Source organism: Leptosomus discolor, unplaced genomic scaffold (genome assembly GCF_034619465.1).
Source record: "Leptosomus discolor isolate bLepDis1 unplaced genomic scaffold, bLepDis1.hap2 HAP2_SCAFFOLD_45, whole genome shotgun sequence".
Lineage (NCBI taxonomy): Eukaryota > Metazoa > Chordata > Aves > Leptosomiformes > Leptosomidae > Leptosomus > Leptosomus discolor.
Genome location: NW_028237842.1, coordinates 1,145,444 through 1,210,272, shown reverse-complemented (window position 1 = coordinate 1,210,272; position 64,829 = coordinate 1,145,444). Strand labels below are relative to the sequence as shown.

At 47.1% G+C, this 64,829-nt stretch overlaps 2 protein-coding genes across 2 annotated transcripts; both read right to left on the bottom strand.

Moving 5' to 3' along the window:
* Nucleotides 1–4,594: 4,594 nt before the first annotated feature.
* Nucleotides 4,595–9,331, bottom strand: LOC147412669 (ubiquitin recognition factor in ER-associated degradation protein 1-like). The gene is made up of 12 exons (XM_086481139.1): nt 9,286–9,331; nt 9,075–9,088; nt 8,865–8,898; nt 8,643–8,764; nt 8,214–8,344; nt 7,783–7,855; nt 7,175–7,243; nt 6,589–6,654; nt 6,227–6,274; nt 5,749–5,831; nt 5,067–5,148; nt 4,595–4,669 (listed from the first exon to the last, which is right to left on the bottom strand). Exons 1-12 carry the CDS (start codon nt 9,329–9,331, stop codon nt 4,595–4,597), a joined length of 843 nt encoding a protein of 280 aa, XP_086337265.1.
* A 35,394-nt stretch (nt 9,332–44,725) lies between these two features.
* On the bottom strand, nt 44,726–46,840 carry LOC147412668 (acrosin-like). The gene is made up of 4 exons (XM_086481138.1): nt 46,662–46,840; nt 46,058–46,323; nt 45,625–45,770; nt 44,726–45,139 (listed from the first exon to the last, which is right to left on the bottom strand). The coding sequence occupies exons 1-4, from the start codon at nt 46,838–46,840 to the stop codon at nt 44,792–44,794; spliced, it is 939 nt and encodes a 312-aa protein (XP_086337264.1). The 3' UTR covers nt 44,726–44,791.
* Nucleotides 46,841–64,829: the final 17,989 nt, after the last annotated feature.

Below are 64,829 nucleotides of genomic sequence, written 5' to 3'. Positions count from 1 at the left end.
AATTGTGTTCCTGGGACACCCAGCATCCAGCCGCGAGCTCAAACGAAAGCCCTGCAACGTGCTCCCTCAGTAACGGAGCCAGAATCCCGCTCCGACGGCAGTGCTGTTCTCGTGTGAGCCTTCCAGCCGTTAGAGCCTTCCGTTGGGATAGCACACAGCTACTGATTTTCAGCCTGCCTGGGACAGGTTGAAAGCTTAGGGAAGTAAGTGGTTAACATTTTCTCACAAACTTTGTTTCCCTGGAGACTTTAGCATCTTTTCCAAGGTACTGAGAACCCTTGGGTGTCATTGGAAACCACTGGCACGTACGAATAGCACCATTTTCTGCTACACAACAGAGATGATAAAAATGTACCGGGGGGGTGTGTGTGTGTGTGTATGCACACACATATACCTGTGCACATCAATATGTCTTTTTAATTACACAGAGAATTAGACTGTGTTCTGTTAAAAAAGAAAAATCAACTCTGTATGTCCATGTGTGTAGAGCTGTCCCATTCTTGTGGTGAGGCTGGTTTTTCCTACTGCTTCAGAATAAGTTAGAATGTCACATAAATCCACTACCTCTTTTCAAAACTGGACTAGTGTTATTCGGCTGTATGTTAATAAATTATTGTGGTTCTCTTTTAACCGTGGTAGTTCATTCTGGTCTTAACCATGCAAAACGGAAAGATAGAATGAGTTACTCTGTGTGGCCTCTCTTATGGAGCTTAACAGCAACTCTGTTAATGGGAAAAAAGTCTCATGGGTCATTATAACATGTTCTTTATAATTGTAGGTAGGTAAGAAATTTTGAATGAGAGTATGTTTGTTTATAGCTGAGATTATAATTGTGGTTGTATCCTTGGTAGTGTTACCAGCATTTAATGTGAGTTGGTGGGTTTCCTTGCTCGGGCTGTAAATGAAAGAATTGTCTTTTTATTTCGTTTTCCTCTTTATTAGATAGGATGCATTCAAATCTGGCCGTGCATCTCTCAGAGCACTTCTTGACTGGCTTTACCAGATTAGAGATGATACCCCAGTGTCACCCAGTGGAGGAGCTTTTGTCAAGCTGGGGCTCTGTGACGGGCACTTTCCCTTCCTGTTGGCCGAGCAGCTTAAGATCAAACGGATCTTGTAGTTTCTATTTTGCTCCATTATGAGCAGAGAGAAGGGGGGGAGGTTCAGTCTCCCATTTCCCAATGTTTTTGATATTTGTCAGCTGGCTGAACTTCTGGCAGTTCAGGAAATATTTACACTTTATGCTTTCATGTACACTGAAGGCTCATTTCCTCAATAATTAAACTGTGTTTTACTTGTGCAGTTTGGGGATCAAACAGTAACTATCTGTGTGTAACACTTCCTTCTTCTTCTGCCTGTAGAGCAGAACGTTTTCCTAGGCAAAGAGTCGTGGTTCGGGAGATGAAACTCCCTGACCTGCTTTCTGTTGTTCTCATTTTGTATGAGGTGTCTGCTGGCTGCTTTGTAAGGAAGTAATAAATATGGCCTGGAGCTCTTTCAAATAATTAGCCAATCACCAGCATACACCTATTTGCCGTAAAAGAGAAACTTTAAGTAAAGAATATTTGTTCCTTTGGCATTTGCCAGTTTGAGAATGAACAGTTAACTCTTGAAGTCCCGTTTCAGGTAACAAGGGTATCTAACCAGTGGGTGAGTGGGGCTGATGGAAACAAAGAACAACAAGCTGTTTACCCTGCCCTCAAGAGCTTTACCTGCAGTCGGAGTTGCTTGTGGTAGTTGTGGGAAGAGCCAAACCGTTGGTGCCTGAGGCACCTTGCAAACTAATTTGTCCTCTGAAGAGCGATTATCTCAACAGTTCTGGGTTTTGCTTTTACTCCTCACTATTTAGGTTGGGCTTTTTAACGTGATTTTTCCTTGGTTCCCTTTGTGGCAGCCTTCCAGAAGAAAGGGTGTGCTGCCGGGAGTGCCGGAAGGGATCTTGAAGCCGAGGGTCATGGTGAAACAGCCCGTGAAGGCTTATCAGCCTGCCAAGGCTGTAACTGGAATGGCTGAAGCTCGGCAGTCAGGTCTGGAATTTACAGCTGATGTTACCTGTGGTGACACCGGTGCTGATTGTTCTGGAAGAGTGCCCTGCACTGACGTGAGCCTTGCGGGTAGAAATGCAGAAAAACTGTGGAAAAGACACTGTTAATAAAGGATAGTCAGCTAACACAGTAGTATTATTTCAAACGTGGTTAATCTAAATACCTTCCCAAAAGCTGGGTTTATTTGTAGTACTGAAAATCAGCAACTTGGGATTTATTTGCCATCTTCTTTAAAAAAAAAAAGTCTTATTTTTATTCTTCCCATAAAAATGCCATTTGGCATTGGCATTTCTGTAGAACTCTCTGCAGAAGTAGATTACAGTTGTAATAGCGGAAATAAAATAAAACATTGTGGCTGTTTCATAGTTTTCATGAAAGGAAGAATCAGAAGAATCCAAAAACTAGATCAAATGATCCTAAGCAGTCTTGTCGTGCTCCTTACCCTTCTAACATGCTAAAGAAGTTTAAACCAAATTTTCCTTTATTTTAATTCTTAGTAATTTGTGATCACTCTTCCTTTAATTCATGCTATTTTGGGGTAACGTAAGCACCTTTTTATTTATTATATGCATTAAACCCTTAAATAAAATATATTGCCTCAATATAGTAATTTTCATAAGCAAGGTTGGACTGTGTTTACCAAGAGCTAGTACTGGGTTTAGCAGTAAAGATTTTCAGTTTATTTTTAACTTTGTAGGTTGGGGATAACCCTGTGCACAAAGCCAGAGAACCGCTGGAGCGCGCTATAAAACTGGTGAAGGACACAAAAACCGGGGTGCTCCCTTGTGTATGGTGACAGGGACAGGCATCAATGGTCTGACTCTCACGGCGTTTTAAAACCGTAGTAGTTCTTCATAGATATATTTTTCTTTTGTCTCGGCAAGGGAAATTCGTGATACTGAAAAGGGTCTGTGGACCCTCTTTGGGAGGTTGCTTACTGTCTTGCAGGATATGCAAAGTAAATAATATTTATTTCCTTGGAGTTTCTTTTGGGACTCTTAGAAAGAGCTTTGAGGGTTTCCTTTCCTTTGAAAATTATGTAGAAGAGAAGAGGGGAGGATATTTTTTCAGGTGTGAATTAATGTAAGTCTTATTTATTGAATTAATACTTTTGTGCCTGCTTCTGATGATATTTTTTATTTTGGAAAATAGAGTCTTTATGATCCAGTAGGTATTGCATGTTGATACTCAGAGCAAGGCACTGTTTTTAAGCCTGAAAAGTGGACACAATTCAGAAGCGACCACCAGAGCATGCAACGAGATGATCAGGCGGCCTGAAAGACATCAATACAAGTATCTCCCATCTCTCAGTCTAGGATACACTCTGGGCACGTCCATCTCTGGTGCTGGACTTGGGTAAGTTTCCAGCCATGGGAAACAGAGCCTGTCTGGCTGTCCTTCCTTAATAACTTGAGAATCCAGCGAGTGATTTCAGCCAGATTTCATGAAAGACTTGAAATTTCCAATATACTAAGTTCATAGTAGCTTCAACTGATATGGGAAAGTAGAAAATATCCAGTACAGACTGGATCCCCTCCCAGTACAGACTGGGCCCTGTCCCAGGACCGACTGGATGCCCTGATCCCCTCTCAGTACAGACTGGGCCCTGTCCTGGTACAAATTGGATCCCCTCCCGCTACAGACTAGGCCCCGTCCCGGTACAAACTGGATCGCCTCCCGGTATAGACTGGGCCCTGTCCTCGTGCAAACATGGCCTTGCTGCGGCTCCTCAGGACCAGTGAACCCCAGTGCTGGTAGCCAGGCAGCGTGGGGCCTTCCCACGGCCCCCTAGGACCAGTAAACCCCAGTGCCAGTAGCCGGGCAGCGTGGGGCCTTCCCATGGCCCCCCAGGACCAGCCGCTCCAGACCCCTGGGTCTGACGCTCCCAAAACCCCTCCTGGCGGACGTGCCCAGTGGCCACTGAGGCACGGACCCATCTGAGGGGAAAGCTGAGCCCGAGACCCCTTTACTCCGCAGGGACACCCCCTTGTACCCCCCCCGAGATACTATTTTTAGCAACAAACCTCTTTATCTCCCACTGAGCCGCTTGCTTTCGTCCCAAACTGATTTATACCCTCCTGCAAGGCCTCCTCACCGTGGTGTTCCCACAGCTTCTCACCCACCAACGCTGGCTCCTTCCACAGGTCGTTCCTGACTTGACTCCTACCCAAAAAGCTTCCCAGAAATTGTGGCAAAACAGAGAGAAAGGGAGGAAAATATCCAGCGTAGAGCTACCCGAGACTGTCATCGCTCAGGGTCTAAGAGAGGAGGACGTCGCCCTGTTGGGGAAGGTAGAACTCGTTGGGGTTGCTGCTAAGGTTTAGCTGAGAGCTGCTCTCTCTCTTGAAAAACACACGCAAAGAATTTTTCAGAATTCCCAGAACTTCATTCTCCACTGAAAATTCCGACGGTTTGACAGAGCCGGGGTTCAGTGTGAAACGAATACCCAGGAAAAGGGTGCGTGTGTTGCCAAAAAACAGTCTCTCCTCTCAACTGCGACGATCCACACGCTGCAATTGTTCTTCCTGACTGACCGAAGGTGCCACAAGTCAGGGCTTTCCTCCCGTTTCTTCCAGAGAATGGCCTTCTCCCAAAAAGGGGGTAAAGTGGCTGCCGGATTTCTCCTGGAAAAAGGAAAGAGGGGAAGGAAGATGGTTACCTCTGTGCTCGCTGCTGGGGCAGGATGAACGCTGAGCGACCATTGGAAGGAACAATTGTTCCATCAGAGCAGCCACTGACCGGAGATAGTTCACATCCTTAATCTGGGTAATCACTGCTTTCTCCCCGAAACTAAAAGACGAGCGTTTTGGTGACCTTTCAGCCACGTGAAACAGGCTTGCATTAGCAAGCAAGGACACCGGAGGTTGCCTTCACCTCACTCCAATCACTTGGTGACTACTGCCACTTTTTAAGAGAAGGGTGCTGTGAAAAACCAAGTGTGGAGAGAGGAACCACAAACTCGGGCAATAGTCCTCATGTCCTAATTCCGTGCAAAACTGGGAGGGATCCAACTCGATTTACCTCTTGGTCTTTCTGAACCGGCGGGTGTGAGTTTCTGTCGAAGGTGATTTTGCCCATCTGGAAGTCATGGTTGGGGATTTCTCTGGAAAAGCAGCATAAAAGTACGATGAAAGGAGAAATTTTGTACCTCCCATCCACCTGAACGCAGCGAGGCCTATTCTGTGTTGGTCAGTGTTGTACCATCGCTGGCTGCGAATTTTCATCCCCAAGTATTTCTAGATGGAAACCACGGAATTATTTCCTAAAGGGGGGCATACGTGGCACAGAGGAGATCATCAGCTCCTGGACCTGCTGTAGAAGCTTGGTTTCCACGTTGCCTGTGGTCTCCACAGGGCCACGGACGTGCTTTTCCACCAGGGTTCAAGATTTCCCGCGACACCACGTTTCGCTTTAGGAAACGGGCAGGGCTCCCTCCAGCCCACCAGACTCGGCGAGCCTGCTGCCTCTCCCCACGTGTCTTCCCCAGAACCGGAGTTGACTGAGAGAGTTTTGGCAACGTTGACTTAGGATCTGCACCTTCAGCAGTCAGGGATGTCACAGTCAAGTCTAGAAGACCAGACTTGCTTTTCTAAACGCCAAATTAGGAGGAAAACACCTTGTTTATATTGCAGGAGCAGGAAAAAAAAACCTCCACTCAAATGCTGAACCTTCACTTGCTGACAAGGGAACGAGATGGACCAACCTTTGAACGGCTCCTGGTTCAGCTGCCGACGGCTCTGCACCTTCCTTCTTGCTGTCTAGTCTGTACCCAGGACCGGAGAATGCCTGTGTGCACAGAACGAGGTTTAATTTAATTGAAAGCACGCTGCATGGGGCTGCTCTATTCTGTAAAAGCTTGCTATCCATTTTATTCAATTCTTTGGTTCAGCAGTTTTCTTTCTGGCGTGTCAAAGAAGCCGCTGACCTCTGGGGGTGTGGATGTTTCCATCGCCTGGTTCTCACCTGCCCCTTGAACGACAGCAAGTTGTGCCCTTCCTGGCCGTGAGCAAAACAAAACACGGGCAGAGACTCGCCAGTGAAGGAAGGAGCCCCTCTAAGATCAAGTATTTTGCAGTTTCTACGAGTATTTTGCAGTTTATACGAGTATTTCGCAGTTGTTTGGAGCGGCTTTCCCTCACCCTTGCACAACATTGGGAAAACAGCCGAGATGGGGGACTTACGTGAAAGCCTGCGTCGCTCGCACGTCCACTGGGGTCTCCTTCAGCGTCCTGTGAGGGGAAAAAAGTGACTTCCTCGTGTTCCTGGTGCGATGTGCAGAACACACAAGAACAGTTCCACGTATTTCTGACCAAACAAAACTTTAGAATAATTCTGTGCAAAATGAGAATAATTATCTTTCCGAAATCAACTGTTGGTACACAACCACCTCCTCAGTAACACAGGAAAAAGCATCTGGTAAGGAAAGGTCAGCCTTAAGAAATCGTTTCAGGCAAAATTAAACGATGTTGGAGCTCCCCGTTCCCTCACAAGCAAGGCTGGTTGTCTAGAGGATGCGTTTGTGGAGAGCAGAAGCTTAACTTACTGTGGTCTCTTCCTGTTGTGCGCTTCCCTCTGGTTCTTTGGGCCCCACGGGAGCAACAAAATCCACCTGTTTATAGAAGCAGCGTGAAAATAAGCATGAACGATATTTTTCTTTGGATCGTAAGGTTTAGAGCACTGTTTCTCCAAACTCCACCAACTATCACTCCGTTTTCATCAAGAAAGAACTGACGTCTGCCTGTTACATATTTTAACTCAAAAGTGAAAAGACGAAACCTCCCAGGAATGAGCCTTAGCACAGAAGTGGGACAGAGCCGTGAACCAGCACCCCGCAATTCTTTGAACCAAGAAAAGGCTGCTCTATCAAACTCAGATTCTAAAACACCTTGAGGACAAACACGGCCCCCGAGGCATGACAGTCACCTGAGGGGACATGAAGTGCAGCTCAGGACCACAGCCGTGGTCACAAAGGCACACGGGGTTCTCTCAAACGAGTCCTCTTCCCCGTCCCATCTGACTTGACCTTTCCTGCCCCGTCCTCAGAGGTGCCCGGTGGGCGATGCTGTCACTGACTAAGATGCCCTCTCCTTTGGGGAGGACACAGGCTTTCCATGTCAGCTTGAACTTACCTCGAGATCACAGTCTGTGATGGACACGGCCTTCTCTGGTTTGGTCTCCACCACCTGAAGCTCATAGATCTGAAAGAGCAGTGAATATTTCAAGACGGCCCATGAAAGAGCTCAGCCTGTAGAAGAAAAGCATGGCAAAACCTTTCCCTTCAGACAGCTTCAAGAAAATTGAAGGAAGTGCTCCCCTTACTCGACGACTGGATACTACAGGACCTCCACAGAACATGACAGCAAAGATTTTTTTGCCCTAGACAGAAGATTGCTGTATGGTGGAACGAGAGAACCTGCCTTTTACTGTACCTTGCTGCGCTCTGACTGTACCTTAATCTGCATTTCTGAAAGCAAATTACGAATGTAGGGTAAAACTGAAACAGAGCTTGTAAGAACATCAGCAGCACAAATGTGTGTTTTCTCACGAGTCAACAACCAGCCTAAACATCATCTGTGTTGATTGTTTTAGCATCGACATCGAAGAGCTGAGCTGAGTCTGCAGCCCCAACGGATCCAGTGGGCACAACACTCACCCATAGAATCGCTTCTCAAGATGTAGCCGAGGTACTTGTGCAGTCACAACTGACTGTACGGTGTCTATATCTAATATACTGTACCTTTTTGTTGTACTTGATGGCAATAACATCCCCCGTAGTGAGACAAGGGTAGTTTCTCAAGGCGTTTTCTAATCTTGGGAGGATGTTAAGATGAAACGTTTGTCTTCGATGCAACATCAAAGCTTTAAAGCTACTGTGTCATTAAAACCCTGATCCTTGGTCCCTCAAATGTGGTTTAGAACCTTTTAGTAAACCTTAGGGTGTTTAAGTTTTTCTAGAGAACACTCAAACCCATTGGACTTTCAAGATTCACGCTTGTGCCCTCCAGGTGACGCTTTGTGCCAGCAGTTGGCGTCATCTCTGTACGTAAGCCCTCCATCCTTCCAGGAGTTACTGGAGGAGTGTGAGCCGCGCCTGAAGAGCGAGCTCTGCCTCGTCCTTCCATTCAGGAGAAAACTTGTGCCCCACTCCGTAGCCGGTAGGAAGGATACACAGCTTTGACGCTGGTGATGGAAAGAAAATCTGGGCTCTGGGGCTGAAATGTGGCGGAAGTACCCACGGGAAGGTGGACGCTTTCCACTTGTACCAGGCCTCCCGCTTCCAGCGACAAGTTCTGCATCATCTGCGAAAGTGAAAACAAGGACACGAACCACGATCAGCGAGATCTCTTTCCTTATTTTCGCTGGGGCCACCACCTGCCCTGAAACGCACCAGTCGGCCATGTTTTCTTTTCAGGAATAACGGCCTTCAGAAGCAGTCTGCTTCGCTTACGGAGTTAAACTGGGGGAGGGAAACCTGGCTGAAAGCTGTGAACGTGACTAGCGAAGACAGGCCCGGCCAGGACACCTCCCACCTCTTTAATACCAAACTGGCAACTCATTTGTCCTGCTCTTCGGGTTTGGACACGGGAGACCACTCACCCAGGGCGGAAGGTAGCAGACACCCTCCTCAGCCTCAGATTCCAGCACTCCACAGTGCGTCGCTCGGTCCGCCTTGGTGTTTGTCAGCCGGAACAGCATCGGGCAGGGCATGTCAAGTCGGACTGGGGAGAAAGGAGACAAAAACGTTACTTGTTGACAAGCCCCTACTGCGTTCTCTTGTGGAGAAGGTGCACGCAGGAAGATCTGGTTTGTAAGATTTACCTATTCTTCCCAGCCCAGTAAGGTCCAGTGATCTCTGCCCCGTTCACCATCCACACCGCACTATGCCTGTTCACAAACAGAACTACATGGATTTAATGAGGATTAATTTGGCATGCTGTCAGTCACTTACCGAGGAGCTGTTGTGAATCAGGCGGTCTCTCCACCTCAGGTTCAGAAGGATCTCTTAGTTTCTGGTAAGGGATCTCAAACCTTGGGAGACGTCCCTGCTCAAAGGGGAGAGTCACCGGGCGTGCAGTCTGGTTGCAATTTAGGGAGAGCTCAAGTTGGGCTCATGCAAAGATCTGTGGCTGGTAAAAGGTCTCTCTGCCTCAAGGAACCACCTTGAGAGGTGACCCAGCTCAAGGGGAGATGACTGCCATGCAGCCACGCTGCCGAGCAGGGAGAGCCCAGAGCGGCTCACTTAGGCCGTCACATTGATGGGATGAAGTGGTTGGCTCGTAGTCCATCTGCAGACAATGGGAAAGGTCTGCATGAGACTCCTTGTGCCCACAACTTTCTTTGTGCCTTGATCAATGAGTCTGGGAAGAACCACCTGCTATTGATGTGTTAATCACGTGATGGATGATCCAAGCTCATGTGCATCGATACTCGCTGGGTCACCCTGTGTGGGTTCCCTAGAACCTTCCGACGTTCCAAATTTCCCCAAAAAAACCCATTTCTTTTCCCCAAAGGACTCTCCGAAAGCAAGTTCAAGAAGAACTCTTTGCATCTCAACTCTCACCAGCACATCGCCATTCTGGTGGATGAAAGCCTTGTCGTCAGCCCCAGCTGGGAAACCAGGTTGGTGCTGGGACTATCTATGGGGTCCCTCACTGGAGTGCAGGTCCCTCACAGTCTTTCTCACAGGTCCACTACTGGTCCCAGCTCTGCACAATATACCCCAAAGGAAACAGCCCAAATGACCAAGGACTCACTTTTGGCCAACATGTTATTTCTTATTTATTCTAAAAAGCATCATCTTCTGATGTACAGCATCCCAGTTGGTACTGGTAACAACTGCTCATAGACAGCCCAGCTCAGCTCAGGTGCCGGGAGTCAAATCCCAGTCCATCCATGGTTTGGCCACAAATTCCCCTGCTCACCCTGCTCCACCGGTCACGGCGGGGGTACAGAGCTGGCTCTGAAGCCCATGGCCAGAGCCCTGATGGGACCCAGGCGGGTGAAGGCCACTCCAGCCTCCCTGTGACTGCTGGCACAGCCCGAAAGCTGCTGCGTTTTCCAGTTCTCATTGTAAGGAAAGTGTCGACAGGAGTGACAGGCCTTGCCATGGCCCAGTTTCCCCCATTGGCCATCCCCATGGCCACCACAGGGTTCCGGAATGTCTGTCTGTCACAGCCGGGGCGTTTGTGACGTCATGGCATGAGCTGGACTCATCTGCCCGCGCGGCTGCCCCCCAACTCAGTGGTGTGTTTGCCACAGGCAGTGAAGGACCGAGACCTGGGGCTCTTCAGCCTGAAGAAGAAAAGACTGAGAGGGGACCTCATCAACGCTTGGAAATATCTCAAGGGTGGGTGTCAAGGGGATGGGGCCGGGCTCTTTTCGGTGGTGCCCAGTGACCGGGCAAGGGGCAACGGGCACAAACTGGAGCACAGGAAGTTCAACCTGAACGTTAAGGGTGACAAGAGCACTGGAACAGGCTGCCCAGGGAGGTTGTGGAGTCTCCTTCCCTGGAGATACTCAAAACGCTGCCTGGACACACTCCTGTGCAACCTGCTGTAAGGGGATTAGCAGAGGGGGTTGGACTAGATGATCTCCAGAGGTCCCTTCCAACCCCCACTGTGTTGTGATTCTGTGACAGCCTGCGACTGCACCAGCGCCGCCCCATCTCTGTTGCTGTGATGCAGCTGAGGTCTGGACGTCGCACAAAGTCACCGTCCCCCTCTGTGGGACCTCCCCCGAGGAAAAGGAAGCGCCGGGCTCGCGCGGAGGAAGGTGAGTGCAGAGCATCCCCCCTCCCCGGGCGCCTAGGGCCCGTAGAAGAGCGGCCGTCCCTCCTTCGCAGGGCAGCGGGGGCCAACAGCCCAACCCATGCCGGGCCTTTGGCAGTGGGGTTGGGAAACGGGAGCTGCGACATGTGCGGGGCGCCGGTCCCAGGGGTTGCTCGGCTGGAGGTGTTGCAAATCTGGAGAAGAAAAACTTCTCCACACACAGACCAGTAGAGACGTCGTTTATTAACGACGCGCAGCGGGGATGTGGGATCCTTCCCCAAGATGGCCGCCTGCACGTTGCAATCAACAAATATTTATATATTAAATTCGTACATATTCAGTCATCATTGATATGTATCAATGATATATCATTGAAATATCATCCATGCGTATTCATCATCGTCCTCTCGATGATTGGTTCTTCTTCTCTCGCTCCTGATGCCAATGAGCGCGCAGCCTCTGTCGTAGTCTTCTCTTGTTCCCTTGTGAGTAGGGGGTATCGTTTAGGTAGGTGGCCCGTGAGTCGGAGGTCTCGACCGCTCCTCAAATTGACCATGTTTGGTCAAGGAACATGTCCTTGGCTCGTAGGCTCTTGGCTCGTACCTGCTTTGGTCATGATGCAAAGATTATACACAATGGGCACCATCATAAATCCTGTCCAGCAGACATCTTGGACTACAACACACTGTCCTTGTTTCTAACCACTAACAGATCATTGGTTAATGAATACCGTAGCTCTGGGACTTTACAGGGGTATGCTAGCAGCATTGGCAATACAGATTTTATTTTATATTTGATCGTTTATCCCATTTGAGACTTATTTTCCCAAAGTAATCATTAGTTTCTCCTATTAATATCCACTAATTAGAATTCTTGATATTCAAATCAAGATGGGAACAGTAAAGGGATTTCTAAGCAGTATCCTAAAATCCTAAATCTGGTGCTTTCTGCACCAGGGGCGTCGCGCTGGCTTTGGCTGCCGCCGCTGCTCCTTGTGCCGCCGGTGAAGGGTTTGCTTTGCCGTTTCAGTGAGTCCCCCGGAGAGGCCGGAGCGGCCGCAGCAGCACGAGGAGCCTGGAGAAGGGCCGAGCGACCAGAGCAGCCCTCCGCAGCCGTCGCCACGTCAGCAGGTGCGAGACCCCCCTGGCCGGGGGCAGGAAAGGTCAAGTCAGATGGGACGGGGAAGAGGACTCGTTTGAGAGAACCCCGTGTGCCTTTGTGACCACGGCTGTGGTCCTGAGCTGCACTTCATGTCCCCTCAGGTGACTGTCATGCCTCGGGGGCCGTGTTTGTCCTCAAGGTGTTTTAGAATCTGAGTTTGATAGAGCAGCCTTTTCTTGGTTCAAAGAATTGCGGGGTGCTGGTTCACGGCTCTGTCCCACTTCTGTGCTAAGGCTCATTCCTGGGAGGTTTAGTCTTTTCACTTTTGAGTTAAAATATGTAACAGGCAGACGTCAGTTCTTTCTTGATCAAAACGGAGTGATAGTTGGTGGAGTTTGGAGAAACAGTGCTCTAAACCTTACGATCCAAAGAAAAATATCGTTCATGCTTATTTTCACGCTGCTTCTATAAACAGGTGGATTTTGTTGCTCCCGTGGGGCCCAAAGAACCAGAGGGAAGCGCACAACAGGAAGAGACCACAGTAAGTTAAGCTTCTGCTCTCCACAAACGCATCCTCTAGACAACCAGCCTTGCTTGTGAGGGAACGGGGAGCTCCAACATCGTTTTTTTTTGCCTGAAACGATTTCTTAAGGCTGACCTTTCCTTACCCGATGCTTTTTCCTGAGTTACTGAGGAGGTGGTTGTGTACCAACAGTTGATTTCAGAAAGATAATTATTCTCATTTTGCACAGAATTATTCTAAAGTTTTGTTTGGTCAGAAATACGTGGAACTGTTCTTGTGTGTTCTGCACATCGCACCAGGAACACGAGGAAGTCACTTTTTTCCCCTCACAGGACGCTGAAGGAGACCCCAGTGGACGTGCGAGCGACGCAGGCTTTCACGTAAGTCCCCCATCTCGGCTGTTTTCCCAATGTTGTGCAAGGGTGAGGGAAAGCTGCTCCAAACAACTGCGAAATACTCGTAGAAACTGCAAAATACTCGCAGAAACTGCAAAATACTTGATCTTAGAGGGGCTCCTTCCTTCACTGGCGAGTCTCTGCCTGTGTTTTGTTTTGCTCACGGCCAGGAAGGGCACAACTTGCTGTCGTTCAAGGGGCAGGTGAGAACCAGGCGATGGAAACATCCACACCCCCAGGGGTCAGCGGCTTCTTTGACACACCAGAAAGAAAACTGCTGAACCAAAGAATTGAATAAAATGGATAGCAAGCTTTTACAGAATAGAGCAGCCCCATGCAGCGTGCTTTCAATTAAATTAAACCTCGTTCTGTGCACACAGGCATTCTCCGGTCCTGGGTACAGGCTAGACAGCAAGAAGGAAGGTGCTGAGCCGTCGGCAGCTGAACCAGGAGCCGTTCAAAGGTTGGTCCATCTCGTTCCCTTGTCAGCAAGTGAAGGTTCAGCATTTGAGTGGAGGTTTTTTTTTCCTGCTCCTGCAATATAAACAAGGTGTTTTCCTCCTAATTTGGCATTTAGAAAAGCAAGTCTGGTCTTCTAGACTTGACTGTGACATCCCTGACTGCTGAAGGTGCAGATCCTAAGTCGACGTTGCCAAAACTCTCTCAGTCAACTCCGGTTCTGGAGAAGACACGTGGGGAGAGGCAGCAGGCTCGCCGAGTCTGGTGGGCTGGAGGGAGCCCTGCCCGTTTCCTAAAGCGAAACGTGGTGTCGCGGGAAATCTTGAACCCTGGTGGAAAAGCACGTCCGTGGCCCTGTGGAGACCACAGGCAACGTGGAAACCAAGCTTCTACAGCAGGTCCAGGAGCTGATGATCTCCTCTGTGCCACGTATGCCCCCCTTTAGGAAATAATTCCGTGGTTTCCATCTAGAAATACTTGGGGATGAAAATTCGCAGCCAGCGATGGTACAACACTGACCAACACAGAATAGGCCTCGCTGCGTTCAGGTGGATGGGAGGTACAAAATTTCTCCTTTCATCGTACTTTTATGCTGCTTTTCCAGAGAAATCCCCAACCATGACTTCCAGATGGGCAAAATCACCTTCGACAGAAACTCACACCCGCCGGTTCAGAAAGACCAAGAGGTAAATCGAGTTGGATCCCTCCCAGTTTTGCACGGAATTAGGACATGAGGACTATTGCCCGAGTTTGTGGTTCCTCTCTCCACACTTGGTTTTTCACAGCACCCTTCTCTTAAAAAGTGGCAGTAGTCACCAAGTGATTGGAGTGAGGTGAAGGCAACCTCCGGTGTCCTTGCTTGCTAATGCAAGCCTGTTTCACGTGGCTGAAAGGTCACCAAAACGCTCGTCTTTTAGTTTCGGGGAGAAAGCAGTGATTACCCAGATTAAGGATGTGAACTATCTCCGGTCAGTGGCTGCTCTGATGGAACAATTGTTCCTTCCAATGGTCGCTCAGCGTTCATCCTGCCCCAGCAGCGAGCACAGAGGTAACCATCTTCCTTCCCCTCTTTCCTTTTTCCAGGAGAAATCCGGCAGCCACTTTACCCCCTTTTTGGGAGAAGGCCATTCTCTGGAAGAAACGGGAGGAAAGCCCTGACTTGTGGCACCTTCGGTCAGTCAGGAAGAACAATTGCAGCGTGTGGATCGTCGCAGTTGAGAGGAGAGACTGTTTTTTGGCAACACACGCACCCTTTTCCTGGGTATTCGTTTCACACTGAACCCCGGCTCTGTCAAACCGTCGGAATTTTCAGTGGAGAATGAAGTTCTGGGAATTCTGAAAAATTCTTTGCGTGTGTTTTTCAAGAGAGAGAGCAGCTCTCAGCTAAACCTTAGCAGCAACCCCAACGAGTTCTACCTTCCCCAACAGGGCGACGTCCTCCTCTCTTAGACCCTGAGCGATGACAGTCTCGGGTAGCTCTACGCTGGATATTTTCCTCCCTTTCTCTCTGTTTTGCCACAATTTCTGGGAAGCTTTTTGGGTAGGAGTCAAGTCAGGAACGACCTGTGGAAGGAGCCAGCGTTGGTGGGTGAGAAGCTGTGGGAACACCACGGTGAGGAGGCCTTGCAGGAGGGTATAAATCAGTTTGGGACGAAAGCAAGCGGCTCAGTGGGAGATAAAGAGGTTTGTTGCTAAAAATAGTATCTCGGGGGGGGTACAAGGGGGTGTCCCTGCGGAGTAAAGGGGTCTCGGGCTCAGCTTTCCCCTCAGATGGGTCCGTGCCTCAGTGGCCACTGGGCACGTCCGCCAGGAGGGGTTTTGGGAGCGTCAGACCCAGGGGTCTGGAGCGGCTGGTCCTGGGGGGCCATGGGAAGGCCCCACGCTGCCCGGCTACTGGCACTGGGGTTTACTGGTCCTAGGGGGCCGTGGGAAGGCCCCACGCTGCCTGGCTACCAGCACTGGGGTTCACTGGTCCTGAGGAGCCGCAGCAAGGCCATGTTTGCACGAGGACAGGGCCCAGTCTATACCGGGAGGCGATCCAGTTTGTACCGGGACGGGGCCTAGTCTGTAGCGGGAGGGGATCCAATTTGTACCAGGACAGGGCCCAGTCTGTACTGAGAGGGGATCAGGGCATCCAGTCGGTCCTGGGACAGGGCCCAGTCTGTACTGGGAGGGGATCCAGTCTGTACTGGATATTTTCTACTTTCCCATATCAGTTGAAGCTACTATGAACTTAGTATATTGGAAATTTCAAGTCTTTCATGAAATCTGGCTGAAATCACTCGCTGGATTCTCAAGTTATTAAGGAAGGACAGCCAGACAGGCTCTGTTTCCCATGGCTGGAAACTTACCCAAGTCCAGCACCAGAGATGGACGTGCCCAGAGTGTATCCTAGACTGAGAGATGGGAGATACTTGTATTGATGTCTTTCAGGCCGCCTGATCATCTCGTTGCATGCTCTGGTGGTCGCTTCTGAATTGTGTCCACTTTTCAGGCTTAAAAACAGTGCCTTGCTCTGAGTATCAACATGCAATACCTACTGGATCATAAAGACTCTATTTTCCAAAATAAAAAATATCATCAGAAGCAGGCACAAAAGTATTAATTCAATAAATAAGACTTACATTAATTCACACCTGAAAAAATATCCTCCCCTCTTCTCTTCTACATAATTTTCAAAGGAAAGGAAACCCTCAAAGCTCTTTCTAAGAGTCCCAAAAGAAACTCCAAGGAAATAAATATTATTTACTTTGCATATCCTGCAAGACAGTAAGCAACCTCCCAAAGAGGGTCCACAGACCCTTTTCAGTATCACGAATTTCCCTTGCCGAGACAAAAGAAAAATATATCTATGAAGAACTACTACGGTTTTAAAACGCCGTGAGAGTCAGACCATTGATGCCTGTCCCTGTCACCATACACAAGGGAGCACCCCGGTTTTTGTGTCCTTCACCAGTTTTATAGCGCGCTCCAGCGGTTCTCTGGCTTTGTGCACAGGGTTATCCCCAACCTACAAAGTTAAAAATAAACTGAAAATCTTTACTGCTAAACCCAGTACTAGCTCTTGGTAAACACAGTCCAACCTTGCTTATGAAAATTACTATATTGAGGCAATATATTTTATTTAAGGGTTTAATGCATATAATAAATAAAAAGGTGCTTACGTTACCCCAAAATAGCATGAATTAAAGGAAGAGTGATCACAAATTACTAAGAATTAAAATAAAGGAAAATTTGGTTTAAACTTCTTTAGCATGTTAGAAGGGTAAGGAGCACGACAAGACTGCTTAGGATCATTTGATCTAGTTTTTGGATTCTTCTGATTCTTCCTTTCATGAAAACTATGAAACAGCCACAATGTTTTATTTTATTTCCGCTATTACAACTGTAATCTACTTCTGCAGAGAGTTCTACAGAAATGCCAATGCCAAATGGCATTTTTATGGGAAGAATAAAAATAAGACTTTTTTTTTTTAAAGAAGATGGCAAATAAATCCCAAGTTGCTGATTTTCAGTACTACAAATAAACCCAGCTTTTGGGAAGGTATTTAGATTAACCACGTTTGAAATAATACTACTGTGTTAGCTGACTATCCTTTATTAACAGTGTCTTTTCCACAGTTTTTCTGCATTTCTACCCGCAAGGCTCACGTCAGTGCAGGGCACTCTTCCAGAACAATCAGCACCGGTGTCACCACAGGTAACATCAGCTGTAAATTCCAGACCTGACTGCCGAGCTTCAGCCATTCCAGTTACAGCCTTGGCAGGCTGATAAGCCTTCACGGGCTGTTTCACCATGACCCTCGGCTTCAAGATCCCTTCCGGCACTCCCGGCAGCACACCCTTTCTTCTGGAAGGCTGCCACAAAGGGAACCAAGGAAAAATCACGTTAAAAAGCCCAACCTAAATAGTGAGGAGTAAAAGCAAAACCCAGAACTGTTGAGATAATCGCTCTTCAGAGGACAAATTAGTTTGCAAGGTGCCTCAGGCACCAACGGTTTGGCTCTTCCCACAACTACCACAAGCAACTCCGACTGCAGGTAAAGCTCTTGAGGGCAGGGTAAACAGCTTGTTGTTCTTTGTTTCCATCAGCCCCACTCACCCACTGGTTAGATACCCTTGTTACCTGAAACGGGACTTCAAGAGTTAACTGTTCATTCTCAAACTGGCAAATGCCAAAGGAACAAATATTCTTTACTTAAAGTTTCTCTTTTACGGCAAATAGGTGTATGCTGGTGATTGGCTAATTATTTGAAAGAGCTCCAGGCCATATTTATTACTTCCTTACAAAGCAGCCAGCAGACACCTCATACAAAATGAGAACAACAGAAAGCAGGTCAGGGAGTTTCATCTCCCGAACCACGACTCTTTGCCTAGGAAAACGTTCTGCTCTACAGGCAGAAGAAGAAGGAAGTGTTACACACAGATAGTTACTGTTTGATCCCCAAACTGCACAAGTAAAACACAGTTTAATTATTGAGGAAATGAGCCTTCAGTGTACATGAAAGCATAAAGTGTAAATATTTCCTGAACTGCCAGAAGTTCAGCCAGCTGACAAATATCAAAAACATTGGGAAATGGGAGACTGAACCTCCCCCCCTTCTCTCTGCTCATAATGGAGCAAAATAGAAACTACAAGATCCGTTTGATCTTAAGCTGCTCGGCCAACAGGAAGGGAAAGTGCCCGTCACAGAGCCCCAGCTTGACAAAAGCTCCTCCACTGGGTGACACTGGGGTATCATCTCTAATCTGGTAAAGCCAGTCAAGAAGTGCTCTGAGAGATGCACGGCCAGATTTGAATGCATCCTATCTAATAAAGAGGAAAACGAAATAAAAAGACAATTCTTTCATTTACAGCCCGAGCAAGGAAACCCACCAACTCACATTAAATGCTGGTAACACTACCAAGGATACAACCACAATTATAATCTCAGCTATAAACAAACATACTCTCATTCAAAATTTCTTACCTACCTACAATTATAAAGAACATGTTATAATGACCCATGAGACTTTTTTCCCATTAACAGAGTTGCTGTTAAGCTCCATAAGAGAGGCCACACAGAGTAACTCATTCTATCTTTCCGTTTTGCATGGTTAAGACCAGAATGAACTACCACGGTTAAAAGAGAACCACAATAATTTATTAACATACAGCCGAATAACACTAGTCCAGTTTTGAAAAGAGGTAGTGGATTTATGTGACATTCTAACTTATTCTGAAGCAGTAGGAAAAACCAGCCTCACCACAAGAATGGGACAGCTCTACACACATGGACATACAGAGTTGATTTTTCTTTTTTAACAGAACACAGTCTAATTCTCTGTGTAATTAAAAAGACATATTGATGTGCACAGGTATATGTGTGTGCATACACACACACACACACCCCCCCGGTACATTTTTATCATCTCTGTTGTGTAGCAGAAAATGGTGCTATTCGTACGTGCCAGTGGTTTCCAATGACACCCAAGGGTTCTCAGTACCTTGGAAAAGATGCTAAAGTCTCCAGGGAAACAAAGTTTGTGAGAAAATGTTAACCACTTACTTCCCTAAGCTTTCAACCTGTCCCAGGCAGGCTGAAAATCAGTAGCTGTGTGCTATCCCAACGGAAGGCTCTAACGGCTGGAAGGCTCACACGAGAACAGCACTGCCGTCGGAGCGGGATTCTGGCTCCGTTACTGAGGGAGCACGTTGCAGGGCTTTCGTTTGAGCTCGCGGCTGGATGCTGGGTGTCCCAGGAACACAATTCGTTGGCTTTGCAATACGCAGCACCATGGACTCCACACGATACTGCACAACAGGGTGGATATAGTCACTGTAATTTCAGAAATGCAGAGTAAACACGGCTGTATCCAACTGTGCGAGTACACACTCCCATTTCCTGAATTTAAAGTACGGACAGCCAGTTTTCCAAAATAAACAGCCATACTCTCACTTTTAAGGTACATTTTCTGTCCCATAGAGTGGAAACTTTCCATGGGTTTCCTCATCATTTGGCCCTAATAACTGAAAATCAAGTACTTCTAATTTTTACCTATGGAAAAATAAACACCCAACAGGCTGCAACAACATATACGGATGGCCATGCTGCAGTCAGGGAACAAGCGTTTACTGAACTCTATTTTTGTTGGACTTGCAGAATACTGAAGAAAACAAAGTCCAACATGCAGCTGGTGCCCATTTTCCCGGTCACCATTCCAGGAACGAGGCACTGCATTATTATTTCAACATCTGGGAAAACAGAGAAATGACATGAGAGCTGTGTAGGCTGGTAATTGTGCCTCCAAGCTTTTAACCATGAGGAGTAACTAGAACGTGCTTTGCAGCAAGAGAAGTAGGGGAAGAATCTAAGTTAGCCCATTTCAAAAGTCTGCTGTTTTGCTCTGGGTACCGTGCTTTCTCCCTGAGGATGCCACAAGTAGTATAGGAAGCATAAAAACCCCAAAAGTTTAAGAACTTTCACCTTGTTCGAGACATCACAAAATATTGCGTGTGGAGGTAGCAACATGAGACAAAACCAGCCCTATTTATTTATTATTCAATGCTTTAGTAAGGCTTTAAAAGCATTGATAGCCAGGTATTCACTGTGTCCATTCACAATAAAAAACAAAATAGCTGAAAATTACACACATGGGTGGCAAAGGACTGAAAATTCCAAATTTTCAAAGAACAACCCCATATAATCCTAAGATTCTGTTCTTTGTAAGCAATTAAATCCCTGCTGAAAGCCCTCTGCCTGACGCACTACATAGTCAAGTAGTGTACTGAACAGCTTCGGTGTAATTTCTTCAACTTTGACATTATCAATGAACTCAGAGAACCAACAGCTTTAACAAGACCCTGCTGCCTCACAAACAGGTTGGGGTTTGAAAGTGTAGCTCTGCATCAGCATAAGCTGCTGCTGCTGCCTTGCACTAATTTGTGTCCAGTGCTGAGCTCAGGTGCTCAGGGACTGGATCTGGCAAGAGCTAGGGGTTTGGGTTGGTTTTCTTTTGTCTTTTCTAGTTTTCAGCAAGTTCTTCAATCATCTGACCAAAAATCCGTATGTCTATGATCATCTCCCTGTTAGATTTGTTTAGTCTACTATGGAATAGTCAAGATAGCTTAATAAAATAAAAGAGAAGAGACGTTTAAAAAAGGTCTTGTAAAACTTAATAAGAGATACAAAACTATGGAAAAAATAAAATACCTGAAATCTGTTCTTAGTGCTATTCCGTTTAACCTCTTTTCCAGCTAAGGAGAAAAGGAGTATCTACATAAATGGCAGTGATGATTCTTCTGAGAGAAAAAAAAATTATCTGTGGTGACTGGGAACTGCTGCAACTGCTATTGTTGTGATCTGGAAAGGTTGAGTGGGAACAAAACCTAAGTGCACAGAAGGAAAGAGAAAAGAGCAGTCAGGACAGAACATGCAGCCTGTTTCTGCGCTCACCCCCACGCACGGCCATCTGAGAAAATGACAGGCAGGACAGGCTCTGCGGGCTGCAGCCGTGACCGCTCAAGCACACCTACACCAGCAGCATGCCAGCCCCCCCTCCCTGTCCCTAACTCTGCGTTTCTCCTCCCTCGCTCCAACAGCGGCACTCTTTGGGGATCGTGGTGAACCGGATCAGGGAGCTGAACTGGCAAATACCAACTGAACACCACCGGGGTTCTGCTGCCAGCGCCGCCCCCCGCCCAAAACACAGGGCCAGCACCAGCAAGACCGACAAGAACCTGCACTGGGTCACGAGGTGTCCCAGGCAACTGCAAAGGAGAAAGATGGTCACACTCTTGAATTGGGTTGGAGTGTTAAGGAACGGCAGCTTCAGACACTCCCGCTTCGGGCTGGCTCGAGACAATGCTGATCTGCTCAGGACAGCAGTTTCCAAGTTGTCTTTTTGTCCACGGAAGTTGGCAAAATGATCACTCCTGGTCAGCTCAGCTACAGTCTGTTACAACAGAAAGCAGAAGGAGGGTAGGAAAGAAAAAGGAGGGTAGGAAAGAAGATGACAACAGCAGCGCAGACCACATGAGTGAGAGCAGTTATCTCTCGTATCAGGTGCTGTTCAGGGCTCATGAGAAGCCATGAAAACATTCTAGTTGGTCCAGTCCCTCAGAATCCGGGCAAGGAAAGCCTTTGGTATTGCTGGAAACTGCTGGGGTCTCAAAGAAAGAGCAGTGTAAGTATCACTCTGTCCGCTCCCGCTCCCTCTCATGCTGCTATTGAAATAACAGAACCACACACGACTTCCATGACACAAGTCCCTAATAAAGCCAGAGCCCTTCTTGTCTTACCATCAGATCTCACCCAGAGGTCTGCTTCATAGCAAATGTCGCTCAGAACACACTCGATGCAGCTTTGCCTGCCCTGGAGGAAAATCATCCCCTCTTTCTAAGACGTTCTCAACTTACTGGTTATGGTTTTAAAAAGCATTCATTCTCAGACTCAGTCAGTAGAAGAGACTCACTGGCGTGATTACCTCTGGGGCGCTCACTCTTAAAAATAAACAGCTATTTTTAATCTCTGAGACTAACCATTCAGTCCATTATTACTGCTTTTGAATGGCCTTCCTCTACATTTCATGTCATGCAAAACAGTTTTCTGTGACCTCATGAAAACACACACACTAACTGAAAAGATACTGGAGAATGATAAATAAAGATAAATACATATTATATTTATATATATATATAAAAAATATAAAAATAAAAATAAATAAATTAATTAATTAATTAAAATAAAGACTGTTTTGCTTTTGTGAAGTGTAAGGAAAACCAGATCTTACCTGGGAGCCTCTTGTTCATACGTGTAAGAACCGAATGCCAGAAAGTCTCGCCGTCTCACGCATTCCATCAATCCAATCCAGTTTGTCTGACAACTGGAGATTCCCACGGACCCAGCTGACAGAATGAGCCACCGTTTTCCACGTGTGAAAGGCAAAGCCTCGTTATAAACAATCGGGAGAGCGTTCCTCTTTCTACTAATAACAACGTATTTTTATGACAGCTTGTTACAAACCAGCAAACAAAACTTCCCCCGGGACATTCTCATACGACTCTTTCAAAAACGTGGCACACACAAATATACACTTATGTATTCTAAAGACAGACACAGAACGTGCTACAGCAAACTGCTGTTAAGGCCCATCTCAACGACATACTTTGTACTATTTTCCCCACTCCCCCAAAGGACTACTGAAACAGAAACTCCAGTTTCTCTTCACCTGTTTACATGGGTTTTAAACTGAGTGGACTTTGGTAGAACAAAACCCTTCAATAATAACAATCAATACAACTGTTAATATAACACCTTCTGTATTAACAACACCTATCTCAGCTGGACACAGATTTAGAACTTCAGCACTAAACCAAGTTTCCACCTAGCTGGAAAGTATTTAAGTTGAACAGAAATCATCTGTATGTCATGAATGACGCTCAGCTCAGTACTCAGCTTTATGAGCTGTTCATGCCACACAACTCCAAACCACTCTAATGAAGAGTGAAGCCCGGTGTGATACGTGTCATTTAAAGGCTGTTTCTAAGCCGCTGTAGTTACGGTCTTAACATCTTGCACACGGTTTTGTTCTCCTTTTAAGCCGAGCTTCGTTGGCATGCACCGTGAAGTAAAACAGAAACCTGGCAGTTCATTAAAAGTCTTTCTGATGAATAGTACATACAAACTAAAAACCTTCCAGAACTTCAAAATGGTCCATCTATTCAGATACGTTGGAACTGGGACTGAGCATTTGTTTTGGTTTTGTGTACTTTAAACAGAAAAATACATGGCGATGAAATATTGAGAGTACAACTACACAACAGAGCACAGCACAACAGCAGAGTAAATAAACTCATGTTGCTGCATACAGACTGTTCCAGCACCTGAGCTAAATTGATTATTTCTCCCTATGCTGACTGTAGCTCACCCCTATTCCCATGTTAAGAATCTGGCCTTAAAAAGAATAAACAAACCGGATCAATAGATCCACCCATAGACATCTGCCTTATTATCAAACCAATCAGACAGCACTTGGAAAGTAAATAAAGGAAAACGTTGATGAGGAACATGAAAGCCCACGTTTTCAAAAGGGTAATTCATTAGATTCACCTAGAAAAACACAGAGGCTGCGTTAACCTGCGTGATGTCTTTCATAGTCACAGAAATCCCTACTTTTTAAACACCCTGACAACTCAATTAACTTTGTATTAGGATTCTTTGCTAAAAAAGTAAACATACATACGTATTTACAAACTATTTACAAGTCAGGAAAGAATATCCCTCATCAGTTGAAAAGAATAGGTGAAATTAAGTAAATCACAAAGGTCAGGTCTGAATTTGGTCAGAACAAGACTTCTAAGGACTCAATCATCTGAGTATCAAATGTATGGTCTTAAACAGCAAAGCAATGAGTAATTCTGACAGCTTAAAGTAAGTTCAAGTAGTTAATTTAGTAAAAGCGTCACACTTGACAAGTTGTGAAAACAGGTAACTTGTTCTCAAAAACCCTAAAGGAGTGAAAAGGAACATCACGTAACATGACTGAAAGGTAAGGGCTTCAGTATTTTACATTCCAGCGACACGCAAAATCCAGTCTCACCCAGTGGCAGAATGCTCTATTTGAAAAGGTGTACAAACAGAGAACAAACAGTTACAGAAGGTACATGAACTGTTCAACAAAGCCTACAATCATCAAAACCCCCCCAGTCAGTAAATACATTAACCTTTTAAAACTTTACCTCATTTCTCATCGTTCTCCAAACACTTAAAATATTTCGCCCAACAATATTCATTTCACTCATTGTATCTGACCCAAATTCATCCAGCTCAGCTGCAAATCGGTTCTTTTTCTTTTCATCTAAAGACATTAAAAGAGAACAGATTTAGACAAGTTACAGGACAGTCAAGGCCAGACCGAGCTATCCCTCTTCCAATTTGAGCTCTCTAGAAAAATAAGAATTCCTAAAGACTGTCACCGATTGCACAAGATTGTGTATTTACCAGTCTTCCACACGATCTCTAAATAACACTCCCCCAGGTTGTTCTGCTCTCGCACGTCCAAGACAACACGTACTTCAATTTCACTGAAGTGGTGTCCATGGCAAAGTGTTTTCCGTACCAAATATACTGGTTAAGCAATGCCCAACGTTACTTCAGAGCTAGCTGCATGCACATCAGTGCACAACATTAAAAAAAAAAAAAAAAAAAAAAAAAAGGTATTTCTGCCCTGTAGCATTTATAACTCAAGGCTTTGCTTGTAACGATCTTACCTAGTCGGAACGAGGCCAACAGAGAAGCAACAGAGAAGAGGTCCATCTGTAGAAACACTCTGCATTAATTTTTTCACTTTATTACAGGGCAACACCATTGGAGTGGTGCTGCAAAGCTAGTGAGCTCTCCTAAGAGCTCCAAGAGACAGAAAGCACAACCCTCCCCACGGACTCTACCTAAATCCCCAGTACTTGGGGTCAGCTATTTGCATACAGCTCAGACCAGCACAAGTCAGTAAGCTCTGAGATGACACAAGGAGCCTAACAGGGAACTGGTACTCAAATCTTTCTACTTCACAAGTAGGGTCAGTGCTCCGCGCTGCTGAGACTGAGCTAGAAGCAGCACTTCCCACCCAGACATTACCCCGCACTGATACAGAACCGAATCAGATTGATGCCGTGGATTGATATTTAATGTCCTTGGGTTTTTTAGGTTACGGGGGAAGATCTGATCAATTTACCTGCCCTCCAGGATGTTACAGACCTAGAGGTTAACCTGGTCGTCCAGTAGCTCACATGACCAAAGCAGTCATTCTAGAAAGATCCATGGCTGGCTGTAGGAGGAGGCTACCACTTTAACAGGCACTTCAGAACCACTTCAGATCCCCTCTCTAACACTCTTCTTTGCTTAGATATTTGTGTGAGCTGTTGTTTATTCTTTCCACGGTTTTCTTCAGTAGACTACAACTTCTCAGTACTTCTTCACAAGCTCCAAACACAACCTAACAAAAATATATCTTATCATCCCCCAGAGGAGCAAAGCACATCTTTGAGTCTCTTCTGAGCCTTCTCTGTTTTTTCAAAATAGTTTAAAATACATTGGAGCAGGAGTCGGGCACACTGCTTATCCCAGCTGTTTCACTTGTGTTGAAGTATTCCCAGTTTAGAATTCTCTGGTGCTCACTGCAATCACCAGACCTGACAAACGTAAACCTGCTGAAGGGCTACTCTGCATGCTAAGTGAGCTGTGAAATGCCCATAATAAAACGTAACTTCATCTGAACTATGCAAATTTTACTAAGTGTTGCCTGTTTCCCTTTGTTCTATGGCTGAAGATTCTTTAATCACTTACTGACTTAATAGTATGTCTCTCCTCAGACTCAGACAGAAGTCTGTAATGCCTGAGGGCAGCAGCTGCAGTCCATCAGCAGGAGCAACCAGAGTGCAGCTCTGTCAGCTGTACTGAATTTCACCCAGGTAAAATCCCGGTCCTTTATCCAAACAGTTAACTGTCACCATTTCACCCTCAAAAAATGGATACCAAAAAACCTTCAGCAACTGAACATCACAAAACGATTAAAACTTTTTGACAGGGTCCTATTAGGGGAGAGCCATAAACCTAAATTGTTTCCACTTCAGCAACTTGCAAACAAACCCTTTCCTTTTAAAGTAAACCTCTTAATGATCCAATTTGAATGTGTAACAACTTACACTGAGGTTTATGTTTGCTGTAAGCCATTAACATTTTTCCAATTAAATGCTTTTAAATGTTAAGGAAAGCATGTCTAACACAAACCTTTGTAAAATCAAACCATGGAAATGGAAAAGTAAGCAGCCTAGAATTCCAGAGCTTTTCTAAATCCAGCTTGTGACAGAGACCATCTCCCCAAGCAGGTGTGCAGAACAAGTAACTTCACTTTGGTTTTCTCAAACAGATCAATGATAGTCATTCAACACTGAGGAAGAGCTGAAAACTTGGTTTTAGTTTTGATTCCATTAATTTCTACTACATAGAAATGACTCAGGTATTCTTTCTTTTAATTGAGAACAACAGAATGAGTTAAAATATTTCCACAAAACAAGGAACAAAATCGGAAATACAAACTACTGGCTAAACCTATGTTAATGCAGGTTTATTAAATGCAATTCTTCTGTCACAGAACAGATTGACAGAACAGTCGAGGTCGGAAGGAACTTCTGGAGACCATCTAGTCCAACCTCCCTGCTCAAAGCCTACGACCTCTTCTAGTCTTTCAGCTGGCTTTGGATTTTTTTTCTTTGACTCCAGTTTCTACACAAACGTATTCTGACAAACGTTCAGGCCATCCAATCACAGCTAAACTTAAGCCCAACAACAAAGAAGCAGAAGAAAAATCAGTGAATGTAGGTTTTCTTCAAGGACATAAATATTATTAGCCTCACCAATTAACACGTGTACGCCCTGCAACTGAAGCATCCTGAATTGACAATAATTATAGCAGAAAGTCTAAAGTTTTACATTACTTACCTCAAAAAAGCAATTCCAAATCTAAGACTTTGCAGCTGTTTGGTTTAATATCCACGTACATCTGTTCTTTTACTCATTTTATGGACTCTATCAGCCTGGTTGGGCTCTACATTTTTCAGAATGCAAGATGTGTATAGACATGGTCCTGCTTTCTATCTCAATGAACAGTGAAACAGTAAAGGACTCGGACATTTCAGATCATCACTCTAAGGCGGGTTAAAAAGCGGCTGGGACGGCCAAGCACAGAGAGTGGTGGTGAAGGGAGTTCAATCCAGCCGGTGTCCCCCAGGGCTCAGGACTGGGACCCCTCTGGTGTAATATCTTTAGGGATGAGCTGGATAAGCTAAAAACTTAAGCCCATACACAACTCACAAATGAGACCGTGGGTTCTGCTGCTTCTCTCTGACAAATAAGTAACTCTCCTTGACAATTGTGCCTTAGAAAAACACAGGACTCCAATTATTGTTTCTAACATTTGCAGCACATTTATATAAAACAAACAAACAAAAAAAAAATTAAGGGTGGAACTCCTGCAGGTAGCCAGACATACACTGATTTTATAGGAATTGTGAGCATTCTGTATTTTTGAAAAACCAAGTTCTTGATGTTATGGAGCCAGACCAGCCAGATCATCTCCTGACAAACTTCCTTGCACCCAGCTGAAGGATTGCCCCTTGAAATTTTCATCCTGTCTCAAGGATTAAGAAACTGTTTTAAAACAAAGAAAAATCTAAGACATGATTTCCTACAACAACGGCAAGTTAACAAAAATATTTAAATGTGACATTTTTGACACATTAATCCTGTTATTGTGGCTGCTACTGGTCAATCGCTAGGGATCAAGGTCTCTGTTAACCCAGACAATTCCAGAACAGAAATATTTGTCTTCCCACTGGAAAAAGTGCAACCTCTTTCTAAAGAGATATTAATTATCATCATAATCTTCTACTGCATTTCTCACTTTTTTCGCCTTTCACTTAATGGAAAGGATGAGTTTTAACCGCATCCACAATTCCTTTTGTATCAGTTTATTTCACTTTTGGAAAAGATCACTCTACTTTCATCACATTCTTTACTAACACTAAAAAATGTTTGATTTTTTTTTTTTTTTTTAACAGATTTCTTAACTGCTTGAGCAAATTCTAATACAAAACTACAACCATGTCAACGGTTACAAACCCTCTCTGGAGTGAAGCCTTCTGTCTATGATTGGGCCTAAGCAGAAATACCACTGAGCCTCACGAGAGACCATTTCCAGAAGCCTTTTGAAAGCTAAATAGTCCAACATACAGGTTGGCAAGGAGAGACAATGATGCCCAGTGGCAACTGAGCTTACTTTAAATGTGACTGAAGCTCCTGAATGGAAAAAGAGCTCCTGACCTGACTGTGCAACCACAGAAAGCCAAAGAGCAGCAATTCTCCCTGCAGATGTGACCCACGCTTCAAGAATCCAGAGCTAAACTTGAACTAACTCACAACAGCAGAAACCACCTCAGATCAGATTTACTTCTGACTTAGGGACGCGTGTGCACAGCAGCTGCGTGCCAGAAAAACACCCCTTCATGCAGTTGGCGCCTTGTCCTGTCACACGGCTAGCCTCCAGCCTGAACCTGGAGATTTCCTTGCTCCAAACGCTGGCAGCTGCTAGAACATCGGCTGACGAACAATACTTTTCTCCTTGTAAAATACGTATTGTATCACGGTGATGCATTTTGTTGGTCAACTGAAAAGTCATCAAAAATAGAAAAAAAACCCCAACCCAACAGGTTAAAAAAAAAAGCAGTGCTTCCTTACATACAAAACACTCATACTTTTTCCATTTTGATCCTAGCTTGCAAATAATATCAGAGAATAAAAAGTTCCTTTATACTATGTATTAATAATCATGACAGACTAAACACTCAAATTACAGACTGCTTAAAACACAGTACTTTGGAAAAAAACATCATTGTAATCAGACGCTGTAAAACAGCTTCTGTCCTTTGGCACATGTAATCTTGTTTTCTTTTCATAACGGGATTTTTTAAGACATTACATAGAACTACATTTAGGTCTCACATTTCTGTTAAAACGGAGAGAACACCAGCACTACAAGGAGGAAAGACAAAGAACACCAACCACTTTTAAATGTACGGTAACAGTAATCACAACTAGGATTTGTGTCGAAGCTCACTAGAAGTCATTCCTTTTGTATAGATGACACTATCGCCCTTAATTACAAGTTTATTCCTTTAATTGGTTTTTTAAACAAGATTTCCCCAAACATTTTAACATCCCGTAACAAACCCACACCAATGAATGAAACACACACCTCAAAGTATAACCACAAGAGACTGCACTCACACCCAGTCACTTCACATAAAGAATATCAATACAAAAGTTGCAGAATTTTCCAATTATGACTTAATTGAAAAAAAAAAAAAGAAAAATTAGAGTTACATTAAATTTTAACATCCAAGATTTTGTTGAAAACTGGATCACAAGATTTGTAACAGCTATACTAGGGTGTATTCTGTCAAAAAGACTCCGGTTCTGAGTATGCATTTAAATATCCAATTTACAGATATTGAAGAGCAGGGCTGATATCCAGTACAGCAGAGCACATCTAACTCCATCACTTCCAGTTACTTTAAGGAATGGCTGGGATCTGTAACAGATCACCACGTAGTTGAAGAAATTAAGAAACCTTTGTAATAATGCATAGACGGAAAAAAGCTGACACTCCTTTATGAATGCAGATGAAACAAACTTCTAATTCCACCAGTTGGGTTTTTGCCTCTTTTCCTTTTCATGTATGTCTCTTCCCGTAATCCTCACATGAATACACTGCCTCTAGTACTAGCAGTACCCAGGTTTGATGAGCTGAAACAGCACAATTCTTCTGCAGAGCTTCAGTGTGTGCAGTATTTCAGGACACACAACTGGTAGAAAAATCCCCTGCCCTTCTTTAGTCACTCATCACAGCATCCATAGGCAGCTCACAAAATACTCTGAAACAGTAAACTGCTTTCAGCTCTAGAACAGCTCAAACCTCCATTAACGCTAAAAAAGAACCCTGTTATTTGAGGACAACAGACTGAGTCGACCTCCAGAAGAAAAAACCCCAACCAAAACACCACCCCAGCCCTCCTCAGCTCAGCAAATAAATCACATCAGGCTTCCCCCTCTGCTTCCCCCTTCCCTGCAATTCTAAGTGACTTTCTAGCACAAAGGCACTCACAAATAGCCACACTGTGCATTTGTCCAAACAAGCCCAATGAAATCACAACGGCTTCTGAAAGCAACATTTATGCCATCTGACGGCTGCTGCATCAAACCCTCGCCCTCGGAAACTCCTGTTCGCTATTGCACACCATGAAACATCTAGGATTATAAACATAAAAGAAAAAAATGCAAGCTACTGGATTTGAAAACTCATCCATCCACCTTCGAGGCAGGTGCAGATTCAACTGTATGATCAAGCTTCCAGTTTCAGCTGATGCTGCAAAGCAGCTGTAAAAATGGCCAAAATTTTGTACTACTCAGTTTTAAACATTACTTGTGCTTCTCCTGACCCTTCTATACCAAATTATCTCTCTTCAGATAATAAAAGCATTACGCTGCAATCTTAGTCACCAAGGTTTCTCCTAAACCCACTTCTTGCTGAAGGGTCTTTGGCCAACGCCACTCTGATTTACTGTTACTTTTCCATCACCATTTTGTCTCCACAACTTCATTGTCAAATGAATAAGCTTCGGCCTCTCGCCGTCAATGTTCTGCCATCAAAATACCAAGTCCCTGGTCATGACGGTACTACAAGTAGAAAAATGGAACCGCTCAACCTTTAGAAACCACAGAATTCAAAACTTCGGCGACATTAAATGGTTTACTAGGAGACAGACGACTACTGACAGAAACCAGATTATTAACAAAACTAAAACATCGCATTGCTAGTGGTTTCCATAAGAGAATGACATTCTGAGAAAGCCAAAGACTAACTTGGCAAGAATCAGATGTTGCTAAGGTTTGCTTTCAACAAATCAAGCTCACGCAAAACAAGTAAGGTATTTATGGAAGCAACTGAAGAACACGGCAAACAAACAGGCTACAGAAAGCCCCCTGACACTAAAGAAGAGATGATCAGTTGAAGAAGTGACCTGTTTCTCACTCTGTTTGGGTTTCGCTCTGTTTTTCAAATCTGCCACGTAGGCACCTACATTAGGCAGCTCCACCTACCTTTCTCTGCCACCAAAAGTATTTTCTTGTGCACGCATCACCCTGCAGTCAGGCTTGAAGTCTGGCTGGTTTTAGTTTCTTTCTACGGATACACGGGGAAGATGAACACTAGATAGTTGGAATTCATTTTATTTACATTTCCACATCCCTTAACCTAAAAACAACCACACAAATTTTGACGAAAGCAGGCCACACAAAACGTGCTCACAAACCACAGCGCTCACGAGAACACTGTAGTTCTCCGCTCTGCTCAACACCCCTTGGACAGTTCTCAGCCAGGGGGACTTGTCCTCCTCCTCTCTTCTCCCACTGCACAGAGCAATAAACCTCACCTAACACTTCACCTGCTTCCACAAGTCTGGAGATAAGAAATTCCAGGGGATGAGTCAGCCCCGTGAACCAAAGCAAGCGAAACCAAAAGGGAGCAGCCTTAGATCACTGGTCCCTGTTGTTGCAACTCCCATGTCAGTATTTTCTGCAGCCCTGGCTCTCAGCACTCTCTTCCTCCAGCCACCCCCACCCTCCCCCTCAGCTCACCTCACATGCTCTACATCTCCCTTTCCGCTCCCAGCCTTCCTTTCAACACATCCTCCCCTCCTCCTGTTTGTCCACTCGGGCAATCCCTCCTACAAAATCCCACTTCAAAATAAGGACTAACAATATTGCCATGCCATCTGTTTCCATAACATATCACTCTTCCTACACCTTTTAACTCCTCCTTTTACAGAGAACAGAACTTTTTGGAGTGAGGACTATCCACCATTACACTGCCTAAAACAACTGGTTTCTGTTCTTAACTCTTTCATCTTTAATACAGCCGTGGTTAAAAATGACTATTTTTTTCCTTGATTAGGTTTCCAACTGCTGGTATAAGAACACAAGCTCACCAAAACCTGACATGCTGGCACAATCTGTAAATGCTTAGCAGAGCTTTATCCTGTTCTGCCCATCTATCCTATGGTGCGGGGTTTTGTTGGTGGGTTTGGGGTTTGTTATTTTTTTAAATGCATCAGACTCAAAACAGAAATCCCGACTGGAAAGGTACTAAATCCATCTCTGCATGGGAATCACAGGTTCACAAACATACATGTGAATGCACAAATTCCTTAAGAACCATACATTAAAAAAACATAATAAAGAATGACCTGAGTTACCATGGCAAGTTAAATTACTTTATGGACAACATATGCCACTTTTCTGAAGTAAAGAAAACATGGGACAATTTAAAACTGTATTTCTGATACAGAACACCTTCTTAGTCAAATGACGACTTACATTCAGTTATTTTAGATCATTCCTGTTTTCTGTTCAGGTAATACATACCATCAAAAATCAGAAAATACAGACCCAGGATTTATTACTTTTACTTTAGTCATCCCGTACCCAAGATATCTACATACAAGTTTTCTAAAAGCTACAAAACAAGCCTTGCTGTAATCAGAAATGAAATGGAGCGCCTACACGCTCAGCCCAGAGAACGGCATGTTAAAAAAGGAAGCGGTAACAACAAAACACACCCTGGAGAGCTCTAAACCGGATTTGACTGTTATGCAGCAGAGAGAGAAATGAAACTGAAGTGAGGAGAAGCAGCCTTGTGGTAATGCAACACAGAGGCCAGTCACTAGTGGTGCTCCAGAGGGCAATACTGAGGCCAATATTGTTAAACACCTTCATTAACGGCCTGGACAGCGAACAGGTGTACCCTCAGCAAGTCTGCAGATGACAAAATTAGGAGGAGTGCCTTACACACCAGAGGGTTGTGCTGACATTCAGCAGGACCTTGGCAGGCCGGAGAAATGGGCAGAGGGGAATCTCCTGAAGCCCTACAAGGGGAAATGCAAAGTCCTCACCCGCGGAGGAATAACCCCAGCCCTCACTGCGGGCTGGAGGCAGACTGTCTGGAAAGCAGCTCTGCAGAACGGGACCCGGGGTCCTGGATGAACCAGCCAGCAACGCGCCTCGGCCACAAAGGCGGCCAACAGTGTCCCGGGCTGCATTAGGAAGAGCTCCAGCAGGTCGAGGGACGTGACCCTTCCCTCTGCTCAGCACTGGTGAGACACATCTGGAGTGCTGGGCCCAGGTCTAGGCTCCCCAGTACAAGGCAAACACGGACATACTGGAGCCCGATTAAGGGCTTGGAGCGTCGGACATACAAGGGAAGGCTGTGTGAGCCAGGATTTTGTAGCCTTAAGAAGAACTGGGGGCGGCGGGAAAGAATCTTATCAATGCCTTTAAAAACCCGATGGGAAGCAGTAAAAAAGAGTGGGTCTGACTCACCCAAGTGGTGCCCAGTGAATGGACAAGAGGCAACAGGCACAACTGGAAACACAAGAAACTTAAAAAGTAAGTTTTGGGTGGGTTTGGTTTCTTTCTTTCCTTTTTTTTTTTTTTTTTTTTTTTTTTTTTTTTCCCCCCTTTTCCTCTTGCTGTTTCTTTTGTTTTTCTGTGAGGGTGGTCAAACACTGGAACTTACCCAGACAGGTTGTGGCGTTTCTATCCCTGGAGCTGGTCTAGGTCACCCTGATGTGAGCAGGGTGCTTGGACTAACTAAACGACCTCTAGAGGTCCCTTCCAACCTGAACATTCATCTGAGGGTACAAAACCCACTTCTGTTGCAGGAAACAAACAGATAACACTCACAGCTGAACTGGGTTGGTTTTCCTGCTGCTATTTACATCTAACAGTAAAGGTAGTTAAGCCTCAGTACTACAAAGGTAATTCAAATAGCCCAAAAATCAAAATATTTGATACCAAGTATTTATAAAAACAGCTTAGTTTTACCTCAATATAAGAAACTGCCTTAATCTCTCTCGGTTTCCTACAGACAGTACACCAGGTTTCACTGCTTACAAATGTGAAGGCCACAAACTTGAATGTGTGTGTCCTCACAAAAGGCTACTCTTAATGAAAGATGGTTTTGGACCCTATATATAAGGGTTTGGACTCTAACCGTGAGGCTTTGGACCTTCAGAATCAGACTTTGGGCCTTAAAAATGATGCTCTGGGCCCTAGAAACAAGTTTTTGGACCTTAAAAGGGGGCTTTGGAACTTAGAAAGGAGGGTTTGTATCCTAGAAATGAGGCTTTGGGACCTAAAAAGGTGGCTTTGGGCCCTAAACCGTAGGTTTGGACCACAAAAATGAGAGTTTGGACACTTAAAGATACGACTTGGCCCTTCAGAAGGACTGGCAGGATCCTAAAAATGCTGCTTTGGAGCTCGAAAACGAGGCTTTGGAAATTAAAAATGCAGTTTGGCCTCTAAAAAGGAGAGTCTGCAACCTGAAACAGAGACTTTGGGTCATAAAAATGAGGTTTTGGTGTCCAAAAAGAGGATCTGGACCCTAAAATGAGGCTTTGATCCCTAGAAGCAAGGCTTCAAGTCGTAAAAAACAGTGTTTGGACCCTAAAAATGAGGCTGTGGGTACTCAAGAGGAGGGGCTGGACCTTCAAAGGAGCATTTGGCCCATAAACCAAGGGCTTGGATCCTACAGCTGAGGCTTTGGGCCCTGAAAAAGGGAATCTGGGCTCTGTCATCAGTTTTGGAAACTGAGACTTTGGACCCTAGAGAGTAGGGGTTGGACTCTAAAGGTACAGGTTTGGAATGTAAAGATGAGGCTTTCTACCCTAAAAGAGCGATTAAAACCCTACAAGTGAGTCAGTGGAGCCTAAAATGCAGCGATGAGCCCTAGAAGTGAAGGTCTGGACCCTAACAGTGAAGCTTTGGACCCTAAAAAAGAGGCTTTGAACCACAGAAATGAGGCTTTGGCATCTAAAAACAAGGCTTGGGGCCCTAACCGGGTTTGGACCCTCCCGATGAGGGTTTGGGCTTTAAATGTTCCCAGCCCGGTACGCCTGGTTCCTTTCTCCTTGCAGGTTGTATTCAGAGCTTTAATGCTATTTCTAAAAACAGCGACAGCAACCAGCAAACAGAAAACCAGCTGGGCAATTCCGCCCCCCAACGGGTTTTCTCCCCCGGGCCCTGGCCACCCTGCCAGGCGACATTCACCACCACCATCGGGGTGCAGGAGCGGGCCCGGGGCAAGGGCTTTCACAGGCCGCCCCTATTTTGAGGCTCCTGGCCGTGCAGCTCCTGGGCAGGGCTCAAGCAATGGCAGCAGTGCCCACAGCCGGTATTTCTGGTCTTTCTCCCTTTCTCTCAGGCTCTGGCTCCCTGGTTTCCAGCTGTTCCCTTTCTGCCCTGAAGCCTGTTGTGCCGCTTCTCTTCCTCTTCCTCACTCTGCCTCCTCGTCTCCATCTTTTCTAGCCTCCTCCCTGCCTGCCCCGGCCCCTCGTGCTCCCCCTGCTCCCCCAGCCCGGAGGCCATCGCTGCTCGGTCCCTCTCTGCCGCCCTGCCCCACACCTCCCCTCCCGCTGGCCCTCAGGCTCTGGGGGCTGTTTCCCGCCCTGCTCTCGGCCTGCGCAGGGGCAGGCAGCAGGCAAGGGGCGCCGGGGCATGCTGGGAGCTGTAGTCCTAGGGTAGGGGCTGCCGGGCGGCCATGTTTGTTCCCGGAGCATATTGGGAGTTGCAGGTCTGGGGCAGGAGCTGCCGGTGGCCATGTTGGTTCCCGGAGCATGCCGGGAGCTGTAGTTCTGGGGCAGGGGCTGCCGGGCGTCCATGTTGGTGCCGGGAGGTGCAGGCTCTGCTCCAGCCGTGGCCCAGCTGAGGTGAGTGCTGGGGCTGCCCCTGAGACGAGCGAGGCCCTTGGGCGGGCGAGGGGGTGTCTCCTGCCCGCTGGCTGCCCGGGGGTGGTGGGTGGGAGCTCCAAGCCGGAGTCGGAATCGGGCCGGCTGGGGCATGCCCAGGGGTGACCTGAGAGCTGGGAAGGGGAAGGAGAAGGGAGACAGACCCCCCATCACAGGCACTGGGCACCCCGACTCCCAGAGCCCCCCTGAGCCGCCCCAGCCCCGCTCCCCCCCTGCAGCTGCCCCGTCCCCAGCCCCTCCCCTGAGGCCAGTCCCGCAGCCCCAGGCTGCCCCACGGCCTGTCCTGGCAGCGGCGAGCGGGGCCTCGGGCAGGCCCAGGGCTCTGTTAACCCAGGGGCCTTCAGCAGCCGTGCGGGGAAGGAGCGGGGTCTGCAGGAGCTGCTGCAGCAGGAGGGGCTCCGGCCTGGGGCCGGCTGTGACAGTCAGGGTTCTTTCCCTCTGCCAGAGGCCGTGCCAGGGGCTCGGTTGTCTGTTCCTGCCCTGGGGATGTCGTCAGCTGCATCCAGCTCAGGCTGAAGCTGAGGAGATGGGCAAAAGGAAAAGCGGCTGGAGAAGGACACGAAGGGGATCCGGCTGCAAGCTGCCCCCAGCTGCAGACAAGAGACAGCGGGCCTCTCGGCGTGAGGAAGGGTCCCTGTGAGTAGTCCTCAGCAGAGCTGGTCACCAACATGCACCGCGGGGTCTGTGTGCGTAGCCAAAGCACGGTACAGCCGTGGAGTGTGTGTGTGTGTGTGTGCGCACGTGAGGCTGTGTATCTAGGAAGCTTCGTATTGTAAGAGCTGAGAGAGGCAGAGACAGAAGTATCTGAACAGTAAAATCCTCCCAGCAGCACCAAGAGCGGGAGCTGCAGTGAGTCCTGGGCCCTTGGGGCTGTGTCACCCTTCTTCTGCGTGCAGGTCCCTCCCTGTGCCTGTGCCTTCCCACCTTCCATCACTGACGTCACTGTTTTTCTTCCCTGTACCTTTCTTCTTCTGTCTATTCTTGTACCCTGCTCCCTGTTCATCCCTCTCTGGTTTCCAAGCCCCTCTCTTGTTCTGCTATTCTACCTGCCCCTTTGGTTTTTCTTGCTCTCCATCTGTCCTGCTCCCTGCCCGGCTTTTTTCCTTCCTGTGTCTCTGTCCTGCAGCGCACGGCTGTTTTTTCGGTTGCTGCCTCTTTGTCCCAATCTGCATCCCTCCTTGTTCACAATCTCTCTGGCTTCTTGCCTGAGCTGCTTTTTCTCTCTCTGCCTGTAAGTCCCAATCCTACCCCTGTCCTCCTCTTTCTCTCTCCCCTTCACAGAATCATAGAATGTGTTGGGCTGGAAGGGACCTCTGAAGGCCATCTAGTCCAACCCCCCTACAACAAGCAGGGACATCTCGAACGAGGTCAGGTTGCTCAGAGCCCCGTCAAGCCTGACCTTGGATGTCTCCAGGGATGGGGCTTCCACTCCCTCTCTGGGCAACCTGTCCCAGTGATCCACCACCCTCATATTAAAGAACTTTTTCCTAATGTCCAACCTAAATCTACCCTTTTCTAGCTCAAAACCATTACCCTTGTCCTATCGCGACAAACGCTTGTGAATTGTTCTTCTCCTGCCGCCTTCTAGGCCCCTTGCAGGTATAAGGTCCTCCCAGAGCCTTGTCTTCCCCAGGCTGAACAACCCCAACTCTCTCAGCCTGTCTTCATAGGAGAGGTGCTCCAGCCCCCTGATCATTTTCGTGGCCCTCCTCTGGACACGCTCCGACAGGTCCACGTCCTTCTTGTGCTGGGGGCTCCCGAGCTGGACGCAGCCCAGCAGGTGAGGTCTCCCCAGGGCAGAGCAGAGGGGCAGAATCCCCTCTCTCGATCTGCTGGCCACACTGCTTTTGATGCAGCCTGGGGTGCGATTGGCCCTCTGGGCTGCAGTTGCGCCCTGGTGGCTCACGTCCAGCTTCTCATCCACCAGCACCCCAAGTCCTGTTCCACAGGGCTGCTCTCTGGCCTGTCTTCTCCCAGCCTGTGTTGATAGCAGCAGTTGCCTCGGCCCAGGTGCAGGACCCTGCCCTTGGCCTTGTTGAACCTCCTGAGGTTCGCCTGGGCCCACCTCTCCAGCCTGTCCAGGCCCCTCTGGATGGCCTCCCGTCCCTCTGGCATATCGACTGCACCACCCGGCTCGGTGTCATCAGCAAACTTGCTGAGGGTGCACTCAGTGCCACTGTCAATATCATTGATGAAGACCTTAAACAACACTGGTCCCGGTACGGACCCCTGAGGGACACCACTTGTCACCGTTTTCCATCTGGACATTGAGCCATTGGCCACTACTCTCTGGATGCGTCCATCCAGCCAATTCCTTATCCACTGAACCGTCCACCCATCGAATCTGTATCTGCCCAACGTAGGGTGAAGGATGTTGGGGGGGACTGTGTCAAAGGCCTCGCACAAGTCCAGACAGACGACACCCGTAGCTCTTCCCTTGCCCACTGATGCAGTCACTCCGTTGTAGAAAGCCACTGGGTTGGTCAGGCAGGACTTGCCCCTGGCGAAGCCACGCTGGCTGTCTTGAATCACCTCCCTGTCCTCCATGGGCCTCAGCATAGCTTCTCGGAGGATCTGTTCCATGATCTTCCCGGGCACAGAGGGGAGGCTGACAGGTCGGTAGTTCCCAGGGTCCTCCTTTCTACCCTTTGTCAAAATGGGCGTCATGTTTCCCTTTCTCCAGTCACCAGGGACTTCACCTGACTGCCGTGACTTTTCAAATATCACGGAGAGTGGCTTGGCAACTGCATCAGCCAATTCCCTCAGGGTTCTGGGATGCATCTCGTCAGGTCCCGTGGACTTGTGTATGTTCAGGTTCCTCAGACGGTCACGAACCTTGTCTTCACTTACTGTGGGAGGGACTTGGTCTCCCTGGTGGCTGTCTTGTGGGCCATTAGCTTGAGAGCTGTGAGGAGAGGGGTTGCCAGTGAAAACTGTGGCAGAAAAGTTGCTGAGAACCTCAGCCTTCTCCTTGTCTGTTGTTACTGTTGTTACTGTTGCTGCTCATCGGGGGCTACACTTTCTTTGACCTTCCTTCTCTTTCTCTCTCTCTCCCTCTGTCCTGCTCACTGTCTCTGGGTGGGTTTTTTTCATTCTGTATCCCACTGTCCCTGTCCTTCTTCCTGTCCATCTCTTACTCATGCTGCCCCTCTCTGCTGCTCCCTGACCCCCTTTCTTTTTTTTTTTTTCTTCCTCATCTCTCCACAGGGCTCCTGATCCCTCTTGTTCTTTCTCCATCCCTCGGTGAGGCTCAAACTCCCTTGTCTTTCTCTCTGTTGTTTTTCTTGTCTGTCACTTTGTCTTGCTCCCTGTCCCATTGTTTCTTGCTTTGTCCCTCTGTCCTGCTCCCTGACCCTATTGCTTTTTCACTCGCTCTCTGTTCTGGTGCCTACCCCAGATTATTTCTCCATCTCTCTCCTTCTCCCTGCCCTTATTTTTCTTTCTCTGCCCTGCTCCCTCTTCCTGCCTCTCTTTATTTCTTAGTCCTTATTTTCTCTGTCCTGTTCACTGTCCTCTTTTTCGCTCTGTCTGTAAGTCCTATTCCCTGTCCCCGTCTTTCTCTGTCCCGTCTTCCTTCTTCCCACCCTCTTCCCTATCCCTCTGTGCTGCTCCCCGACCCTACTTTTTCTTCCTTCATCTCTCTGCAAGACTCCCTGTCCCTATTTTTCTTGATTTCTCTGTCTCTCTGGGCTTTTCCCTGCACCTTTCTTTCTCTCTTGGCTCCTCAGGCTTTTCCCTCATCTTATTTTTCTCTTTCTAGCCCTTCACCCCATCAGCTTAACTGGCCTGACCAGGTATCCCCGTGCTCTGGTATTTACCTAGCACTGTCCTAGGGGAGATCCGTGTCTTTAGGGCTAGGGATCATTTAGGAGCTGATCTCCTTAAGCAGATGGCAGAGGTAGGCGTAGTTAAAGCAGAGGTTGTTCCCAAGCTTGTGCTCTGTGCACCTCGTTGAAAGAGCAGGCTGTGGGCCTTATTTTTAAGGAAGGTTTCTTGTGTGATGGTTATTGCTCCTAGGGAGGCTGCAGAGGAGCGGTGTTGGGGTCTGCAGGGACGGGTGGGACCTGCTGTGATTCCTCATAAATGTGACCTGGACTTGTCTTAATGCACTTAAATGAAACCAGACCGACTGCCTGTGGGTTTCTTCCTCAGCTCCAATTCCAACCCGTGTGCTCAGCGCTAATAAAAAAGAGACCCGGAGCCATTTTCCGGATGCCGGTGGCTGCATGTCAGTGGAGAACGTTGCTTACTCAGGCAACGGTGCAGTTAGTCTGTGATCAGGTACTTGCGTGATGGGGCTTCCATCAATGTTCTCTGCTCTTGCCACTTAAGCCCTTCCTGTTCCCGGCAGTTTTTAAGATGTATTTCTTATTCTGGGCTTCAGCCTGGAGTTAGACTTAATGTTGAATGGCTGTTATAATGGGCTCTGGCAGATGTGAGAGGGAACCCTGCTTTGCTGCTGTTGTTTTCTAGCACACTCTGAACTTTGGCAAGCAAAAGGAAGAGGGGTTGGAAGAGCCTGTTCTTTGAGAGTAACGTGTTCCTGTAGCGTGCCCATCTCTGTACGGTGAAGGTTTCCTCCCTGCAGTGTGATTTGGCTGGGCTGTGAGGCTGCATTGGGGTAGCAGAGGTAAGAAGCGCCATCTTCAAAGGTAACGAGGCTGTAGCAAAGCACGTAGGAAAAGCTGGTTTCTTCCTAGAACGGTGCCTGACAAAAATAGTACCAGGTAAAGGCACCTGCAGTTGGCTTTGTTATGCAGTCTTCATACAGAGCTTCTGATCCTGATTGATTTCTGGGAAGCAAGAGAGCAGTGAGGAAAGAAAACTGGGCTTGTCTAAATGGCTTCTTCATCGTAGGCCGGGTTTGAGCCTTTGCACTAGAACAGGTCTTTGCTACAGTCTGTGAACACAGAAAAGGAGGTGTCTGTAAGGGAAGTTTCAGCAGAAGCGAGGCTCAATTTGCGCAATTGGGTCCTCTGTATGTGCTGCAAATCAGAGATGACTTGGCAGTGTTGCCGTCTCAAGCACGTGCTGGTGTGTTAATGCAGGCCATCGAGGGCTGTTCAGGGGCACTTCTGGACTGCAGGTCGCGTGCCTGAGGGGTACCGAGTCCCAGGATGAGCCAGCTCCTGCCAATGGGTTAAGCTGAGAGGGTTCCACAGAACGGAAACCATCTTTGTTGTGGACCCCACACGTCAGAGGTGCGGACATGTTGCTGATGTCCCCCAGCCTGGAGATGTGGGGAGTTTTGCCAGCAGTCCAGTAAGGATTCTGTTTTCTGCTGGAATGGGTTTCCAGATGGGTTTAACAAGTGTTTTCCTCTCCACTTGCTGTGGCTGTCTGCAGAAGGGCCCTCCTCTTTGTTTGGCTTTACCAGTGTAAGGGCTCTGGAGGAGAACTGCCTAAACCAGCTTTCTCTTCATGGAGATCACTAGCATTTGTGTAGAAAAATAGAGGTTCAGTCAGTCGAGCTTACAGCATAGTGCTGTGCTCAGGCCATGGAGCTCTGCCTGCTGGAGATCCATTTCATTTGGACTCACTCTTTTCTCAGCTGAGTCTGTCTGAGTCTTGCGGACTTGAGCCCCTTGGGATGGTGACGCTGTAGTTCGAGTGCTGAAGTGGCCGTGTTTGGTTTGCCGTCGCCTTGCCACAGCAAAGCCCCTTGCAGGATAATGGTCCCACAGAGAACTGGGGCCTGCAATCTTCTCAGTAGTCTCCTGTAGCCTTCACGCTGCCAGGGTGTTGATGCTGTTTCCTCTGCAGTAAAATTCACCCTGCTCCTGGGATCTTTCCTGCCCTCTCTGGACAGAGTAATCCCTGGTCATTCATGAACTGATCATGCTATAGCTTCCATATTAAAAGGTTCCACATTAACATAAGGTGGAACTTTTTCACTGTGAGGGTGGCGGAGCACTGGAACAGGCTGCCCAGAGAGGTTGTGGGGTCTCCTTCCCTGGAGACATTCAAACCCGCCTGGACACGTTCCTGTGTGACCTGCTCTAGGTGGTCCTGCTCTGGCAGGGGGGTTGGACTAGGTGATCTTTTGAGGTCCCTTCCAACCCCTGGCATTCTGTGGTTCTGTGATACCTCAACCTAGGCAGGTTATTTTCCTTCATTCCCATCTTTTTCTAAAGTGAACCTCACAGTTGTGATAATCATGAAAGAGCTGGATTTTTTTGCCCTTACACAAACAGGACTTTCTAGAATAGCCTCTTCATTTCCCTATTCTGTGTTGGCAGCTCTGAGCGTTTAATCCGATCTGCTCGAGTCTCGGGAGCCCCGAAGCAGTGTTCTGAAGCAGCCCTTGTTAGGGATTCCTTCAGAGGTGTTAAAATACGAGCTGCTCGCTCTGCTGTAAATCGGAGTGACGGAAAAGGCCACGCTGCTTTTGAGTCCTTTTTTCCCTTCACTTTTTGTATCACTCGGGTACACATGCGGCCTCACCGGAGGCCGACTGGAGCCGGTCCTCCTGGGAGCAGCAGGGCTGCAGTCGGGGACTCTCCCCTGGGGTCGGGACTTTGCCTGAGGAAACTCCCTGGGATTGAGAGCCCTCACCCACCCCCCCACCCCCCACCCCCCCCCACCTTTGGTGAGTGAACGCTGCTAGGAAAACCTAGCAGGCGATGCAAAACCAAGGGGATCTCCCAAATCAGAGCTGCAGGAACATGGCCATGTCAGGACCTTGGTACAGCTCTTTTGTGGAATATCACTGTTCCTCAGACAGGATGAGTGTTTTGGTTTAGTAATCAGGCCACCTTCGGCAAGGTTGGGGGTGTCCCTTGCCACGTGGGGAAGGGAGCAGCTTGATGGGAGCCAGGGCCTCTCCGCTCTGCCTTTGGGGCTCGGTGCAGAAGAGATGGCACCTCTTCACAAGGGGCGGTGATGGGGGATGGGAAAGAAGGGCCCACGCAACCCTTGACAATTAACAAAAGTACTGTTTATTGGTGGGAGAGGTGGCAGGTGAGCCTGTGGAAGTGCCTAGCGTTTGTGTTCAGTTAAACAGGGCTTTGCCCTTGTGAACCCATTTTGGCTATGGCCAACGAGTGCCTTGTCTCTCAAGTGTTTTTCAGTAACTCCCAGAATGACCCCCATAATTTTACCTGACGCTGAAGTGACACCTTGGACCCACGGTGGTAGCTATTGATCTCTGTCCTCTTTTCACATTACATTCTCCTTTCCTTTCACCCTCTTTCCCCATTGCATGCCGCTTTATGGGCAAAAATAAAGTTTCACTGTTTGATTGTAGCAAGCCCCTTTGGCGTGGTCGCCTTAATTTTTCACTTGGAGATCACAGCAAACGAACCATCATGAGTCCACTGAGTGGACCGTGACACAGCAATTGCAGCGAGAGAGAGGAGTGAAAGTATGGGAGAAACATCCTGCAGACACCAAGGGCAGTGAAGAAGGAGGGAGAGGCGGTGCTCCAGGCGCCGGAGCAGCTATTCCCCTGCGGCCTGTGGTGAAGACCATGGTGAGGCAGGCTGTCCCCCCGCAGCCCATGGGCAGTGGAGCAGATGACTGCCTACACCCCGTGGAGGACCCCCGGCCAGAGTAGGTGGATACCTGAAGGAGGCTGTGACCCCGTGGGAAGCCTGCACCGGAGCAGGCTCCAGGCAGGACCTGTGGCCCGTGGAGAGAGAGAAGCCCACGCTGGAGCAGGTTTGCTGCTGGTGACCCCATGAGGGGGGCTCACGCTGGAGCAGTCGGTTCCTGAAGGACGGCACCCCATGGAGGAGACCCACGTTGGAGCAGTTCCTGGAGAACTGCAGCCCCTGGGAAGGACTCACGCTGGAGAAGTCATGGAGGACTGTCTGCTGTTAGAAGGGACCCCACATTGGAGCAGGGGAAACGTGTGAGGAGTCCTCCCCCTGAGGAGGAAGGAGCTGCAGGTACAGCAGGGTGATGAACTGACCCCAACCCCCATTCCCTGTTCCCTGTGATGCTCAGGGGGGAGCAGGGAGAGAAATCGGGAACAAAGTTAAGCCCAGGAAAGAAGGGAGGGGTGGGGGGAAGGTGTTTTAAGATTTGGTTTTATTTCTCAGTGCTTCTCTCTGAGTTAATTGGTAATAAATTACATTTGTTCTCCCAAGTCGAGTCTGTTTCGCCCGTGACAGTGAATCAAAAAAACTCACTAACAACCCAGTGTTATTAAGCAGGAGTTCTTTATCGCAGCGCTGGGCAGCACACGGGATGGCTCCTTCCATACGTGCGTGCCCAAGCGTTAGGATTCTTGCCTTGTATTTACAGCTTTTGTGTTTATTCATTACATTTCTAAGAAAAGGTTGGGTTATTCCAATTATTTCCAGGAATTCACTAACATAAGTTCCTCCCATAGTCCCGCCTAAGTCCTCCCAAGTTACGCCTCCGTTGGGGGTCCTTGGTGGTCGTTGGGGATGAAGGTCCGAGTCTTCCTCATGGTTGAATTTTTGAACTTGTCCTGTGGCACATGCCCTGCACCATCCTGGGTCTTTTCCAATTCATAGAACCAGCTCTTGCTGAGTGACCTCCCTGTCGTGATCTCAACCCACAAACCTGTTGTTCTATTTTTCTCTCCCCTGTCCAGTTGAGGACGGGGAGAGTGATAGAGCGGCTTCGGTGGGCACCTGCCACCTAAGCAGGGTCAAACCACTCCAGCCAGGCCCTAAGCATGGGCTTGCGTGCCTTAACGCGTGCCCCCACGGCTGTCTGCGTGGCACGTCGTTGTCTCCTGTCCTCTTGTGAGCCTCGGGGGCCCGTCTTCTCCACCCCATGGGGGCTCCCAGCACCCTCCCCTCTGTCCAGGCACAGTTTCAGCCCTTTGGTGTGACGCTTCCCCTTTGTGCCCGACTTGTCTGCCCGCAGCCTCCTGCCGCAGGGGCCTGCCGTGGAAGTCCTTGCCTTGCACAGGAGACTGAACTGGACTGAAGCGTGGTCAGCTGTGACAACTGGTGACTTTATTTCAAGAACTAAGTCGAGCGCAGCAAGTGCGTGCCCAGAGAGGAGCGTGGGCAGGACAGAGCAGGCCTCTGGCACTGAGGCTGCCTTTGCATCTCAGCAGGCATTGCCCCAGGAGGAAAGGGTGGTGCTACCCTGCAGGCTGCACTGGCTCCTGTTCCTCCTGCTGCTCAAGCCTTGATCCCCCTTAGGACCTGCAGGAGCTCCTGCAGCAGGTTAAAGAATTCCAGCAGCTTCTGCCGTGGAAACTGACAGGGCCTAAACCTGCCCGACTGGGTTGGGATTGGCCTTGGCCTCTGCACGGGGGTTGAGGTGAAGACTGGCTGTGGCGTTGGAGCAGCCGTTCCTGCTGGGCGCAGTCCCATCTGTGCCAGGATCCAATCGTAGAAGTGCTGCGTGGAGGTGTAGACTCCGGGCCGCTTGGCTCTGGCGCAGCCTTTCCCCCAGCTGGTCACCCCCACGAGCCAGAAGTAGTCAGCGTGGTTGTCTTGGCAGACAAGAGGACCACCGCTGTCACCCTGCAGCGGAGCGGAGGAGAGAGAGAGGGTTCCGGTGTTGTTGGGTGGCCCCGGGAGCACTGTGGCGGGCTCCTTCTCTCTCCCGGCACCTGCCAGAGCCGTACCCACTGCCCAGAAAGGCTCTGCTCAGGTGCTGGAGCCTGCAGGGCCTTGTCCAGGAGGGGCTGGTGGGCCTGCAAGGTCGGGCGCTCTCTCCTCTCTGCCCCAGTGGATCGTGGAGGTGGGATCGTGCCAGGACTGGGATCCGGAGCTCTGGGCTGGGGCAAGAGCACTGGGTGGCCTTTCTGGGCAGAGTGCCGGGGCTCTGGGACAAGGCGGGCGCTGGGCAAGGGCCTGCAGACGGGGAAGGGAGGCGAGCCCCGACAGCGGTGGGGACCCAGCGGCGGGAGGGCGACTTGCCGGGCGCAGCCCGCGCCGGGGGACGTTTGGGCGCTGGCGACAGGGCTGCCTGTGCTGCTGGGGGCTGGCGTGGAGCACGCTCCTACCTGGCAGGTGTCGATGCCGCCCCGCGGATAGCCGGCACACACGTTGTGGGGGTGGATGGCCCCTCTGTACCACTGGCTGCTGTTGCAGAGCTTGACATCGATGAGGCGGACCTGGGCTTCCTGCAGGACAGCGGTCGATCCTCCAGCTGTGAGCACAGAAAGGAGTTATCATGGCAGCAGCCCTTCTGTTCCCAGTTCTCCTCCCCTGTCTGGCTGAAGCCCTTCCCTAGGGCTTGCCTTTGCCCCTGCAGAGGCCTTGTGCCGGGCTTGCCCTTCCGTCTCGCCTTGGCTAACGGCTTGGGCCCCTCTCTCCGTGGCCGTACGTTCCCACAGCCCGACTCTGGCTTTTGCCGCCGCTGCTGCCATAAGCCCAGCCCGCCTCCCCAGCGCGCCGAGCTTGCCCTCGGGACACGAGCACTGTTTGGGAACTCACATCTTGCCATGGTGGCACCCCAACCGCTGACATAGCAGTTCGTCAGCCCTGACACTCTCAGCGAGGTGTCCGGCACGCAGGCGAGCTGTACGTAGTAGCCGCACTGGACAGGCTGGTCCAGTTCCAGCAAGGCGATGTCGTTCCTCTCCGTGCCGTTACGGTAGTGTTCGTGAACCACCAGCCGCTGAATGTTGCGCACTTGGGTCTCAGGGCCTGGCTGAGCCAAGTGGGTGGCCCCGATCACCACGCGCCACATGGTCACATTCCTGGAAGGCAGGTGGAGAGAGGGCTCAGAAGGAGCGGAGCCCCGTGCTGCAGCAGCCCCCCAGTTCCCTGCCTTCTGCTTCCCAAGGCAGGGAGGAAAGCAGCGCTGCGGAGGGTGCCAGTGCCCCAGCACACCTTGGGCACCAGGAACATGGAACTGGAGGCTGCTAGGAAGCGGTGGCATGAGCCCAGCCTTCTGCGGAGCAGTCTCTCAGTTGGGCTCGCCAGTGCCCCGGCACCGAGCGCACTGCAAGGCACCGGGATGGCAGGAGCTCGTGGTGCTGCGGACAGGGCACCTGCTGGTGCTGTGGGGATAGCCCCCTTCCCTGGTCCTCCTTACCTGGCCCCGACGAAGCAGTGGGCTGCTGTGAGGACCCACTGCGGGCTGATGAGGGACCCTCCGCACACATGGCCCGTGCCCGTTTTCCAGGGGTTCTGGATGCTGACGATCCAAGGCCAGGCCCCTGGCTGGGCACCCGTACCACCCACGACACGCGACATGCCATAGTGAGCCGCCATGGGCCGGAGCCCGCAGGTCCCGCTGTAAGAAGAAACTCATGAGTGTGCTGCTGGACGGCTGTGCTGCTGTTGAGGCTGAAGGTCAGCCGTCTTCCCTCCCCCCGAGGGGCTGCATGGACGGCAGGGCCAGGGAACCCCGTGGCTGTGCCTCCAGCCCTCTGTCCGCTTCAGCCCCGTAGATGGGTTGTGCCAGCGGCCTGGGTGCTGGAAAGGAGCTGAGGCTCCCACAGGGGGTTCGGGAAGCTGTGGGGTGGCCACGGGGCACAGGCGGGCCCCCTCCAGTGAAGCCCAGGAAGGGCTGCCCGAGCTCCCTCCCAGAGCCTCGGCCCACTTACCCACAGCTGGCCCACATGCCGTGCGCAGGCCGGCACACGGCCAGCAGGACGAGGAGGGCGAGCAATTTCATCGCTGCCGGCGGCACGTGTCAGCTGCAAGAACGAGGTCTTGTTGCCTCCAGCGCAGCCGCCGACGTACTGCCCGCAGCAGTCACGCTGCCTGAGGTGTCCTTGGCCCTGGGGCTGATGTCACAGAGCCGCCGTTTCTGGGTGTGGGGCACGGTGGCCTCTCGGAGGGGTTGGAGGTGGGGGTGTCAGCAACATGGGGGGTTTCCAAGCAGGAGGGGAGGCAGAAGCCGGGATCAGACTCCCCTGACTGACCCCTGCTGAACGAGGGCGCGCAGGCCCCGTGGCAGGCAGTGGCGCCTGCCTCCGAGCGCTGCCTGCTCACAGCCAGCAGGAAAAGAACAAGCGTGGCATGACGGCCTCTTTGGGAAGTTCACTGCCACCCTGCTCTCCACAGCCGTTTGCCTCCAGGTCCTGCCCAAAACACGAACACCGGGGAAGATCACCGCTGCAGGCAGTATGCGCCTGTTTGGGGGTGGAAGAGCCAACCCGGTCTCAGCCGTGGCCGGCAAGCAGCCATGTGCGACGGGGACGAGTCCCGCAGACCTGGATGCCTCCGGCGGCTGATGGCCAGAGAGCTTTTGACCAAACCCGGCGCAGAGCAGCCCCCTCGGAAAGCTTTGGCTCTCCCCAAGGGCCGCTGCTGCAGCCGGAGCGCACGGCAGCGTGGGCAGCTCTGGCCCGCCCGGCCTCCAGAGGGGGCGCCTGCAGACGGGGCCGCCCCGCGCAGCTCACGTACGGCAAGCGAAGAAAGCATTTTTCCTTCTTTTTCTCTCTTTAGTGATGGAGGTTTTCTTCCCTTTTCTTTCCCCAGTCTGGCCCTGGTGTTTGGCTTTGGTTTTCGGCCTCGTTTTTCACAAAATTCTCACAGGATTTCCAAACCTTGAGTTCTTTCAGCCTTGTTTTTCCCAAGATTCAGGGCCTCTTGTTTTGTCTGATGGACCAAGGGGACTGTCAGCAAGAGTTCCTTTCTCAAAGCTTGGTCCTGTTTTTCCAGACCCCAGTCCTGTTTTTTTTCCCAAGATTCAGGGTCTGCTTCATCCGCCGGACCATGTGGTCTATCAGCAATGCACACCTTACTAGTGACTGTTCCTTTGAACAAGAAGAAAACCGCCAGACTGGTGAAAGGGAAACCTCCTGCCCCGGAAAGTACCACCAGAGCGTCTTGCTTGGTTAGACTAAGAGATGGGCAAGAACAAATCAGTCAGTGAAAACATGGTTTTGAGGAAAAGATCCAAAGAAATTGCGGCTTTCGGGGGCCAAGGTGAGGCAAAAGAATGCATCTTTCAGACCTAATACTGTGAACCATTCATAGGTTTCTTTTAAACTAGTCAATAAGGTGTATGGGTTTTGCCACTACCGGCTGGAAATCTTCAGCTCTCTGATTTATTGCCCGCAGGTCTTGTACCAACCCTCAGGCTTCTTGACAGGCAGAATAGGAGTGTTATACTCTGAGGAGCATTCAGTTAATAACCCAAATGTTATAAATTCGCCTATAATACTTTGCACTCCTTGTCTGTCTGCCAATTTCAAAGGATATTGTTTTACCCTGACGGGTCATGCTCTTTCTTTCAGTTTAACAACAACCAATTCTGCATTTTTAGCCTTTCCAGGTATTCCCAAGGCCCATACTCCTGGGTATACCTGGTCTTTTATTTCTTGTACAATTTCTTCTTCTCTGATCTGGGGTACAGTGAGGGCCAAAGTTAAGATTTCAGTGTGGTTTTCCTTTGGTACTGTAAATTCAATTTCTCCATTGTTAACATTTATTTTGACATTCAATTGCTCTAGGAAGTTCCTTCTCAAAAGTGGTTTAGGGGCTTCAGGCAGGCAGAGGAATTGATGCACCCCTACACTTTTCCCAATTTTGAATTTTAATGGTTTCCGAAAGAAAGCCTTCTCAACCTGCCCAGTTGCTCCCATAATATTAACAGTTTGCCTACTCACAGGTAATAAAGTCTGATTTAACACTGAAAATGTGGCACGTGTACCTATTAAAAATTCTACAGGTTTCTCTTCTTTCCCTAGCTGAACTTTTACCAAGGGTTCCGCTAGGGAGGATTCCCCTGGTCCCAGTCAATCTTCTTCCATGTTGGCAGCTGTCACTGATTTGCCCAGTCTCGGCCATTCCTTTTCCAATGCCCCATTTGCTTACAACAAGCACACTGTTCCTTTAAGAGGGGTTGACTGCCTCTAGGTGGGGGCACTTGCACCACTTCTTACAACTCTCAGCCTTATTCAGAGGGGTTTCTGACCTCCTGCCCTGCGCAAAGCATCTGCTGTAGCACCAGCAAGTGTTTTGCCCATTATTCTCTCTTTCTGACTGTCTCTATTCCGATATACTCGCCAAGCAGTCTCCAGCAATACCGCACTAATCAATTCCTGGCTCCTGTTTGGTTGGGGTCCCAGCCGGGATTGGTAACTGGAACGTGATTATCCGCTGTTCCAGCAGAGTCCCAGCCAAGGTTAGAGCCTGTACTTGAGCTCTAGCTGCCCTCACAAGCATCTGTTTCTCCGACTCACTAAAACACCACATCCAACATCGCATCCACATCCTCCCAGTCAAGGTCCTGAGGTTTTTTACAATCTCTTCTCTGACCCCTGCCTCTGGTTCTTCGCCCCCTACAGCGCCACAGTCTCCTCCCTATCACCTTCTTTTTCGGTCGGAAGCAAATAATCCTCCAGCCTTTCATTCTGCAAGCCAATTTTGAAACCTCTCTGTCCAGTGCTACATACCGAACACCATCATTTTAATTTCTCTTCTTGCTTATTTTTATCTCTTTCTGTCACCAGAACCATAGGATCCTGGGACGCTGGGTTGATTCCACATTCCTTTTCGGTGTAGAAACAACATGAGTTGCAACAAAGTGTTATCTTTCAAAGTTCCGTTAAAAGGCCATTTTCCCCATCAACCAGTACATAAAGGGGCCTCCATTGGTTACAATATTTGCTCAGGGTCTTCTTATTTACCAAGCCCCCAGTGGGCCCCCAATTTCCTCCCAATGCACTAATACGCACCCAAGGGGGCTTTTCTTTAAAATCCCCCCCATCCTCTAATTTTCCAATCTATTTTATCAGGGCTTATTGAGCCCTCACGATACTGAAAGAGTTCAACCCCTGACAATCCCTGACTAAGATACAGAAAAACTTTACTCGCATCTTTCCTGAGTTTTTCTTCCCCTGCAAGGATGGCTTTAGCTATTTGCTGAGCAAAGCTGATAAATAGGTAACATCTTGCCTGACATCAAGGAGACAAAGCTCCAGCCATCAAGGAGACACCTCTAGTACACAACTGCTTGTTACAAAAGGTTGCATCAGAAAAGGGGCCCGGGCTTGTGCTCCAGAAGGAGGATTCAACTAGAGGACAGCTGAGGAAGACTATGAACGCTGGGAACTCATCACCATAAGACTGCCCTTCTCAGGAAATCTGAGGGATATGTATGATTTTTGTGTACAGGGACTGATGTGTTTTGCTAGCCCATTGGAGCACGGATGGAAGGAACCATCCCTCGTGCTGCCCGGCGCCGTAATACAGAAGCCCTGCTTAACAACACTGAAGTCGTTAGTGAGTTTTCTTGGATTCAGTTACATCACTGCTTCAGCAAATGCTTCCCAGGCTCTGGAGGTGAAGTGGCCTCACTAAAAACTCAGTTTGGGTAAACATCAAGATTTTAACTACGCAGAGGCAAATTAAGCTTCAAAACACACATTTAAAGAGATATACAGATGCACAATTCAGCAGAGCCTGTGATTCTGTGACTTTTCTGGACACAAATGGCACTAAAAACACGACTAAAACTTTCTTAAAACACACACTTAAAACAAAAAAATGGTCCAAGTTTCAGATGCTCCAATGCCTACAACTTCTACAGCCTAAACTTAAGAACATAATGGATGTAGAACAAGGCTTCAATTTTCCAAATTTGCCAGAAGTAGGGAGGCACAGAGAAGCTATTATAAGCTGTCTTAAAACAAGAATTTTCACCATAGTGAAAAAAACCCACTGAAACTCAAAATCCAAACCAGTCTGGGGTTTTGTATGGTTTTAGTTTTGGGGTTTTTTTTTTTTTTGGTTGACTGTTTTTGGTTGTGGTTTTTGGGTTTGGTTTCTTTGTTGGCTGGATTTTTAAATGACAGTCGAGGACATCAATATCAAGCACAATAAAACCCCCGCAAACCACTCCCTCTCCCATAGGGAGAAGTAGGATGAGTTAACCTCCTTTTGTTATCCCACAAATCTAACTCTTCTACAATCCTTTCCTCCATATATCTAAAGTAGAAAACGAGCTTGATCTCGATTAAAAAGCAGTGACCATCAAGACAGAACACAAAGGCTTACAGCACTGTCAAGACTAAATGGTTTAAACCGTTTCCTCGGTTTCAAGTCGTGCCATCACCTTACAACTATGTACTGCACAGAAACAGTGCTTTCCACTTCTCTCACAGAGGAAAATAAGGTTTAGATTGGAAGGTAAAAAAGAAAGGGGGGCGGGGGTGTGTGTGTGTGTGTTTTTGAATTGTGCTGTTTCAGCTCATCAAACCTGGGTACTGCTAGTACTAGAGGCAGTGTATTCATGTGAGGTTTACGGGAAGAGACATACATGAAAAGGAAAAGAGGCAAAAACCCAACTGGTGGAATTAGAAGTTTGTTTCATCTGCATTCCTGAAGGAGTATCAGCTTTTTTCCATCTATGCATTATTACAAAGGTTTTTAATTTCTTCAACTACGTGGTGACCTGTTACAGATCCCAGCCATTCCTTGAAGTAACTAGAAGTGATGGAGTTAGATGTGCTCTGCTGTACTGGATATCAGCCCTGCTCTTCAATATCTGTAAATTGAATATTTAAATGCATACTCAGAACCAGAGTCTTTTTGACAGAATACAGCCTAGTATAGCTGTTACAAATCTTGTGATCCAGTTTTCAACAAAAGCTTGGATGTTAAGATTTAATGTAACTGAATTTTTCTTTTTTTTTTTTTTTTTTTTTTAATTAAGTCATAAGTGGAAAATTCTGCAACTGTTGTATTGATATTCTTTATTTTCTTCTCCTTTTTGGGAGAGGAGGAACATGTGATAGGGAGAGCTGTCCGATAAATCTTTGGCTCTGTCAATACCAGAGTGACTGGGTGTGAGTGCAGTCTCTTGTGGTTATACTTTGAGGTGTGTGTTTCATTCATTGGTGTGGGTTTGTTAGGAATGTTAAAATATTTGGGGAAATATTGTTTAAAAAATCAGTTTAAGGAATAAACTTGTAATTAAGGGCGATAGTGTCATCTATACAAAAGGAATGACTTCTAGTGAACTTCGACACAAATCCTAGTTGTGATTACTGTTACCGTGCTTTTAAAAGTGGTTGGTGTTCTTTGTCTTTCCTCCTTGTAGTGCTGGTGTTCTCTCCGTTTTAACAGAAATGTGAGACCTAAATGTAGTTCTATGTAATGTCTTAAAAAATCCCGTTATGAAAAGAAAACAAGATTACATGTGCCAAAGGACAGCAGCTGTTTTACAGCGTCTGATTACAATGATGTTTTTTTCCAAAGTACTGTGTTTTAAGCAGTCTCTAATTTGAGTGTTTACTCTGTCATGATTATTAATACATAGTATAAAGGAACTTTTTATTCTCTGATATTATTTGCAAGCTAGGATCAAAATGGAAAAAGTATGAGGGTTTTGTATGTAAGGAAGCACTGCTTTTTTTTTTTAACCTGTTGGGTTGGGTTTTTTTTTCTATTTTTGATGACTTTTCAGTTGACCAACAAAATGCATCACCGTGATACAATACGTATTTTACAAGGAGAAAAGTATTGTTCGTCAGCCGATGTTCTAGCAGCTGCCAGCGTTTGGAGCAAGGAAATCTCCAGGTTCAGGCTGGAGGCTAGCCGTGTGACAGGACAAGGCGCCAACTGCATGAAGGGGTGTTTTTCTGGCAAGCAGCTGCTGTGCACACGCGTCCCTAAGTCAGAAGTAAATCTAATCTGAGGTGGTTTCTGCTGTTGTGAGTTAGTTCAAGTTTAGCTCTGGATTCTTGAAGCGTGGGTCACATCTGCAGGGAGAATTGCTGCTCTTTGGCTTTCTGTGGTTGCACAGTCAGGTCAGGAGCTCTTTTTCCATTCAGGAGCTTCAGTCACATTTAAAGTAAGCTCAGCTGCCACTGGGCATCATTGTCTCTCCTTGCCAACCTGTATGTTGGACTATTTAGCTTTCAAAAGGCTTCTGGAAATGGTCTCTCGTGAGGCTCAGTGGTATTTCTGCTTAGGCCCAATCATAGACAAAAGGCTTCACTCCAGAGAGGGTTTGTAACCGTTGACATGGTTGTAGTTTTGTATTAGAATTTGCTCAAGCAGTTAAAAAATTTCTTTAAAGAAAAGAAAAATAATCAAACATTTCTACTGTTAGAGAATGTGATGAAAATGGAGTGATCTTTTCCAAAAGTGAAATAAACTGATAAAAAAGGAATTGTGGATGCAGTTAAAACTCATCCTTTCCATTAAGTGAAAGGTGAAAAAAGTGAGAAATGCAGTAGAAGGTTATGATGATAATTAATATCTCTTTAGAAAGAGGTTGCACTTTTTCCAGTGGGAAGACAAATATTTCTGTTCTGGAATTGTCTGGGTTAACAGAGACCTTGATCCCTAGCGATTGACCAGTAGCAGCCACAATAACAGGATTAATGTGTCAAAAATGTCCCATTTAAATATTTTTGTTAACTTGCCGTTGTTGTAGGAAATCATGTCTTAGACTTTTCTTTGTTTTAAGACAGTTTCTTAATCCTTGAGACAGGATGAAAATTTCAAGGGGCAATCCTTCAGCTGGGTGCAAGGAAGTTTGTCAGGAGATGATCTGGCTGGTCTGGCTCCATAACATCAAGAAGTTGTTTTTTCAAAAGTACAGAACGCTCACAATTCCTATAAAATCAGTGTATGTCTGGCTACCTGCAGGAGTTCCACCCTTAATCCTTTTTTTTTTTTATATAGAAATGTGCTACAAATGTTTTTAGTTAGAAACAATAATTGGAGTCCTGTGTTTTTCTAAGGCACAATTGTCAAGGAGAGTTACTTATTTGTCGGAGAGAAGCAGCAGAACCCACGGTCTCATTTGTGAGTTGTGTATGGGCTTGAGTTTTTAGCTCTTCATGACCACGATTTTTAAGTGATTGCTGTTGTTCATGCAGTCGTAACTTAAGGGTTTTGTCTCCCCCCCAACTCCCCAGTTCCTGTCCTGGACAGAATTTTATGCATCAAGACCTGAAAACCTCCTAATAACAAGAGTAATCAAAAGGCTCGCCGTATCAAACCACTGCCCTTTTAAGCAATATCTCTGTGGTTCGGTACTTTTACTGGAGTTATTTTAGATTGGCTTGAACTCTTGCAAGAGGAGGATTCGTTCACGTTGGCCTTTCAAGACTGCGTTCAGATTGAAAGCTGAGAATCGTGTGCAGAACCTTTGCAAAGGCATTTGATTCTTTTCTTTCTTTTAATTCTACTCCTGCAAAGGAATTGTTTTCAGTGTTTATCGCACATACAGACTTCCCGACTGCCTTTCCGTCTGAGTGCCATGTATGCACTCAGGAAATGATTTTGTGCTTTAAAATATTTAAGCAATTGTGAATTTGGTGCCTTAATGACAAGACCATCATTTAAGGTAATGGGATGCACCAGTGCTTCTGAGAAACCCTCACAAGATCTGTGCCTTTGTACCATAACACTGGGTGCAGATTTGTACAGCTAAACTGACGAGCAATAGACTGGAAAGAGGCACTGTATGGACAAGTCCTAAACCCAAAGGCGTTATTAAAAGGTGGTATTGTGAGGGGAAGCAAAGATGTCTGTGTTCATCAGTTTCAGCTTGATTTCATTGAAGTGTATGCCTTTTTCATCATGTGTTAAGAACAATTGTGAGTATTCTGTACTGATAAATGATTTCCAAGACTCACAGCATAGCATTTTGTTTTCTGAAGATTAAAGTTTTGACTGTGCTGTGTCTTCCAATGGTTTTGAACCGTATTCAGTTACAAGTCTGCATACGTGCTGGAGCACTTCCACTTTCTGAGAGAACTCTTGGAGGGATAGTCCCTGACATAGTTTACCTCACAGGGTTCCTTTCTTTAAAAAACAAAACAAAACAAAACAACAACAAAACCAAAGGAACAAACAAAACCCTGGTCAGGGAAACTTGGCAGACAATCACATTGGAAAATAATAAACAGGCCTCTGCCAGGAGGGTTTGAATTTGTTACATTCGTCTGGTTGGGACTCGTAGCTGCTTAGAAATCTCTGAATAGCAACAGTAGAGGCGGCAGAGGAGCAATTTTTCTACAGGCATAGGGTTGAAATGATTCTTATTTGGAAGTCTGCCTTTGTCATCAAAGAGTTAGAAATACAGCATTTTTTTTCTCTTAAAGTTTTTTTTCTGAAGAAATGAATATGTAGTAATAAACAGAATTTGAAATTTGCGGGAGCATTCATTTTAGAACAGGACAGTGCAGAAACCCCCCGGTGACACTGATGAATGAGTTTCTGACCAAAGCCCTGACAAAAAATAAATAACCTTACTTGTGGTTTTAGATCTCAAGGTCTTCTGGTGGTTTCGATGGCAATTCTTTTCTGCTTTTCCTAGAAATAAAGGAATTCTTTGTCTCTTCAAGGGCTAGAGCCCCAGGGATTTGAATGGCCAGCTTCTCTGTAGAGTTGCACAAGCCTTACTCTTACTTTCTGTCAATAGGAGGTTTTCAGGTGGTTGTCCCAGCCCACAGTCATCAGTATTAATACTATGCTGCGGCAGTCACCTGTGTGAGAAGTTCCCGTTGGTTTGTGCTTTGCTCTCAATGCACTTTGTGCTTATTTTCCTTTTGATATATTCAAGTTAATTGGCTAGGACTTGCAATCATCAGTCAAGTGTTGGCCTTAACTATGCAAAATACTTGTTAAGCACTGATTTTTATTGCTGGTTACGGTCTGTTTGCTTCAGTTGTCCCAAGTGTTTGAATGATCGCTGGAAGAGTAAGTGTTGATTGTTCGGGTGTGAGAGCAGTCTGATGGTTAGGGTGTGAGAGGTCAGATTTTGGTTTTTCCATCAATTTCCTCTGAGGCTTTAGAAAATGCTCCTAATATCTAGAAAATGTCAAATGAAGTAGAAGAGAAGTCGTAATTTATAATTTGGCACAGTGCTGCACTGGTAATCTGATCTAAATAATTTGAATCTACTTGATAACATTTTCACTTCTTGGTCTAATTACAAATGAAAAATAGATCCTTTTCTTCATCGTCCTGAACTTTGCTCTCGATACTTCCAGGTTCTTTTGTTCTGGGTGCCTGAACAAGTTTGTGTGTGTCAGTTCTTTCTTAAACTCCTTGTTAATAATCTCATCGTTACTGTTCAAAGGATTGAATGAAACCTTTCTCTGAAAAGGACCAGGAGCTGGGACAGTGAAATAATGAAACTGTCTAGAATAAAAGTGATGCCATTAGTACTGGGAATAAAATGCAAATACTTCCAACTCTGAAACACGAGAACGGGAATAGTTGTGTTCTGTGATACTGGTGTTCACAGAGAGTTTTCCAGACTCCAACTAGAGCCTCTAGTGAGAGATGGTTGCAGCTTTATAGTTCAACAGCCCAAAAGCATTTTACTAATTGATGATCTTTGTGGACTGTGAGTTAACTGCAGTGATAACTGTCCAACAGACCTCAGGGACAAAGAAATTGGAGGTATGATTTGTCGGTGTACTTCTGAACTTGCACAACTTCTTGATCTTCTCCTGACACTGAAGGAAGTTGCATGAAGTTGTTGCATGGCTTCAGAAAGACAGCCTTTCTTTTCAACTCTTGGAAATGTCAGTGGTAGCTTCTGAGGAAGACTCTGAAGTGCTCTTTGAAGGTGTCTCTTCACTAAGCAATGAGCAGTAGGGCTGCCGCAAAGTGTATCACACCATGACGTTAACACCCTGCATGCTTTCAGATCTGGTCAAGTTTACTGAACAGTTTGGCATTCAAGTCCATTTCTTACTCAAGCTTGTCATGACGAGGCATGTAAGCTGACGTAATGTGCTGGTAAAAGCTCTTAGAGCATCTCGCTATGAAAAGTAGAATATACCACTAGAGGTACATGGCTGAGCAAAAGCAGTATTGAAGATGCAGAATCACTGGATAGTATTTTACAAGGTTAACCTGGGTCTTCAGATTCGGTTGTTAATCTTTGGAGTTCTCCATAGGGTAACCAGCTGCAAGGGTATCTAAACACACGGGAATAAGCAAAATCTGTTTTCAAAGAGATGGAGACAATCACTTCTCTGACGATGAAAAGGAAAATATCTTCAGTAGCTTCTAGTCCTCTTTTTATTCTTTTAGGGCTAGCCTCTACTATGGCAGTGGCTGTAGCATGGGAAAAGAATGGTTTGGGCAGATTACCGTATGTGTATTCTGCCATCAGCTGGAAAAAAGACCTAATAAATGCTTGTTTCTGTAAGCCCTTGGGTATAAAGCAATAAAGCCACTACAGAAAACCAACTAGTAGGGAATAAACTGGCTTCAAATGTTTACTTTGTCATAGGTTCATCAAAAGGTGTATTCACAATGCGTAAAACTGCCTCTCATAGCTAATCTGTAGTGTTATCCCCAAGTTTTACCTGTTACTGTGATAAGGAGACTTTGTCCTGTTCACTTCCATAGTCTACAGTGTCCTGGGAGTTAAATGGATTCTATTTTGTTTAGTTTTCTCCCCTCTCCATTGCACCTTCTTTTAGTGAATATTTAGTCCAAAAAGTCTCCAGTGTGCTTTATGGGTTTTGTTTTTTTCCGGATCTCTACTACCCCGGCTTTCGTACAGAAGCCCTTAGTCTCCATGGACCTTTGAGTAACGCAGTGAGATGTCTGTGTTTTCTTTGCATGTTGTTATTTCAGTTATCAGGTTGTACTGAGGAGCTTAAGGAAGTCCTATGGGTATCTTAAATGTGGGAAGTCCTCCGTTCTGTTGTTAAGTATGTAGCCTTTAAACAGATAACGGATCAAAAGCGAGGACTTACTTTGATCCGACTAAATGATGATGATGGATGTCATTATTTTCTCAGTGCATTGGAAATGCAAGTTCTCTTCCATTCTTGAAGCAGTCCTGTTGCTTTTGAGGATCCTTTCCACTCAAAGGCTTAATACAGTAAGATCTGAAATATTTGTAGTAAACTTGTGTAGATGTTTGATTCCTTTTTCTAAGCATGGTGATCAGTAGACATGAATTTTCACAACCGGAATCAATGAAGTTCTGTTAGTGGAACCTTGTATGCAGGTTTGTGCAATATATGCTGTTCCTTGTCATCTTCAATTTAAGCAGGACTTTGTGTAAAGCCAAACTTCTTAGAATAATAGCAGCAATCCCAGGGGACATAAAAGAAAGTATCTTGGGAACAGAGCTAGACCTGTGTTTTTGATGTGTCATCCTAACTTTGTTTTCAAATGAGAACCAGTTCTGTAGTTGCAAGGAAACCTTCAACGCCAAAACCAAGTCAATCCTCTAAAATACTGCCTGCTTGAGCTGTCAGAGAGCTTTAAACAATAGCTCTGAGGTATGAACTGACCCATTCTTAAAACTGTGCCAATCTGAGTGCCAGTAGTGATCATAGAACCATGGAATCATTAGGCTGGAATAGACCTCTAAGATCATCAAGTCCAACCGTCGACCTAATACCACCATGCCCACTAAACCATGTCTGGAAGCACTACATCAACACGTTTTTGAACACCTCCAGGGATGGTAACTCCACCAGCTCCCTGGGCGACCTGTTCCAATGCTTGATAACCCGTTCGGTAAAGAAATTTATCCGGATGTCTGATCTAAACCTCCCCTGGTACAACATAGAATCATTTTGGTTCGAAAAGACCTTTAAGGTCATCAAGTCCAACCATTCTCCTAACACTACCAAGCCCACCACTAAACCAGGTCCCTAAGCACCACACGTGTACGTCTTTTGAACACCTCCGGGGATGGTGACTCTACCACCACCCTGGGCAGCCTGGTGCAGTGTCTGACCACTCTTTCAGTAAAGACGTTTTTCCTAATATCCAATCTAAATCCGCTTGAGGCCATTCCCTCTTGTCCTGTCATTAGTCACTTGGGAGAAGAGACCAACACCGGCCTCACTACAACTTCCTTTCAGGTAGCTGTAGAGAGCAATGATGTCTCCCCTCAGGCTCCTCTTCACTAGGCTCAACACTCCCAGTTCCCTCAGGCGCTCCTCACAAGCCCTGTTTTCCAGACCCCTCACCTGGACCCGCTCCAGAACCTCAAGGTCTTTCCTACACTGTGGCGCCCAAAACTGGACACAGCTCTCAAGGTGTGGTCTGACCAGTGCTGAGAACAGGGGCACGCTCACTGCCCTGCTCCTGCTGGCCACACCATGGCTGACACAGGCCAGGATGCTGCTGGCCGCTTTGCCCACCTGGGCACACTGCCGGCTCACCTTCAGCCGGCTGCCGACCAGCACCCCCAGGGCCTTTTCTGCCGGGCAGCTTCCCAGCCACTCCTCCCCAGCCTGCAGCGCTGCGTGGCCTTGGTGTGACCCAGGTGCAGGACCCGGCACTTGCCCTTGCTGAAGCTCATCCAGTTGGCCTCGGCCCCTCGATCCAGCCTGGCCAGATCCCTCGGCAGGGCCTTCCTGCCCTCGAGCAGATCGACACTCCCACCCAACCTGGTGTCATCTGCAAGCTCCCTGCGGGAGCACTCGATCCCCTCACCCAGCTCATCCCTGAAGATGTTACACCAGAGCGGTCCCAGTCCTGAGCCCTGGGGGACACCCCTTGTGACTGGCCGCCGGCTGGATTGAACTCCCTTCACCACCACTCTCTGTGCTTGGCCGTCCCAGCCGCTTTTTAACCCACCTTAGAGTGATGATCTGAAATGTCCGAGTCCTTTACTGTTTCACTGTTCATTGAGATAGAAAGCAGGACCGTGTCTATAGACATCTTGCATTCTGAAAAATGTAGAGCCCAGACAGGCTGATAGAGTCGATAAAATGAGTAAAAGAACAGATGTACGAGGATATTAAACTGAACAGCTGCAAAGTCTTAGATTTGGAATTGCTTTTTCTTAGGTATGTATTGTAAAACTGTAGCCTTACTGCTGTAATTATTGTCAATTCAGGATGCTTCAGTTGCAGGGCGTACACATGTTAATTGGTGGAGATTAATAATATTTATGTCCTTGAAGAAAAACTGCCTTCACTGATTTTTCACTTCTTTAGGGGTTTTGAGAACAACTTAGCTGTTTTCGCAATTTGTCAAGTGTGGCGCTTTTCCTAAATTAAATACTTGAACTTACTTTAAGCTGTCAGACTTACTCATTGCTTTGCTCTTTAAGACCTTACATTTAATACTCAGATGGTTGAGTTCTTAGAAGTCTTGTTCTGACCAAATTCAGACCTGACCTTTGTGATTTACAATTCTGCCTATTCTTTTCAACTGATGGGGGATATACTTTCCTGACTTGTAAATGGTTCAGGACTTCTACGTATGTATGTTTACTTTTTTAGCAGAGAATCCTAATACAAAGTTAATAAATTGAGTTGTCACGGTGTTTAAAAAGTAGGGATTTCTGTGACTATGAAAGACATCATGCAGGTTAACGCAGCCTCTGTGTTTTTCTAGGTGAATCTAATGAATTACCCTTTTGAAAACGTGGGCTTTCATGTTCCTCATCAACGTTTTCCTTTATTTACTTTCCGAGTGCTGTCTGATTGGTTTGATAATAAGGCAGATGTCTACGGGTGGATCTATTGATCCGGTTTGTTTGTTCTTTTTAAGGCCAGATTCTTAACATGGGAATAGGGGTGAGCTACAGTCAGCATAGGGAGAAATAATCAGTTTAGCTCAGGTGCTGGAACAGTCTGTATGCAGCAACGTGAGCTTATTTACTCTGCTGTTGTGCTGTGCTCTGTTGTGTAGTTGTACCCTCAATATTTCATCGCCGTGTATTTTTCTGTTTAAAGTACACAAAACCAAAACAAATGCTCATTCCCAGTTCCAACGTATCTGAATAGATGGACCATTTTGAAGTTCTGGAAGGTTTTTATTTTGTATGTACTATTCATCAGAAAGACTTTTAATGAACTGCCAGGTTTCTGTTTTACTTCACGGTGCATGCCAACGAAGCTCGGCTTAAAAGGAGAACAAAACCGTGTGCAAGATGTTAAGACCGTAACTACAGCGGCTTAGAAACAGCCTTTATATGACACGTATCACACCGGGCTTCACTCTTCGTTAGAGTGATTTGGAGTTGTGTGGCATGAACAGCTCATAAAGCTGAGTACTGAGCTGAGCGTCATTCATGACATACAGATGATTTCTGTTCAACTTAAATACTTTCCAACTAGGTGGAAACTTGGTTTAGTGCTGAAGTTATAAATCTATGTTCAGCTGAGATAGGTGTTGTTAATACAGAAGGTGTTATATTAACAGTTGTATTGATTGTTAATATTGAAGGGTTTTGTTCCACCAAAGTCCACTCAGTTTAAAACCCATGTAAACAGGTGAAGAGAAACTGGAGTTTCTGTTTCAGTAGTCCTTTGGGGGAGTGGGGAAAATAGTACAAAGTATGTCGTTGAGATGGGCCTTAACAGCAGTTTGCTGTAGCACGTTCTGTGTCTGTCTTTAGAATACATAAGTGTATGTTTGTGTGTGCCACGTTTTTGAAAGAGTCGTATGAGAATGTCCCGGGGGAAGTTTTGTTTGCTGGTTTGTAACAAGCTGTCATAAAAATACGTTGTTATTAGTAGAAAGAGCAACACTCTCCCGATTGTTTATAACGAGGCTTTGCCTTTCACACGTGGAAAACGGTGGCTCATTCTGTCAGCTGGGTCCGTGGGAATCTCCAGTTGTCAGACAAACTGGATTGGATTGATGGAATGCGTGAGACGGCGAGACTTTCTGGCATTCGGTTCTTACACGTATGAACAAGAGGCTCCCAGGTAAGATCTGGTTTTCCTTGCATTTCACAAAAGCAAAACAGTCTTTTTACAATCATTCTCCAGTATCTTTTCAGTTAGTGTGTGTGTTTTCATGAGGTCACAGAAAACTTTTGCATGACATGAAATGTAGAGGAAGGCCATTCAAAAGCAGTAATAATGGACTGAATGGTTAGTCTCAGAGATTAAATATAGCTGTTTATTTTTAAGAGTGAGTGCCCCAGAGGTAATCACGCCAGCGAGTCTCTTCTACTGACTGAGTCTGAGAATGAATGCTTTTTAAAACCATAACCAGTAAGTTGAGAACGTCTTAGAAAGAGGAGATGATTTTCCTCCAGGGCAGGCAAAGCTGCATCGAGTGTGTTCTGAGTGATATTTGCTGTGAAGCAGACCTCTGGGTGAGATCTGATGGTAAGACAAGAAGGGCTCTGGCTTTATTAGGGACTTGTGTCATGCAAGTCGTGTGTGGTTCTGTTATTTCAATAGCAGCATGAGAGGGAGCGGGAGCGGACAGAATGATACTTACACTGCTCTTTCTTTGAGACCCCAGCAGTTTCCAGCAATACCAAAGGCTTTGCTTGCCCGGATTCTGAGGGACTGGACCAACTAGAATGTTTTCATGGCTTCTCATGAGCCCTGAACTGCACCTGATATGAGAGATAACTACTCTCACTCATGTGGTCTGCGCTGCTGTTGTCGTCTTCTTTCCTACCCTCCTTCTGCTTTCTGTTGTAACAGACTGTAGCTGAGCTGACCAGGACTGATGATTTTGCCAACTTTCTTGGAGCAAAAGACAACTTGGAAACTGCTGTCCTGAGCAGACCAGCATTGTCTCAAGCCAGCCCGAAGCGGGAGTGTTTCAAGCTGCCGTTCCTTAACACTCCAACCCAATTCCAAAGCGTTGCCATCTTTTCCATTTGACTGCAGTTGCCTGGGACACCTCGTGACCCAGTGCAGGTTCTTGTCAGTCTTGCTGGTGCTGGCTCTGTGTTTTGGGCGGGGGGCGGCCCTGGCAGCAGAACCCCGGTGGTGTTCAGTTGGTATTTGCCAGTTCAGCTCCCTGATCCGGTTCACCACGTTCCCCGAAAAGTTGGAGTGAGGGAGGAGAAACGCAGAGTTAGGGACTGGGAAGGGGGGCTGGCGTGCTGCTGACGTAGGTGTGCTTGAGCCATCACGGCTGCAGCCCGCAGAGCCTGTCCTGCCTGTCATTTTCTCAGATGGCCATGCGTGGGAGTGAGCACAGAAACAGGCTGCATGTTCTGTCCTGACTGCTCTTTTCTCTTTCCTTCTGTGCTCTTAGGTTTTGTTCCCACTCAAACTTTCCAGATCGCAAAAATAGCAGTTGCAGCAATTCCCAGTCACCTCAGATATTTTTTTTCTTTTTACTCGCTTTTTATTACTTTTTTTTTCTTTTCCTTTTCCTATTTCTTTTTCTGTTCCTCGACTCTTGCCCAAACTTCAGAGTCGGTTTCAGCTAGTTCTTAAGACAGGTTCATAATTCTTATTGGGGACTGTCTATTGTAGGGGGGCACAGGACTTCTTGCTTCAACTAATTTGTACAATGGCTAACAGAAACATTAAGCAACATCTATTAATTTGATCCCCGGGTCTATACAGCAATCTAGGTAATCATTAAGCAACGCCTAATCTACTAAGATTCCTTTAACTCCTTCTCTCAGTTCCCCCTTTTCTAGAAAATTAGTAAATTCTTTTACTACACCTAACTTTAGTATGGTGTTTACCGATCTAGCATTCTCTCAAAATATTTGTTAGGCTCAACTTTCCGTCGTAGTTGTTTCTTTTTCCATTCACTATAACAATCTCCTGTGTTCTGAAAACACAAGGCACAGTGAACTGAAATGCAAAAGGCTATAGACAAAAATATGATTGTGATTACTGTGAAACAAGCGTTTCAGCCATGTAAGGTTTGGCAACCAGGAAGTCAATCTTTCTATTAAGTCTGTGAATCCCCAAGATGCGTCATCCTGTGCTACCTCGTGTAACACTTTATTCTTTTCCCAAATCTTCTCTAGATCAGTTTCAACCTGCTTTTGTTTGTCAATATATGTGCAGCAAGTTTGGTTTATTACTCTACACAATCCCCCTTCTTTAGCCAAAATCATGTCCAATCCCATCCTATTTTGAAGCACTATTTTGTGTAGGGAAGAGATTTCTTCCTGCAGCGCTGAAAGAGCATTGGCTGTGGCATTATCAATAACTTCTAACGTGACCAAGATATTTACGATGGCCTTTTCTAATTCACTTACCCCTAGGGATGGAATCAACCACCTTACAAAACTATGAAATCCTGTGGGCCTTTTCTCCAGAGGATTATCCGGAACAGTGCGTGTTCGTCTCCACAAGGTTCGCACTATTCCAGGGGGTGGTCTAATTAATACGCCACTTTGGGGATTATTAAGATAGCCCCCTATACAATGGCCCTTCCAATTCAAGGGTAAACTTTTTCTAGCATATCCATCTCCACATAGTCAATAGGATCCTGGTTGTAACCGGCAGACTTGTGTGAGGGGGTTGAGGCTAAAAATTCTTGCCAGCTGTGAATTTTTCATATTGGCACATGTCATAACACTTACGCCATAACTCCTGATTTTAGTAAGGTTAAAGGTACCTACAAATTC

Coding starts and splice junctions, on each gene's coding strand:
- LOC147412669 (XM_086481139.1), bottom strand. CDS start 9,331: ATGGACTACGAGCCAACCACTTCATCCCATCAATGTGACGGCCTAA. Junction 7,856..8,213: donor ATCACCAGCGTCAAAGCTGT/GTATCCTTCCTA, acceptor CATCCTCCCAAG/ATTAGAAAACGCCTTGAGAA. Junction 6,275..6,588: donor CACAACAGGAAGAGACCACA/GTAAGTTAAGCT, acceptor TTCCCCTCACAG/GACGCTGAAGGAGACCCCAG.
- LOC147412668 (XM_086481138.1), bottom strand. CDS start 46,840: ATGGCGGCTCACTATGGCATGTCGCGTGTCGTGGGTGGTACGGGTGCC. Junction 46,324..46,661: donor CACTGCTTCGTCGGGGCCAG/GTAAGGAGGACC, acceptor CCTGCCTTCCAG/GAATGTGACCATGTGGCGCG. Junction 45,140..45,624: donor GCGGCATCGACACCTGCCAG/GTAGGAGCGTGC, acceptor GCTCCGCTGCAG/GGTGACAGCGGTGGTCCTCT.